General features: G+C 37.9%; 1 protein-coding gene across 2 annotated transcripts; it reads right to left on the bottom strand.

Annotated features, from left to right (window-relative positions):
* Nucleotides 1-28961: 28961 nt before the first annotated feature.
* Nucleotides 28962-52923, bottom strand: FAM174A (family with sequence similarity 174 member A). Of its 2 annotated transcripts, XM_069590184.1 has the most exons (3): nucleotides 52295-52923; nucleotides 42847-42981; nucleotides 28962-29525 (listed from the first exon to the last, which is right to left on the bottom strand). In XM_069590184.1, exons 1-3 carry the CDS (start codon nucleotides 52735-52737, stop codon nucleotides 29522-29524), a joined length of 582 nt encoding a protein of 193 aa, XP_069446285.1. In that variant the 5' UTR covers nucleotides 52738-52923; the 3' UTR covers nucleotides 28962-29521. The 2 variants fall into 2 exon arrangements, with proteins under 2 accessions (XP_069446285.1, XP_069446286.1); XM_069590185.1 differs by lacking the exon at nucleotides 28962-29525 and having other exon boundaries at nucleotides 42843-42981; nucleotides 52295-52829.
* Nucleotides 52924-72089: the final 19166 nt, after the last annotated feature.

The raw sequence follows: 72089 nt of genomic DNA, 5'->3' as shown, positions 1-72089 counted from the left end.
CCTCACGGTTTTCCTGTGAGACTAAGCTCAAATAGCCTGACTTTGACATAGACCTTAGCTGCTTTTACTTCTTTGAACTGCATCCTCAATCCCTACCAATGGTTTCTGGAAGTTCCCAAATAAACTATTATACTCAAATCTTTATCTTATAATCAGTTTCAAGGAAAAACCATTCTAAGATACCTAGTTTTGCTATCTTGCTAAAGTAATACTGTAGCCTGCCAGGCTCCCTCTGTCCATGGATTTTTCCAGGCAAGAATACTGGCGTGGGTTGCCATTTCCTACTCCAGGGGATCTTCTTGACCCAGGGGTCAAACCACATGTCTTGTGTCTCCTGCAATGGCAGCTGGATTTTTTACCACTAGCAGCACCTGGGAAGCCCACAGGACAGTTCAAAACAAGATCAATTATCTGGCTGTTGCACAGAATGCAACTGTAGCCCTCTATATTAATGACCTCATATTAATCAGAAATGAGAAGCAAAAAGTAATAAGTATTCTTCATGCCTTAGAAAGACGCATAGAAATATGTCAGAAATTAAATATAAAAATTCAGGAACATGCTATTGGTTAAAATTTTAGTCAGTGGCCTGGGAATGGCAGTATATACCCTCTAAAATATAAAGCAAATCATTACGATATATCCTTCCTGTTACTAAGAAAGGACATCAGTGTTTGACGGCTTTCTTCAGGGTTTCGGAGGCAATGCACACGTTGATTCAGCCCATTTATCAACTGACTTGTTGGCGGATACAGGAAATTCCAACTAGCCATGTAACTTTGACTTTAAGCTGAGAGATCCCATTTAAATCTAAACATTTAAGAAGGACGATTATCTCACGAAAAATAATTTCAAATTCCTGAAGGTAGAGATTCTAAATATTAATCACACTGTTGGCTTTATTCTTGTACATAAGAGTTTCACTGAAGACATAAAGCAGGAGAATTTTAGGAGGGGATATTAGAAATCATCATAGAGAGACAGTAATTGGAAAAAGTGAGTCAAGGTTCAATTCAGGTCAAACACAAACATAGATTGAACTTAACATGGGTGGTTACATTATCCCCCCAACAACCCTCACCGGTGTCATATGCTGCTAAGCTGCTGCTATGTCACTTCAGTCGTGTCCGACTCTGCACTACCCCATAGACGGCAGTCCACCAGGCTCCCCCATCCCTGGGATTCTCCAGGCAAGAACACTGGAGTGGGTTGCCATTTCCTTCTCCAGTGCATGAAACTGAAAATTTAAAGTGAAGTCGCTCAGTCGTGTCTAACTCTTAGCGACCCCATGGACTGCAGCCTACCAGGCTCCTCTGTCCATGGGATTTTCCAGGCAAGAGTACTGGAGTGGGATGCCATTGCCTTCTCTGGGTGTCATATGCAGAAAGGAAAAAACAAATAATCAAGATACCCAAGCTACGGCTTCCTTGGTGGCTCAGTGTAAAAAATCTGCCTGTCGGTGCAGGAGACATGGGTTCAATCCCTGATCTGGGAAGATCCCTACATTCCACAGAGCAACTAAACCCATACACCACAACTGCTGAGCTTATGCTCTCGACACTGTGCTCTGGAGCAAGTGAAATCACTGCAATGAGAAGCCCACACAGCTAGGGAGTAACCCTTGCTCACCTCAACCAGACATAAGCACTCGCAGCAGTAAAGACCTAGCACAGCCAAAGTAAGTAAATAAAAACCCTAGATTCTTTAGAAAAAAAAAAAAGATTACCCAAGCTAGATACTGGTAGTGTGGGACTGGAGGAGAAACACTGGTGTGGAAAGTAGGGAGAGTGAAATTGGAGTGACTTGAGTGAAACTTAACTGTATTATATTAGTACCATTGCCACAGGGGGAAAAATGTAGTTTTTGAGCACAACTCAGACCTTTTAAATGTTCTTTTAGGTTAAAATTTGCAAAGAAATCTTAAACTTCTCTTAACTGATGTATTGTCAGTAAAAATATTGGTTAGTAAATATATATATATATAGGTATTATAATTTTGAAATAATTACATTCAAATTGAAAGCTTGAGCAAATGAAATGTTACTAATGGTAGTGACTGAGATTTTACATGTAAGAGAAAAGGGGCAAAATTATAAAAACAACAAAGTTAAGAATTTAGCCATGTTAAATTTTAAACTTGTAAACATGAACTTATGATTCTTAGGTCACTGAAAGATCAAGACACTCTAGTAGCAATAAGTACCTCTAAAACTCAGAAACTTGGGTCTTGGTTTCCATGCTGCTGCTAAGTCACTTCAGTAGTGTCCGACTCTGTGCTACCCCATAGATGGCAGCCCACCAGGCTCCCCTGTCCCTGGGATTCTCCAGGCAAGAACACTGGAGTGGGTTGCCATTTCCCTCTCCAATACATGAAAGTGGAAAGTGAACACTGAAGGCAAAGTCGCTCAATTGTGTCCGACTCTTAGCGACTCCATGGACTGCAGCCCACCAGGCTCCTCCATCCATGGGATTTTCCAGGCAAGAGTACTGGAGGGGGGGTGCCATTATTTCCATATACCCTGGTAAAAGAAACCAGGGCTCTTGGACACATTTCAAGATCAAACGTGAGAAAACAAAATGTGAGCCCAGGACTTTTGTTGTGCAAGGAAATAAGAAAACCTAATGGGAAAGTTGTCAAAAGGACATAAAATCAGCTTCAAATGGTTCTCACTGGCCGATTAACACATAACAAGTGACTGCATTTGAAGGTAAAGCAGTGAAGAAATAAAAGTCCGTGAATTCTTTGTGATACTACAAAAGAAGAAATATAAGAAAAATTTATATTTATATAATAATATATGGCAAAAATAGTTATATTACTATTTAAATATTAAATGTGAACTCATTATGTTGACTATGTTCAGGAAAGAAATTATTTCTAAAATACACAAATCAGTTTTCTGATAAATATGAGGGATTCTATTTGTAACTTTCACTTTGCTAAAAATAGAAACATAAACTTTGCTACCTAAATTATACAATGTTTCACAGGTACTCACAGGAGAAATTCAAATTTGTTTATGTGTTTTGTACTGGTACAAATACTAGTTAATAAAAACCCATAACTATAAAGGAAGATGAATTAAATACATAATTAATTTGTGAAATATTTTCAATGGAAATTATAGACTCTTTAATAATGTCATATTTAAAATATTATAATCACATTAACACATAATTTAAAGTAAAAATAAGAAAATACCATTGATATTCTTTTAAGAAATGAAAGTACCATACATCTGTTTGAAGCGGATTCCAGAAGGAAGCAAAGATTCTTCATTCTTGCTGACTTTGTTTACTTCTAATAAACAGTATTAAAAGATGCTTAAATAAAAGATGCTTAAATAAAAGATGCTTAAATTCATGGGCAAATTAGAAAGCTCTTCTGTTCTGGGATGAAGAGATCATAAATGCATGGCGCTGACATGAAAGAGAGCATCAGTGCTCACAGAGTTCATTTGGCTGTAAAAGTAAGGATGGCGGTCTTGAAATAACTTATGTGACTGGGTGGTCACTTAGGAAGCTGCAAATATGACATTTACAATGTTTGCTAAGAAACTGCATGCTTCCTCCATGAGAATGTTTTGACTTTCTGTGAGACTTGTCTTTTTCAAAAATAACTTAGTGCTTTCTGATTATGATAACTTCATAAAATCCCTGCTTCTATAAATTCTTATAAAAATAAAATGCATTTATTTGCATCTGTAATTTCACTAACTTCCATTATTCAAAAGTTATTACTGTTTCTTTCCCTTATATTTACAGAGATTGATAAGCATAAACAGAAGTAATTACAGAGAGTCCTTATTATAGCTATATGTTAAATGAAAGCAGATTCTTGGTAGTTCTGAATATATGTAGCAAAAGGTGCCAGTTGACAGAGATAATTCAAAGAACTTAGGAATTTAGACATGGTGGTACACACAAGAACATTTTAATTCTAAAGGGATGTGGAACTCCATCATAAGCAGCAAAGTAATCTAAACCTATCCATTGATGGCACGTTTCAGAATGCAAAAGGAAGACCATGGTGTGTGCGTGTGTGTGTGTGTGTGTGTGCATTCGCATATACACGTACTTGTGTTTTGAGGTAGGGAGAATTCATCCTCCAGTAATCCCCCTGGAACTGTTGTTTCTTCTGTGTGGATAATGGGCAAGATTTTGCCTGTTTTAAAATGCCTGGACCTATGGGTACAAGTAGATATGGTTACAAAGGATACTGTTTACACAAATAATTCACAAGAAATGCACTTCTAAAAATACAAAACTGTTTTCCTTCAGAAAATTTGAGGAACACTTTAAGCAACATATTAAATATTTAATTCTCTCTAAGAATCTAATTTGCTTAGCCGGTGGAGTGTCCTTTAGGAAATAAGTTTTCACTTCAGTGTTTCTTATTCCTGGAAATGTGTTCATTTATTACATGGTTATTTATTAACCCTATTCTGTGTGCTAGACATCATGCCTGGAGTTGAATACAAATGAACTAGGCAAAAAAAAAAAAAAAAAAAAAACTTGCCCATATATACAGCATTCATTTCTGTGTTGGTGGTGAGAGGAAAGGAAACATCAATTAAATAAATAAACACATAAGCTAATTTTACAATGGGATTCAGTTCAGTTCAGTTTAGTGGCTCAATCGTGTCCGACTCTTTGAGACCCCATGGACTGCAGCACACCAGGCCTCCCTGTCCATCACCAATTCCCAGAGTTCACTCAAACTCATGTCCATCGAGTCAGTGATGCCATCCAGCCATCTCGTCCTCTGTCCTCCCCTTCTCCACCTGCCTTCAATCTTTCCCAGCATCAGGATCTTTTCCAGTGAGTCAGTTCTTCCCATCAGGTGGCCAAAGTATTGGAACTTCAGCTTCAGCATCAGTCCTTCCAATGAACACCTAGGACTGATCTCCTTCAGGATGGACTGGTTGGATCTCCTTGCAGTCCAAGGGACTCTCAAGAGTCTTCTCCAACACCACAGTTCAAAAGCACCATTTCTTCGGTGCTCAGCTTTCTTTATAGTCCAACTCTCACATCCATACATGACTACTGGAAAGACCATGGTTTTGACTAAACAGAACTTTATTGGCAAAGTAATGTCTCTGCCTTTTTTTTTAAATTTTAAAATCTTTAATTCTTACAGGTGTTCCCAAACATGAACCCCCCTCCCACCTCCCTCCCCATAACATCTCTGTGGGTCATCCCCATGCACCAGCCGCAAGCATGCTGTATCCTGCGTCAGACATAGACTGGCGATTCAATTCTTACATGATAGTATACATGTTAGAATGCCATTCTCCCAAATCATCCCACCCTCTCCCTCTCCCTCAGAGTCCAAAAGTCCATTATACACATCTGTGTCTTTTTTCCTGTCTTGCATACAGGATCGTCATTGCCATCTTCCTAAATTCCATATATATGTGTTAGTATACTGTATCGGTGTTTTTCTTTCTGGCTTACTTCACTCTGTATAATCGGCTCCAGTTTCATCCATCTCATCAGAACTGATTCAAATGAATTCTTTTTAATGGCTGAGTAATACTCCATTGTGTATATGTACCACTGCTTTCTTATCCACTCATCTGCTGATGGACATCTAGGTTGTTTCCATGTCCTGGCTATTATAAACAGTGCTGCGATGAACATTGGGGTACATGTGTCTCTTTCAATTCTGGTTTCCTCGGTGTGTATGCCCAACAGTGGGATTGCTGGGTCATAAGGTAGTTCTATTTGCAATTTTTTAAGGAATCTCCACACTGTTCTCCACAGTGGCTGTACTAGTTTGCATTCCCACCAACAGTGTAGGAGGGTTCCCTTTTCTCCACACCCTCTCCAGCATTTATTGCTTGCAGATTTTTGGATCGCAGCCATTCTGACTGGTGTGAAGTGGTACCTCATTGTGGTTTTGATTTGCATTTCTCTAATAATGAGTGATGTTGAGCATCTTTTCATGTGTTTGTTAGCCATCCGTATGTCTTCTTTGGAGAAATGTCTATTGAGTTCTTTGGCCCATGTTTTGATTGGGTCGTTTATTTTTCTGGAGTTGAGCTGCATAAGTTGCTTGTATATTTTTGAGATTAGTTGTTTGTCAGTTGCTTCATTTGCTATTATTTTCTCCCATTCAGAAGGCTGTCTTTTCACCTTGCTTATATTTTCCTTTGTTGTGCAGAAGCTTTAAATTTTAGTTAGATCCCATTTGTTTATTTTTGCTTTTATTTCCAGAATTCTGGGAGGTGGATCATAGAGGATCCTGCTGTGATTTATGTCTGAGAGTGTTTTGCCTATGTTCTCCTCTAGGAGTTTTATAGTTTCTGGTCTTACATTTAGATCTTTAATCCATTTTGAGTTTATTTTTGTGTGGGGTGTTAGAAAGTGATCTAGTTTCATTCTTTTACAAGTGGTTGACCAGTTTTCCCAGCACCACTTGTTAAAGAGATTGTCTTTACTCCATTGTATATTCTTGCCTCCTTTGTCAAAGATAATATGCTGTCTAGGTTGGTCATAACTTTTCTTCCAAGGAGCAGCGTCTTCTAATTTCACAGCGGCAGTCTCCATCTTCAGTGATTTTGGAGCCCCCAAAAATAAAGTCTGCCACTGTTTCCATTGTTTCCTTATCTATTTGCCATGAAGTGATGGGACCAGATGCCATGATCTTAGATTTTTGAATACTGAGTGGGATTAAGCAAATGAAATAAATAGGACATGGTAATAACGAATAACTGGATTGAATTACAAGTAAAAATGGGAGACCTCTTTGGGACAGTGACATTTAAGTTGGTCCTAAATCATAGCTGGACTTCACTACATGTGTGAAGAACCAGTAATGAACTCCTTAGTGACTACTTAAGTAGCTTGCCCAAGGCCTGTTAAAATGAAGCCTAAATTCAAACTCAGATTTTCTTAGTAGAAGATTATTCTTCTCAGCACAAAGCAGTTCTATCCACATGCATATGCTAAGTCACTTCAGTCCTGTCTGATTCTTTGTGACCCTATGGATTGTAGCCCTCCAGGCTCCTCTGTCCATGGGATTCTCCAGGCAGGAATACTGGAGTGGGTTGCCATGCCCATCTGCAGGGGAACTTCCTAACCCAGGGATTGAATCTGGTCTCTTATGTCTTCTGCATTGGCAGGTGGGTTCTTTACAACAACTATGGCACTGGCCAAAGAAGAGAAAAAATATTAATATTTTTGACCTTTTATTTTGTTTCTAGAAATGGATATAGAAAACCTGACATGGCTGTTAATATTTTTTCCTCCTTTAATTATCTCAGATTTTACTTTGTATTTTTCTAGGCCATTCTTTAGGTACACACAAAATTATGATTGATGATATTCTTCTTAACATTAAGTAACCATTTTTCAGTTCAGTTCAGTTCAGTCGCTCAGTCGTGCCTGACTCTTTGCAGCCTCATGGAGTGCAGAACGCCTGGCCTCCCTGTCCATCACCAATTCCCAAAGTTTACTCAAACCCATGTCCATTGAGTCGGTGATGCCATCCAACCATCTCATCCTTTGTCCTCCCCTTCTCCTTCTGCCTTCAATATTTCCCAGCATCAGGGTCTTTTCAAGTGAGTCAGCTCTTCACATCAGGTGGCCGAAGTATTGGAGTTTCAGCTTCAATATCAATCCTTCCAATGAACATTCAAGACTGATTTCCTTTAGGATGGACTGGTTGGATCTCCTGGCAGTCCAAGGCACTCTCAAGAGTCCTCTCCAACACCATAGTTCCAAAGCATCGATTCTTCAGCTTATGTTCTGTTTAATTTGCTCTAAGTCTGTTTTTCATATAATGCAGCTTTTCTTTTGTAAGTTGTTGTCTACTGAATCCTTTTCCACCCTTCAATTTCATCCTTTTTGTACTTTTAAAATATGGAAGTTCCTCTTTTAATAAGCAGTTGTATTTATATAATTCCCATCTTTTGTTCTGTAAACAATATGCTTATTCCATCTGTCTTCACTGCTGATATTAATCCTAGTGTGTGTTTGGTCTCGCTTTGCAGTCCTGTATGTATGCCATGATGCTTTTGCATTGTTTTCCTTTTACCCCCTTTTAAATCATAACTTCCTTCTCTCCCTCACTATTCATTATTAAATGATAAACTCTAACTTCATTGGTTAGCCTAACTATTGAACAAACTTACTAACAATATATGTTTTCTGATGAAGGTCAAAGTCAGAACATAAATATATTTTACCCCCTCCCCACGCTTCTCCTTTTCCCATCTTTTCCTTATAAATTGATTCTATTTGGATTTAGCAACTTGGTTTGCCAATTAGTTTTTACCATTTCTTCTTGCTTCCCACTCTTTTTCCTGTGTTCATTTTATTTCTTGCTGAAATGTGTCTTTTAACAGCCTTTCTCCTAGACTTTCCACAACTGCTAAGCTCCTAGTCATGTTTTGCTTAAACAAGTATTTATTTTGTTTTCACTTTTGAGTAACATATGAGGTAGATAGAGAATTCTAGGTTTATAATGAAGTTACCTTTCCATTTAAAATATATAATTATATTATCTTCAGATATTTTTATTATAGATGAGGTGTACCATAGTCGATATTTTAAAAAAGTTATTTGTAACCATTCTCTTTTCTTTGGTGATTGTGAGATTTTTCTATTTGTCCTTTGTATTAAGTAGCTTTATTAGAATGCATAAAATATTGTTGTTGTTCAGTCACTAAGTCACGCCTGACTTTTTGTGACCCCATGAACCACAGCACACCAGGCCAGGCTTCCCTGTCCATCACCAACTGCGGAGCTTGCTCAAGCTCATGTCCATCGAGTTGGTGATGCCATCCAACCATTTTATCCTCTGTCATCCCCTTCTCCTCCTGCCTTCAATCTTTCCCAGCATCAGGGTCTTTCCAATGAGTCAGTTCTTCACATCAGGTGCCCAAAGTATTGGAACTTCAGCTTCAGCATCAGTCCTTCCAGTTAATATCCAGGGTTGATTTCCTTTAGGATGGACTAGTTTGATCTCCTTTCTGTCCAAGGGATGCTCAAGAGTCTTCTCCAGCAATTCTCCAGCAATTCAAAAGTATCAATTCTTTGGCGCTCAGCCTTCATTATGGTCCCGCTCTCATATCTGTACACGACTACTGGAAAAACCATAGCTTTGACTATATATACCTTTGTCAGCAAAGTGATGCCTCTGCTTTTGAATGCCCTGTCTAGGTCTGTCATAGCTTCCCTTTCAAGGAGCAGATGGCTTTTAATTTCATGGCTGCAGTCATTATCCACAGTGATTCTAGAGCCCAAGAAAATTAAATCTGTCACTGTTGCCATTGTTTCCCCATCTATTTTCCATGAAGTGATGGGACCAGAGGTCATGATCTTCATCTTTTGAATGTTGCATTTTAAGCCAGTTTTTTCACTCTCCTCTTTCACCTTCAGCAAGAGGCTTTTTAGTTCCTCTTCACTTTCTGGCATTAGAGTGGTATCATCTGCATATCTGAAGTTGTTAATATTTCTCCTGGCAATCTTGATTCTAGCTTTTGATTCATTCAGCCCAGCATTTTACATGATGTACATTGCAAAAAATTAAATAAGCAGGGTGACAATATGCTGCTATAAAGCTGTCAAGGCTATATGAAGTATATCTTTTAGTTTCTGTTTTGTGTGTTTTATTATTTGTTAATTTAATACGCATAATTTTCTTCAATTCCTAAAAGTTTTAGCTGTTATAACTTTGAATTGCATCTCTCCCCGCTTGCCTCTCTGAGCTGCCCATATAAATTCAATAACACACTTGTTTTCTCTCTTTGTTCTGGAACTCTGAGTGATTTTTCTGTTTTACATTTCTAATTATATGTTTTGATGCACTTAGTTTACTGTAAGCTTTTCTATTAAATTTACTATATCAACTATTTTATTTTAATTCCAATATTTTAATTAATTTTTAGATTCCCCTGTTATTGATTGATGACTCCATGCTTTTATTCTATAATTCATTTGAGTGTGAGGCTCCAAGACACCCACTAGCAGATTTTGCATAAAAGCATCATTTGCCACTTCTACACGGGGCTCAAACACCTGCCTTCCATGCTTCCCCATGCTCTTTACAACTTCCTGTGTTCTTGAAGATGATGATAAGAGCAATTTTTGAAGCCAGATACTACAGATGGGACAACACATATAAGTCCAGGTCACTGAACAATTACATGTGTCAAAGTCAGTGCCACACTCCAATTCTCATCCTGTACTCTTATGTGAGAAAGGACTAAATGTCCTGTCATTTAAGTCAGCAAATCTTAATTTGAAAATTGATCTTTCATTGGAATATTTCTGTTTTCTACTGAGGCCATCTCAGCCCAGCCCCAGGGATCCAAAGCTCAGGAAAAGATCATCCAAATGTGTCTGGAACTCTGGACAACAGCATCTCTATCTTAAAAACCAGCAAATGGCTTGGCCGGGATCCAAGTGGTACTGCAGCTTCTTTTTACACCCTCCACCACATAGAAACAGTTTGTTTCTCCTACAAGTGGACTAAACTTTATCCACTACATTCTATGACTCATGTATGAGCTGTGAGGCCTTCTGTTCATATTCAAGGGTGGAAATTCTAGACTCAGTTCCTGTTTCTGAGCCTAGAGTCTCTTGGACTGCGGGGCTTCATTTCCTGTTGTGAATTCCAAAATATTTCTTCTTCATGTATTTTTTCCGGCACTGTGATATGGTTTTAACTTTATAAACCATTTCTATGTGTTCAGAGAAATGAGAGCATTTATCCTGTGTACTTTATCTAACATCATGACTTCTATAACTTGTCCTTAACAGTAAAATCCATGCACAAATATATATATAAATATATGTATATATAAAGATGTTTATTTTAGGATTCTTTACAAAAACTCAAACTAAATAAATGTTTAACAATAGGGTTTGATAAAATAAATTGCATTATTCCACAAAATAGAATTTGTACAGTCCATAGAAATGATGTTAAAACTATTGACTAAGCTGAACATAGATTAATTTTTAAATTTAAAAATAGTTGTTGATACTATAGATCATATATATATTTATGCATTTGCAGGTTTGGGTGCAAGTTTGTGCATATACAATATGTTACAGTGATAGGACATCAAGTTATTTTAAATGTGTAGGCTCTGAATTTGCATTTTCCAAAATTTTTTATGATGACTATTTTTTAATCTGAGAAGACAGGATAAAAAACTAAACTTTTAAAGGTAATATTGGTCTTTTGTAGTGAAAACAGGGGGCTTCCCAGGTGGCTCAGTGGTAAAGAATCTGCCTGGTAATGCAGGAGACGTGAGTTTGACTCCCGGGTTATAAAGATCCCTTGGAGGTGGAAATGGCAACCCATTCCAGTATTCTTGCTTGGGAAATTCTGTGCTCAAAGGAGCCTGGTAGGGTCACAAAGAGCTGGACATGCCTGAGTGACCGAGCATGCACACAGTAAAAATAGAGTTGGTGTTAGCTGACATTTACATAAAAACGTACAATTAAGACATCATTCAGCTTCTGATCTGTTTGTTCTATGGCTTCTGGCACAAAAAACAATACCTATGCTTATTTACAACAGTCTGTTTGCAAACAGGACTGAATCTGGGATCTTGAGCCTGCTGCTTCATCTGGCTTGTGTTTGACAAACAGACGGATCTTCCATTATGCCCCAAGGGCCAGAAAACATAGGCTCTTTCACGCAAAGCAGTTAATTATTTAACTTCCTTGTGGTTCCATTAATGACCGGATAGATCAGCAGGGCAATGTAATTTGTAAAGTGCACTAAGTTAACGATGGTATGAAAAATTCAATAAATATAAAGAGAAGAAACACACTGAGCAAAGAACCAATAGAGAAAAAAAATTGCCAAGACACATTCCTTACAAAGGTCTATGGGAAATGATGAGGTAAATGGGAGCAGTGGAGAGAAGTATCAAGAAAGAATGAATCTGAATCTCTGAAGATGTCTTTTGATTGTGCGTATGTTTAGAAAAAAAAACAGATAATATAAAAATTTTTGTTGTGAACTATGTCTTAAAAACATATTTAAAACAAAATCTAGAGGGCTCATGCAACTAAAAAATAATCACTAGATTCAATTTCTTTAAAGCATTATTTATAATATAAGCTCCTTGAGGACTGGGCAAATAGTTATCATTTTTGTTTTCCAATGTATCAGCCCAATGCCCTCCATGTAATAAGTGAGCATTACGTCACTGATGAATTGAATAGAATTGACTGAAATTTCCAAAAGTAAAAGGTGATAAAAGCAATTATATACATGTGAAAAATGGCAAGGCTGAATTCTAAAAACCTATTCTTTATTTGATAGAAATAATGTGTCCTTTACTTTTTCTACATGGAAACCACCCTTTAAAAATTCCTGGGTTTTGGGAGGTTTATCTTTGCTTTTAGTTTCCTCCTGTGCCATTTACTTACACCTTCCCTTTTAAGATCTAAGAACAGTAGGAGCATAAATGGGTATAAAATGAGCATTTTTTTCCAAAGTGAAGCATTTTAAAACTCAAAGTTTATGGATAATTAGTGCATCTTCACATAGAATTTAACTGCTGCAAACAAGAGCTGGTCTACCCAATGAGGCTGGCTTTTTCCTAAGCCTGGAAGGCAGTGAAAGCTCTAAGGTTTTCAGATGAAAGGAAGAAAGAAAAGAAAGCCTCCGAGTAGGGGGCAGCTATGTTTATAAACCCTGAAGCTCAGTCAATAGACATTTTTGTATAAGACAAGGCCTGCTAACTGTGGACACATAGACCTAAATCATGTCAGTCCGCCAACTTCGATGGTGAGACAGCAGCTGTAATGTTGAGTTTGACTCCAACAACCCTGGCAGGTTTTCATGTTGCTGTAGCTCATATACATATGTATCCACTCTGCAAGGGAGAGTGCTAAGTGCAAAAAAAGCCTGCTGCTAGGGTACACAGACAAAAGGAAAAATAAACAGCAGCCAAACTCTAGGTCTCCAGTAAGGAATGTAGCTTATTAAAGGTCCCTTCCTGATATCCATCCTACAAAATATCATCTCTCACTGTTTCTGAATTTTCTTGAATTAACTCAAAATTTTGGACAGTGTTTTTTTTTTTTTTTTTTTTTTTAAGGTAAAGCACTGGTAACAAACTACTGAATTGGTCGGTTAAGTCCAAGGTGATTTCTTTTTACACCGTATTTGTTAATGTCTGCAAATGATAGACATTTTTCATACAGCCTATATATTTTAAACTTTATATCCTTTTATTTTTAGTATTCTCCCACGAAATATCTAGTTCTTCCCCACTATTATTAACTGAGATACCTCAAAAATCTGAAGGACTGCATTTCAGTAGTGATCTCTACTTTTTTGATAGTTGAAACCTGTCTTTTCAGCCCAACATTTGTAATCTATAGAAAAAATAACATCTTAGGTCCCATGACCCACTTTTTTAAGACCACATCCCATTAGAAGAAAAATTAATCAGAATTGATACCAGAAAGCCTACTGTCCTCACTATGAGGATGGTGAGACAATAGCTGTAATGTTGAGTCTGACTCCAACAACAACCCTGGCAGGTTTTCACATTGCTGCTGCTCATATACATATGTATCCACTCTGCAAGGGAGAGTACTAAGCACAAAAAAAGCATGCTGTTAGGGTACACAGACAAAAGAAAAAAATAAACAGCAACGAAAATCTAGGTCTCCAGTAAGGCTTGTTAAAGGTCCCTTCCTGATATCCATCCTACAAAACATCATCCCTGTGGAGTCAGACTCAACGTTACAGCTGTTGTCTCACTATGATAGTTTCAAATATCTCACAACTTCAAGCCATTTTCCATCCAAAAAGCTATTTTTAATAATATTCCCATCACTTCCACAACATTTTAATTTCTTCAAGATGAGCGACCCATTGACCTCTTCACTTTCTCACAGTCCATCAGTGCTGGGGTTTTCATCTCTCTTAGTGTCCAACTTAGATCCCATTGTCAATCATTTTAATTCTTACTTGCAAATACTCCCAATTGCCTTGTCTTCCATTCTTTTCTCTTGCATGCACTTGGCAAAACCTGAATCTAGTTATATCCAACTAAAACATAAACAGCATAATGCCTATAAACATATATAAACAGCATAATGCCTAGATAATGGTCATTCCCCGTTGCCTTTCAAACAGAAGTCTGTTTATTATCACTGTTATTATTATTATCACCATACTATTCATGAGCAAGTAATTTAGGAAAGGCTGACTCAGCCCCCAGATGTAGGTTCTGATTAGACTAAGCCACCGTGTTTCACCATTCCTCTTGCTAGGCAGTGGCTGAAGCTTGAAAATAGGACAGAATTTTGTCCAATGAAAGACAGTTTTCTAAGTGGTTTCCAGAAACAGTTCCTTTACTCTTTAGAAGAAATAGTGGTGCTAAGGTCCGTCATTTTTTTGCCTAGATTGTCTGCATATGGCTCCTAGAACTGTGGCAGGCATTTTCCAACCATGAGGGAAGCTAGTCATAGAAAATGCCAACATTTTGAGACCGGACAGAGGAAGTTGAATGAACTTTTGTTACCATAAACCACTGATTTAATCAACCTTATGACAATGCAATGTTGGGACTTTTTACTGAGAAAATGAATCTTCCTTATTATTATTATTTTGAATTTTGTCTTGTTTGTGGTCAGATTCTGAGAATCCTGAGATACCAACTGTTAAGTAACCACGTATCTGGATTCCCTTTCAAACTGTGATCAATAATTTTGAATAGACCTTATAAACTACTGAGAACTGAGCAATATCATATCCTCCCTAGAAATGTTGCTGTTCTACTGGCTCAAATCGCTATTTTATACCATCTCACCTCCCCCTTTTCCAAGATTTCCTTATTTTCTTAGCTCCATCCTTGCTGATCATTTTCTCAATATCAAATGTGAAATCTCTCCTTTCTTGTTCATAATTTTTTGATCCCATCAGTGTTTACATCCAACTTCTTCCCTCTTGTTATGCCTAAAGAAACCATTGTGCTCCCATAAAGTATCAAGTCTTCCCCTTAAATTCAAGATCCCCATCATGCTTGCTTTCCAAAAGATTTGATTCCTTTTCTGGGTTCCATGTCTCCACCATGTTTTCTCTGTGGTAACTACTTCATCTCAAATTCAGGCTTAATCTTACATTTTCTGGCTTTTATCTCCATCATTCAAATGAGGCTAATCTGGTAAGGCTACCAATAAATTTCTTGTTTCTAAACTCAATATATGTTTTGGTGTCATGTTATTAAAACGTTCAGCAGGATCTGATTCATTTAAACTACTCCACTTCATCTTTCCTAAAATATTTTCCATTTTCGTTTCTCAGCCATGGTGTCACTGACTCATGGTCTTTCTCCTTTATTTTCTTTTAAAACATTCTTGTGTGTGTCTTTCTCCACCAAACTGTTGAAGTTTCTCCAAGCTCAGTCTGGGTCTCTCTACTCTTCTCCATCTGTACACTCTCCCTAGGTGACTGGTGACCACACCCAACTCCAGAGCTTTTTTTCCAAAATCAAATATACTTGCACAGAAACATGCCTACATGTTTGATACGGTCTGTCATCTAACAACTCAAGAGCACATGTAACAGAATTCTTCACAAAGTTTGTCCACTCAGGTTCCTCAGACAGTAATCTTATGACTTTTCTTCTCTAAATCTATAAAATCTCCCTAGGTAATTTCATTTTTCATCCCATGATAAATGCTGTCTTTATGCACATTATATGATGCACATTACATAATGCACATTTTTGTCTTCATCCAAGAGTCATGCATTTAGATATCATTGTATCTCGGAAATGTGTTAGTCGCTCAGTCATGTCCACCTTTTTGCAACCCCGTGGCCTGTACGTAGTCCACCAGGTTCCTCTGTCCATGGGATTCTCCAGATGAGAATACTGGAGTGGGTTGCCATTCCCTTCTCCAGGGGATCTTTCTGACCCAAGGATTGAACCTGGGTCTCCTGCATTGCAGACAAATTCTTTACCATCTGAGCCAGCATGGAAGCCCTTCATTTTGGCAATACTCAAATGCATATTTTACTGCCTCTGTGTTCCTGACCCAGACCCACCTGTCTGTTTGAGATCCTTACTTGCCCATCTCATTGAAATAGTAAAGTTAACATGAGCAAAATGAAAGTACTGATTTGGTCATCCCCCCAAAATAGTTACTTCAAGCCTCAGTTCAGTTCAGTTCAGTCACTCAGTCATGTCTGACTCTGCAACCCCATGGACAGCAGCATGTCAGGTCTCCCTGTCCATCACCAACTCCCGGAGTTTACTCAAACTCATGTCCATTGAGTTGGTGATGCCATCCAACCATCTCATCCTCTATTGTCCCCTTCTCCTCCCACCTTCAATCTTTCCCAGCATCAGGGTCTTTTCCAATGAGATAGTTCTTTGCATCAGGTGACCAAAATATTGGAGTTGCAGGATGAACTGGTTGGATCTCCTTGTAGTCCAAGGGACTCTCAAAAGTCTTCTCCAACACCATGGTTCAAAAGCATCAATTCTTTGGTTCTCAGCTTTCCTTATGGTCAAACTCTCACATCCATACATGACCGCTGGAAAAACCATAGCCTTGACTAGACGGACCTTTGTTGGCAAAGTAATGTCTCTGCTTTTTAATATGCTGTCTAGGTTTCTCATAACTTTTCTTCCAAAGAGTAAGCATCTTTTAATTTCAAGCCTCACCTCTTCTTAATTTCCCCTATCTCAGAATACTACAACTGAGCCAATCACTAAGGCAAAAAACCTGGGAGTCATTTTTGACTTCACCTTTTTCTTTATCTCCCTCATCTAATCTAGGAATAGGTCCAGCTGGTTTGAATGTCTAAATTGTATCAAACATCCTTTACTTAATCCATTTCATCTCTCACCACCTTATACCCCATAACCACCTACTTATTTCAAAAGCCTCCTAACTAGTTTCTCTGATTTTCTCTTAGCTCACTCCAGTCTAGTTTCTGTCTAAGAGCCAGAGGGATCTTTTTAAACACAAATTAGATTAGACAACATCTCTACTTTAAAAACCTTTCCATAGCTTCCCATTTGCATTTCAGTTATAATAAAACCCAAACTTCTTGCCAGGCCTTTATAGCTCTGCAAAATCTGGCCCATGTTGGCTTTCTAACTTTGTACTAGTCTCTTCTAACTCACTAAACCCCAGGCAGCCTGGTGTTCTCTGTTTCTATAATGGTTCAAATTAGTTTCCATTTAGGGAATTTGAGACTGCCATTCCCTGGAATGCTTTCCCACTGGTTTTTCACACATCTGTCTCTTTCCATTCCTCTAGGTCCCTTTTTAAATGTACCCTCTTTGGGATGCATTTCTTAATGCTAAGTAACTTACCCTGCCCCTACCAAACCTTTTCTAACACAACTTCTTTTTCAGGACTTATCACAATCAGTAGCCATCTTACCCACACTTGTGTGCCGGTTTATTGTCAGTTTCCCTTGCTGTGCAGCGCTTAGTAGCTCAGTTCTGTCCGACTCTTTGCGATCCCATGGATTGTAGCCTGCCAGGCTCCTCTGTCCCTGGGATTCTCCAGACATGAATACTGGAGTGGGGAGCCATGCCCTCCTCCAGGGGACCTTCCGAACCCAGGGATCAAACCCAGATTTCCTGTATTGCAGGTGGATTCTTTACCCTTTACTGTCTGAGCCTGTCTCCCTTATTGGAGTATAAACTCTGTGTGAGTGAAGATCCTATCAGTCTTTTCACCTTTAGGCAGAGTGACTAGCACATAGTAAGTGCTTAACAAAATTTTGTAGAATTAGTGCCTAAACATAAAGACTCAATAATGTTATTCATGGCCTAAAGAGAAACATGAGGTGATAAACATTTTACAGAAGACCTTTAGAGCTCTCCCAGAAAAATCCTCAGATACTTTCTCATTTGTAAGTCTTAGGCTTTCATGCAGCTTTAAAAATATTTTAATACTCAGAGTTATTTATATTTAAGTCATGTCTCATTTCAAAAAGAAACTTTAAAACCCTGAGGCACCTTCTCAAAATAAATATGGTAAAACTTTTAAACTGAATAAAAACTAAGTTAGGAGATTGCTTCAAAGTGGAAATAATATATAATAGCAATGACGGTTACTATTATTAAGAATTATAACTATTAGAATTGACTTCATGTAGATACTATGTTAATAACTACTTGCACTCTCCTATTAATAAATTGTCACACTATGCTTATAATGGACTTCCCTGGTGGCTCAGAGGTTAAAGCGTCTGCCTCCAATGCGGGAGACCCGAGTTTGATCCCTGGGTTGGGAAGATCCCCTGGAGAAGGAAATGGCAATCCACTCCAGTATTCTTGCCTGGAGAACCCCAGGGAGAAGCCTAGTAGGTTACAGTCCACGGGGTCACAAAGAGTCGGACATGACTGAGCGACTTCACCTTAATGCTTATAATACGGTATTATTCTCCTAGTGTTTCAAAGTAGGGATACTGAGGTTTATAAAAAGTCATACCCAAGGCCACACAGCTAGTGGCATTCAGAAGCCACTGAGGTCTGAGTGCTGAACCTGCCATGTTCGATTTGTCACTCTGCTATGCTGCTTTTATAGGAAGAAGAATACAATAAAAAAAAAACCAAGTGTGGCCGATTCTATATATCCACTTGCATCCCTTTTTGCTTGCTTTTCTGTAAACTGAGGCTGTAAAGCTAAAGACTACAATCCCCAAACTGCTTTGCAACACCAAGCAGAAGTTTGGCAATAGAATGAAGCCAAATGAGTCAGCCTCTGTGTAGGGAGGTCTGATCTTCTGGCATGTATAACCAGAGAGAGCTGTTATTCTGGGGCAGCTGCAGCAGTTTCTGTTTTCAAGTGCCTAGTGTTACAAGTGTTAGGTGACAAGCCATGGGAACAGTAATGTTTCTCTGTGAACTATTTTTTCCCTGGTTCTTCTGGAGTTTTTGTGAACTAACTGTTGCTAATTAAATTATTTAAAACACATTGTTCTGCACTTAAGCACTGCATTTGATTCAGTAATTGTTACCAAATCACAAACTGGAACTAAAATATGGACTTGACTTAATGGAGAAAGTGGAAAGAGGAAAAGTCAAGTCTTAGATACTTAACACTGGAAAACTGGTCACACTTTATATACAATGGAAAATATTTGGTCAGAGCATTATCTGATAAATTAGTTGAGGCAAACTATCCTCTGACTGATACTGAATGTTGGGAGTAGTGGGGACTGATCAGAATGTTGGCTAGTGCTAACTCTATTGCCACCTTTAGGAAAAGTCTACAAGAGCTGGATGAACCCAGATGGGAAGTAGATAGCTTAGGTGCACAGACAGGGGGAAAGGCCACTTTAGTAAGAGAAACACTCTCTCCCTACAGTGAAACATCCATATTGCCTGAGAATCCTCCAATTTGGCACCTTAGAAGGCTAAACAAACAAATGTATTTTACACCCTAAACAGAAGCCATTGCAAAGGCAGCAAAGCAGCAATAAAACTGGTAGGCAGCCAGGCAAACGGAACAGTATGAAGGCAAAGATGAGAGAAGGATTTGGCCTTGCCCCAGCCAGGTAGCCCAGCTGGTAAAGAATCCTCCTGCAGTGCAGGAGACACTGGTTAAATTCCTGGGTTGGGAAGGTGTGCTGGAGAAGGGATACGCTACCCACTCCAGTGTCCTTGGGGTTCCTTGGCAGCTCAGCTGTTAAAAGAATCTGCCTGCAATGCAGGAGACACCAGTCCAATCCCTGGATTGGGAAGATCCCCTGGAGAAGGGAAAGGCTACCCACTCCAGTATTCTGGCCTGGAGAATGTCATGGACAGAGGAGTCTGGCAGGCTACAGTACATGGGGTCACAGAGAGTTGGCCACAACTGAGTGACCTCATATGTCAAATATATTAAATTACCTCCAGGGAATGGCCATTAAGTTAAGGGAGGAAGAGCGAGCAGAATGCAAAGGCTAGTCAGTAAAGAGGCTATTCAAAGTTAAAAGGCTACTCAGTAAAGAGAAAATTCAAGGTTAAAACTTGGACTAGGTATTATCTTTGAAAGTGAAAGCTGCTCAGTCATGTCCAACTCTTTGTGACTTCATGGACTATACAGTCCATGGAATTCTCCAGGCCAGAACACTGGAGTGGGTAGCCTTTCCCTTCTCCAGGGGCTCTTCCCAACACAGGGATAGAATCCAGGTCTCCTGCACCGCAGGCGGATTCTTTACCAGCTGAGCCACCAGGGAAGCCCAAGGTAATATCTTTGGTTACAGTTATATCTGTAGGATACTGACTGACACAGGTAATCTGCTCACATTCTGACAATACAATAAGTGATCAAACACCCAGTCTGGATTGTAAAGTCTTGCAACTGTCATTGCACCACTAAAAAAGGTATGAAACAATTTCCAGTCTCCACAAACACAAGGTAATAGGCAATTGCTTTTGAAAAGTACAACAGCCTGAAGTACCAGATCTGAGCAGCATCTCAGGGAGCAGAGCCAGGGACCATAAAGAGAATGAGACCAAGGCTGGCCGACCCAGAGCTTCTACTCTGCTGCTAGTTCAAGGAGTCCTTGCTGTTCTTATCAGCTAGATTTGAAAGTTATTATGGGTATTACTTCTCGTATTTTCTTAATCCTTTCTCTCCAAATGGAAGATTTCATTACAGTTCATCTATATTTTCGCCAACATTGTGCATATTTTGGGGACAATTTAACTTTTAGTGCAATAATTACCAGACAAGCAGGAATTGCATGTGGTCCTAATGGTGAAATTACCTGTCATCAAGATTACACATCTTGAACTTTGAGCTGGATGCAACAACTAAAAGGGAATTTGGGATGTCTCCATTGGATTAGAGGTGGTTCTATTCAAGATGTTAGTCACTCGGTTGTGCCCAACTCTAGGTAATCCAATGGACTGTAGCTGGCCAGGCTCCTCTGTCCATGGAATTCTTCAGGGAAGAATACTGGAGTAGATTGCCATTCCCTTCTCCAAGGGATCTTCCTGACCCAGGGATCGAACCTGGCACTCCTGCATTGCAGGCAGATTCTCTACCATCTGAGCCACCAGGGAAGCCCTTCTTCCTCATTGTATCTCCTGGGTTTGCAATGAATCCTGGAAAAAAAAAAAAAAAAACACAAGCCCAAACACATTTTCTAGTGTCTGCACTATACCCATACCAAACACTGAAGCAATTCCGACCAATGAGTAAAATTAAAGTCTGTTAAGGACTTCTGGGAATTTTTATTTTCCTGATGAATCTCTAAAGATGGCCATCATAAATTCCTTCCTTTTCTTTACATGCATGTTCCTTCATATATCAAGGGGTGAAGTCTTTTTTTCATGAATCTGGGATTGACTTAGTGACTGATTTGACTGGTGGGATATAGCAGGAGTGATGGTCAGGAATTTTTGAAACTAGGTCATATGAAACCTTTTAGTTGAACAAAGTTTAGTGACAACATGCTACAGTAATGTAGAAAATAGAAAATGGTCCTAGTGAATTGATAAATTGGGCAAATGAGATTTCCAGGCAGAATGTTGAACATGACGATTGGTTTCTGTTAGATGCATAAGATAAAATATAAAGAATGAGCTAAAAAAGAAAATATTCAGTGTTTTATAGATGAATTTAGAGGGAAGAGAGGTAGGATTTACTGGGCTCAAAAATAGAACTGTTTATCATCTCCAGTCTTTGCAAGCAGCAAGAGGCTTCTCAAAATAAGACATGTCCTCAGGGCAAAACTCAAATCCAGAATATTTCCAATAACACATAGCAGGGGGATAAAGTTTGGTTCAATGGTGTCTTTAAAGCTCCCTTTACTGATACTTTGGAAACATTTCTGGTAAGGCCTCAACCAAGACAGAAAGACTCCTATGATACCAAAGTGTCTTGTAGACTTTGCTAACTAGAAAACAGGATTCCTAATAATATTAAGGATGTAATTCCAGAGCATCAAGTCTTTCAGCCTAAAAGAAAAGGAAAAAATTGTGGGGATGGCTTTTGTCTAATGGAGTGAAACCCCAATAAAATTGGGCTAAAAGGGATAGAAGTGATTCAAACTAAATGAGAGCTCTTGGGGTCTCCAAACTTCTAAAGGCAGAAAATAGGTTGAGAAAGCTACTCAGCAGCAAACAGAGGCCAGTTCTAAACGAAAAGGGAAGCGTTAGAGAGCAGAGTCAAAACCCAGAAGGCAGTCCCAAGTGACACAGAGACTCTTCCTTGGGAAGCAGGACTCAGCCCAATCAACGAACAGGTAGATTTCAGACTTCTTGTGGATGAGTGACTGCAGTGTGCCTCCTGTGAGACTCCACCCTCTTAAAACTGGAGTTGCTGTTTGCTTTGCAAATTTCCTACCTTTGTAACAACACTGTAATATGAGTGTGTTGAACAGATAACTTACTGAGTTTACTGAGCAGATAACTTATCTCTTTAGTTCAAAGATCTTCCGTTAAAGAGAAATCACGCTCAAGAAACTGCATTTGAGAAACTGGACCCTCATTGTCCCATGCTCATCCTTTAAAGGATGACTCCTACACTGTAAACCAGTATCATAATGGAATACAATTTGGGACATATTGAAGAGGAATCAGTCTATTCTGCATGCAGGACAAACATGCATATTGATGGCTGGAAACGTGGTGGGCAGTCTTCAGAAATGTTCGCCACGGATCCCTGATCTCCATGCCCGCACATGCTGTAATCTTCTTCCCTTGAGTCTGAGTACACCTTAGTTCTTTTCTTGACCACTAGAGTATGTGTCAGAAGCAATATTCAAAAACATGAGACCAGGTTATTAAAAGATTTTGCTTCAGTCATTTGCATCTATTACTCTTGGGACGTTCCATCTCAGGCCCAGCTGCCAGGCTATTAGAAAGTATAGGCATTTCAGCTGAGTTCCCAGCCAATGGGCAGCATCAACTCAGCCACATGAGTGAGTCACTTTGGGCTCTGAGCCCAGGGAAGCCTTCGGTTGTCCCCAGCACCAGCCCGCCTGACTGCAATCACTTGGGAGATCCCGAGTGAGGATTGAGCCTAGGCAATATACAGAGGCATACGTGACGGTAATAGATTGTTTCAAGCTGCTCAGTTTGGAGGAGGCTTGATGTGAAATAATAGATGGCAAGAACATCTGTTATCAGGACCAACCATGTTTCTTCTGGTCTTTTCCTCCTTCCTTTTGCAAACAAAGGCATGACGCCTGCAGCTGGAACAATCATCTTAATCCCACGAAGGAAATACCGAAACATTTTAGAGACCTTGGCCCTGAATTCCTTGATCTATAAATGAAGTACTGGCAACCATGAACTTCCTGACTTCAAGATATTAGGAAAAAGAATCTCCTATCTCGGTGTTTAGCCACACACAATCATATAAACAAAATGACACTCCAGGGGTGAGATAAATATGCAAAATGATACCATAAAGTGTTGTACTTCACTTAACTGGGGCTACTAGTTCAGCTTAGAGTGTTGCGGGTTAACAAAAAGGATCAGTCATATAGTTAGAAAATTGCCACAGTATATAAAATAAAAAATCAAACTAGCTGTTCAGTGGAAGCCCAAACATTTCTGATAGAGTTCAAGTAAATATCTCATAGATCCTTGTTAAAAAAAAAGATATGGTGTTAGGCAGTATATAACTTACTCATTGTTAACAAGTTAAATATGATCTTATCTTTTAAAGCTATATATTTTTATAACCTCTCTCTCATAATGCCACAGTCCAAAGCAATTCTACAAAATGAAGAACAATTATATCGTTTTACAGTTGTTGGCAGTCTGAATTAATCCAAGAATAAAATTCAGAATTTAATGGGGTTATTAGGGATTTCTACTAACAATCTTTATAAAAACTTTGATACTAAGCTGTTGATAAGCCAATCTGATAAAATTCAGCAGTGTAAGTATTGAATATAATTAAAGATAGACACAAATGCTGATATGGAGATAGAGTGAACATTTTCTTATGGAAACTGAAGAGACTAATTAGGATATTTACCCGGATGGAAGGCTAATTAAATCTGGAGATTGGCTGAGGTAGTAATGCAGTAATAGAAAAAGAGTTTTCTCTTAGAACATTTCTGTTCATTTCACAATAAAGATGGCAACTGATATATTAATCATCAGGCCCATAGAGTATTACTGTTCAGTCGCTCAATGTTGATTTGGATATAGGAGAAGGAAAGGCTAAGGTTGGTTTTTCCTTTGTTCTCTGTACTAGCAAGAGAGAGACACTGAGCAACATTTATGGCACCCTTATAGCAAAAGTACGGAATTTTAGAGCATAGATGTGAAGCAATTAAATCATAGTGTGACCTTATTTTCCTACCTTTTGTTTACCTGTGCCTGTTTCCTCACCTCCCCAAATTTATCTTTTTATTGTATATACATTTATAAATTACCTTTGGAAACAAACTGAGATTTACATTAATAAAAATAAATTTCCTAAACTCATATTCAGTAGGCCATTCTGCTCCTTTACAGCTGTCTGACTTGGAGCAAATTCTTCAATTTTTCTAAGCCTCAGTATACTCTTCTGCAAAATGAAGACACCAATCTGAAAGTTATTATGAAGACTGAATGAATTAACAAATCTAAAGCATTTAGCACATTAACTGAACTATTAGCTATACGTGGAGAATAAGAAACTGTGGAAAAAGAAATATGGAAGGATCAATTGCTATGGAATTTTTTTTTTTTTAGTTTTTTATTTTTTAAATTTTAATCCATATGTGAAACTTTTACATTTCTGATCTGATTATTTCCTCAAGACAAATTCCTGTTTTGTATTGGACTCCTCCTCTTCCATTCCAAAAGTTATGTGCCAATTTGGTAAGAAACTGCTGTCTTATTGTCATTTAATTATGCTCTTGGTTACTTATTAAAAATGCTATTTTAAAATTAAAAAAAAAAAAGAAATATGGAAGGTTACTAAGCTGAGGAAAACGATGGAGCCAAAATCCAGTACAAATCTGTTCGTCTCTGAAGCTAATCACGATGTGGTTCAGAGGATCTCAATCTGAGGTTACAACAGACTCATTTGCGGAGCTTCTCACTGTACAGACATTTAGGCCACTCTGTATGTCCATATAACACAAATTCTTGAGGGTCAGATCGACACATCACATATATTTATTAAAAATTTCCATAGCCTAGGAACTGTCACACTTTCTGCAGAAAAGAAATCTTGCTTTTGAACACTTCTATGAAGAGTTCCTAGTTCCTGCTAGTAATTTTGACTTTCAAGTACCCAGGTATATTTGATTTTTATATCATGCATATCATAAACAAGTTAAAATAAAACTGAGCAGATATCCAGTGTGGGTTTTTTTTCTTGGGAATAATGTTACCTTGACAGTACCTTGACAGGCAACTAGTTCAGGAGCAATAAACATTGGATCCTTGTGGATGCTAGAAATAAGTTTATAAATCTATCTTTATTTGTCAAAGTCTATTTTACCATAGAGTTGAGAAAGAAAAACACCTCAAAACTACGGAAATTTGTGAAATTAAATTCACTTATCTATATCTTAAAAATAGAACATTGAAATCCATTACAAAAGATGAGCCAGAGAATTGGGATCGTTACTTTTTTGGAGACCAGCTTGCCATATTCCAACAAAGAAAGAATTATCAGCAGAAATGACACAGTTTATCTTCTCTGAAAGACTACACCTATTGATTTTACTTTAGTTTTTAGGATTTATTCAATCCAGGCATGGTATAATGCAAATTTGACAAACCAAGGGCAAATAATTAAAGGTCTCCTGTGCCTTGCTTAGAAGTAAGTAAATCCGCAGGCTTCTTGAACCTCCCTGACTACATTGGTGCTTGTCCACCTAAAATTTAGCTCAATTATCCACAAGAAGCTATTAGCCCATGAAAAGCCTAGCCGGTAAAATAAAAGTAGAATTTCAGGGTGGGAGATCAGACCCTGCATAGATGAACAGTAACAACAGAATCAGTGGGAAATAAACATAAGACAAGCCAGTAAGAGCTAAAGTCTGAAGCTGAAAGATTGCCATCCTTCCCATTTGGATTTAAAGGATTAAAAACAAAATGAAACCACCACCACCAAAACAGTCTAATCACTCTAAAAGAATCTTAGGCCAGGGGGTGAGCAGAGTTAAAGGATAAAATAAGTTCCTAATCCTTTTAGAGTAATTAAAATAGGTGTGGGGCCAGGTTGCCCTAAAAGGACCCTGGCAGATTAAGAGAAGTAACTATCAGAGATGTTTGCTTACTTTGCTTCAAATGCCTATTTGAGAAAAACTGAGAAATTTTGACTTATCCCTGATGACATGTCAGGAGTACTGAAGGAACCTGTATAATCAGAATGGAGAAAAATCCAAGTTAAAACACATATTTAAGAGTCAGATGAAAAAGAGAGCTGGAAACCTGGCTAGAGACCCTCTACTGTGTCTGTATAATAGGACCCTGTAAGAAATACACAGCACCCATGGTTTTTCAAACAGCCAGACATAAAGGTTTGGGGAAAGATCCCTCTTCCATCTTCTTCCCTCTACCTTTACCTTTTGCCTTGTATCATGCTGTTAATATGGGCAGGCAAAATATGTTGGAAACTGCACATTTATAAAACATTCAACTTCTGATGTAGGGACTGATGCGAAATGAAAGGAATTATCAAACATCTATCTTAGTAAGCATCTATCAAGCATAGCATCTGAGAATCATTTTTGCTGGATTCTTATAAGTCATTGAAGGTAAAGCTGTTTATGAATGCCATCCTTGAAAACGCTGGGAAAGCTTAAGGAGCATCAGGGAAAAAAACAGTCCTATCACACGCTTATGAAATGGATTGTTTTACTATATTCATCCCTTCAGTACTTTTCCTTACAAGTTCTTTTACCTTCCAACATGAGAGAAACAAACTATTTTTCCTTTCCTGTTTTACTTTAAAAAGTACATTAGGTAAACCCATGTTGAATAAGCAAAAATGAACAGAACTACAACTAAAATAGCAAAAAAGAAGGAAAAACAGAATAGATAATAAAAGGTAGTAGATTATATCCTTGGTAAACAACTAAACTCCAGAACTAGAGAGAAGCTGACAACGTGTAGGTTGAGTATTCAAGCCAAGGATTTGATTCCACAGTAGTGTTTACATATCTAATAATTCTGGGAAATCAGGCAAAAAATGATGCAGTTTTCCAGCCACATGCAGTGGCTGGTCAGGCTTCCAGATCAAGGGTTACTCCAAACCTGTTCTTTTTCTCCATTTACTTCCCTCGTGAGCTGTGAATGCAATTACACCAGTTTCCACTGATCTCTAATTCTTAGGTCAGGCTCTTTCTAATAAAACAGCCAAAGGAAGTACAAAAGGGAAAGGAGAATAGCTAACATGTTTTCAAACACCAGCTACTTTACAATGTGCATTTAGTTTTGTAGGTGAAAATCCTAACCATATTATCACCATGATTGCTATACATCTAATGAAAATTTATGTACATTGTGTGCTAAATAAACTTTGGTGTACTATCTGGCACTTTAATCAAAGTAACTTATTATGATGATTAAAACAGTAGATTTGCAATACAAGAATGAATATATGAAAGTAATCAAATACAAGCATTTTTAACAAACATGTCAGAATTTCATACTCAGATAAAAGATAGTCTTTTTAAAGTAGTAACCTAGAGAAACTGCGTATTTCTAATAAAGCTGCTGCCACATATTAAAACATTTGGTAACATCCCCTTTAACACCAACTTAGAGATCATGTATGAAGATTATAATTTCTTTATCTTAATAGCTAGTTTTCTTATTTTCTGACAGATTTGATTCTTACTTCCATTTAGTTTTAATGCAAAAATAAGTTTATAATTATTAAATGAATTAACACTATTTCTAAGACGCTACAATAAATGATTTTCAAATATCACAAAACATTAGGTATGATCTGGTTATAATAACATTTTTAAATGATGAAGCTTCATATAAGAAATCTGGAGGCTTGGTTTCTTTCGGAAATTAAAGTATTTATCAACACTGTGTAAACAGTTCCTCATAGTAACTGCTAGTGGGAACTGAACAAAGGCTGATCCCTTTAGAAGAGGAAATATATTTTCTCTTTAGTCTCTGTTTACATAATACACAGAAATATACTGACATCGGGGGGACTTGGCTCACTGTGGTAAGCCAGTTAGCATATAGGAGAAACTAACTTGGCATTTTAAGTGGTCAAATACTCCAAGTTACTTCATTGCTCATGGATTATGTCCTTGCCTTGCTGAACTCTAGAGAGGCTTTAGGGTTTGTTTCGGAATAAAATGTAGATGGAAATGAAATATACGACTTCAGGGCAGACGCTTATGAACTAGCATGCAGTTCACCACATCTGGACATTTAGCTACGAGGCAATATTCCAAGCTGAGGTTTCTTCATCAGCTCGGCCCTGGAGAAAACACTATGAAGAGCAGAATCACCGTCCATAACAAATGGGCAGTGTGAGTGAGAGATAAATCTTTGCTGTTACCCACTGTGATCTGGGGACCATCTGTTACCACTGTATCAACTAGCCTGTCCTGACACACACATTTAAATTACCTTCATGGCCCCTCTAGGCAAAGGCGTCCGTGACCCATACTTTTCCTGTCAGTTCTCCTCTAGTTTTTAGAATGTGAAAAACTGAAGCTCAGTAGGGTTAACTACGTGTTCAGGAGATAATGAGGTTAGTCTCTGTGTCTAGGTCTGACTCCAAAGTCTATGCACATACTTAAATTCCTTCCTCTTCTACGTCATAATGCGATGGGAACGTTTTCACTGGTACTTCTCTCACAATACTGTAAACAAATTGAATGGCTTTGAAATTCACTGGTTTCTGAAATATCTAATCAACGTGGTGTCATAATTTAACACGGAAGTTGTTAAAATACCATAACTTTTGGACAGATTTTTGAAGAAATCATATAAAATACATATGCTAATATATAAATCTATAGCTTTGGGTTTACTGTATAAACACATCTTGTTTATATCACATTCAAAGAATTTTAAATAGCATTTATTGTTTTACACACAACACAGACATTTTTATTATTTAAAAAACCCAAACTCAAGATAATAAATTTGGCTTCTTTTCCCCACAAAAATGGGAAATACATCTTGGTAGTTACACACCAGTTGGTTGCTGGGATTTATAGTTCCAGGAAAAAAAAAAAAAAACAAACCAAAATCCTTAACCAGCCAAAAAATAAATTATATATATATATATATACACACACACACACATATATATAAATAAAGTTAACTGATTAGTACATAAACAGTTTACAATAATAAGGTAAACAAGAGAAACTGATCAGAAAACACACTGCTTTAAAGTAATTTTCAGATCTCTATTGTAGTACAATTACTCCCAACAACTCTGAGCCCATTAAGAGCACTTCTATACAGAGAAAAACTAACAAATGATACACACTTATTGCAACAACAAATTGAAGGTTCTCATAATATATGTAACTTAAATACCCCCCATTGATAAAGTGGCTTTTTATTCCTTAAACATAGACAGTCTGCTCTTCATTGTAGAAGATGAAGTTTTCTCATCAAAAGGCACATTCTTATCTGCAAGAAAAAAAATACTATAAATGTTTATATGGAACAAATTTAAACACACTTTAAAATATCCCCAAAGACTTGGACTGCCAGAAGATAATGAAACTATTTAATCTAAGGAAATTATAATGAAGGGCACTAATAAAACACATAGTTACTTTGTCTACACTAATTATATCAGATATTATTGTTTAAATTATACTTCTAACTTTTTCAAAGGAATTTTATACATAACTAGTGTGGGTACCATGAACAACTTTGACAAGTATACAATGTAATTATTTATTTATGGTTTCTATAAACACAATGCTTAACAGATCTTATTTCTAAACCTTCAGAAAGTAGCATTAATTGAAGCTGCAGGCCTGGAAGTATATTCAATGAAACAATCAAAAAATGCTTTTAATATTTATAATACAGTTATAAAAATTTTCCATACAGAAGATAAGGTTTTCTATAAATTATATGATGTGGTAAATGTGCCTATTTTCTTACCTTATTGATTAGTTTATGGTAATATGAGGCTATATTTTCATCACAAATATTTTTATACACCTTACATCAGGCTTTACTGCTACTTAATCTAAACCACAGATGCTAAGGAACTTTTGCTAATAAGAGCTATTACAACCGAAAGCATTTAATTCAACCAAAAGCAAAGGTATGCAGATTTTACTAACTTAATAAGTTGTCCTTTATAATCATCATTAACATATAGAACTTCATTGGAGATACCTATGAGAATGAGTAATACTCTTTTCCAACTTACTGTTTTATCTAAATCATAATAAGCAATCTACAATAGATCTCTAAATGATTATGTTATTATAAGCTAAGGAAATTCCAATATATTTTGAGGGTAAATTTAAGCTTTTTTAAAAAATACATATTGAAGGTTAATAAAAAACCTGGTACTCATGAACAATAATTGCCCAGAATTCATGCATTCATTCAGGGTCCCCTGCAAAGCCAATTCTCTCTGGCCAGCTGCCAAGTTTAACCTTCAGAAAATACTTTGAATAGTCAGAGTGACATATTTTAATTGTCTGATCAACAACTATTATCTCCTCTTTGCTAATAAAAATACTGATTTATTTTTGTGAACAAAGTAGGGTGACTATGCTGGAAGGAGGGAAGGTTCTGAGAAATTCTGATTTCCTGACAGAAGGACAGATGTGACTTCGGTTCATGCATCTCACTGTCTTCTGTTCTGGTATAGATGTGATGGCTGAAACTGCAGCAGCCATATAACTACGATAAAGCTTTAGGAAAACCACACAGACGTAGACCCTGTCATCATACTGCCATTGAACAGATGCCAGCGGCCAACTTCTGCAGGCTTCCCATGATATGAGAAAAACTTGTGAGTCTCTGTGATTCTAGATTCTCCACTACTTGTATTAAAAAACAGTCAAACTAACAGAAGTAGAGAATACAATGGTGGTTACCAGGGACTGAGGGAAGAGGGAAATGAGGAATTGCTACTCAGATGGTATGGAGTTTCAATTATACAAGATGAATATGTTCCAGAGATGTTCTTGTTATGTAACATTGAACCTAAGGTTAACAATGCTGTATTCTGTGCCTAAACATTTGAGAGAGCAGATCTCATTTTAAGCATTTTAAGCAATCTTACACATGTTTTTCTATGAAGTAAAGCAAATGTGTAGTAACAATACATTTTATGGAAATCTCAGTTTGGGTATTTTTCAAGCTTCAAGAATATTCTGTCTCTAAACAGTATGCAATGATACAATATAAAAAGAAACATTTTCAAGGACAACCTAAGCGCTAACTCAGAAAATCCTAAACTATCAAAGCAGCTATTAAACCACATCAAGTTGGAAAGGAAAAACTGTCCTAGTGTAGTCAAGAATATTGCTATTCCTTCATTTAAACACACTTGCAAATATTAGATTCCTGGAGTTTTTTTTTTTCTTTTCCTCCCTCGTCCTTTTTAAAGAAGATATAATGTCTTGGGATTTAAAGAATGAACACTATCTGAGAATGCTCGGGAAGGTTAATGCCTTAATAATTGCATTTAGGACTTTTTGTCCATAAACTTGAGATCCTTGTCCCTTTACTGTCCTGCGACCCCACCCATATAAGTCAGCCTTATGGGTGGCAAGCTCTGCCTGCATTGCCCATCCAGCCCAGCATATACCTTAAGAGAGTCTGCGACCCAGACTATCACAGCAGAACACAATCCTGAACCAAAGCAGTAAGTAAGCATTTTATTAAACAGATCAACTGTTGTATGAACAGAAACTTGTGATTCAGCTATAAGAATTTCCATTTGACAGAATTACTTTAGATCAGTCTAACACTTGTTCTAGCTCTGTACTGTCTAAAACAATAGCAATCTGGCAATTAAAGTTAAAACTCCAATCAGTTAAAACCCAATAAAATTAAAACATGGACATGAGTTTGGTAAACTCCAGGAGTTGGTGATGGACAGGGAAGCCTGGCGTGCTGCGGCTCATGGGGTCACAAAGAGTCGGACACGACTGAGAGACTGAACTGAACTGAAAATTAAAAATTCAGTTCCTGGGTCACATTAGTCAAATTTCAAATTTCTGAAAAGCCACATAAGGCTAGTGTGGCTACCAAATTAGACAGGGCACCTCTAGACTATGTCAAGAAATGAGAAAAGAGCATTACCAAACAGTGTTTAATGTTATATAATCATTTAATAATATACAAATTTTTCATGTTCTTTACCAATAAAGACATTGAGATGATAACTGGAGCAAGGCAAAATTTCCTTCTAAGGCTCAATGTCCACAGAAAACTAAAACATTCAGAAAAAATCCCTAAACCCTACACAAACATTCTCTTTAACTACCTGTTTGCTGCTGCTACTGCTGCTAAGTCGCTTCAGTTGTGTCCAACTCTGTGCGACCCCATAGACAGCAGCCCACCAGGCTCCTCTGTCTCTGGGATTCTCCAGGCAAGAACACTGGAGTGGGCTGCCATTTCCTTCTCCAGTGCATGAAAGTGAAAAGCGAACGTGAAGTCGCTCAGTTGTGCCCGACTCTTAGTGACCCCGTGGACTGCAGCCTACCAGGCTCCTCCATCCATGGGATTTTCCAGGCGAGAGTACTGGAGTGGGGTGCCATTGCCTTCTCCGAACTACCTGTTTAAATAATAACAAAGACAGCATAGTTCCCCCAAAGTGGAGAAGGTACAGACTATCTTACTAGTAACACACACTGGACATCCTCAAATACCAACTTCTATCTAAAATAAAAATTAGTACTTTGACAGATCCCTATACATACTCTATTTACTTTGAATAACCTTAAGTGTTTATTCTGATAAAATGTTATGTTCCACGTTGAAAGTAGTGATTTAGAAATTAGGATTATTTTCAAACTGATAACTGTTTGAAGAAGCTCTTATTAAATGAGAGCTTCTGGTCAACACACATCCTGATTCTGATATGCTGATGTTAATAACCAGAAAATATTCTGTGGCCAAGTAACACTGAGCACAAATGTAACCAACACATATAATACAGTATTAAATTTAATGATACAGAAGAGAGGAGCTAAGAAGAAAATTTAGAGTTTTTTTTAAATTACATACATGGCAGAAATTACTAGAATAGCCTTGAAGTGATAGAAGTATTTTAAAAGTATTTTAAAAGCTGTCAACCAAGACTGTCAAAATGTCCTTTAGTGTGAAAGTGAAAGTGAAGTTGCTCAGTCGTGTCCGACTCTTTGCGACCCCATGGACTGTAGCCTACTAGGCTCCTCCGTCCATGGGATTTTCCAGGCAATAGTCCTGGAGTGGGTTGCCATTTCCTTCTCCAGGGGATCTTCCCAACCCAGGGACTGAACCCGGGTCTCCCGCATTGTAGACAGATGCTTTACCGTCTGAGCCACAGCATTATAAAATAATAATAATAACTTTACTCTTCAGCAGAAATCAAACAGAATAACAAGGTATTATTTCCACTTGTTTTGTGTTATGAAGTAATGTTTAAAACTACATTTTTGAGACTGGTTATGAATATTTATTTCTAAATTACTTGTAAGAAAATGAAAGGTAGTTTTGGTTAATACATAGTTGTCTCTAATTTCTCATCACATTTCTATCAGAGAGAGCTAAAATGTCCTACACAATTGTTAAAACATTGGTATGTGGTTTAGTTTTATAATTCCTTTGTGTAAAATGTTTCACTAACCAAAAGAAATTATGTCTAATATACAAATAGACATAATAGGATAACAATAGCAAATTCAAGATAAATCATATTAACTAAACAGCTTGAGCTATTTTTTCCCACATAAGTACAAGTTTTCCCAATTTGATTGTATTAACCTCTAAGCTTAAATTACCAGACCTAGTGGTAATGATGGTTAACTCCCTAATATCCATTCAACCCCAGATGATAATTCTGAACTAATTATGGTATTTTCATTTTTCTTGCCAGGGTTCAATTTAGCAATGATCACATAACCAATGATATGAAAAACAAAAATAAAATTCTGTTAAACAGAGTTTCTGGGGAAACTTTTCTCATTCCTAAGGAAAGAGACGCAAGATAGTTGGTCCCAAACTTTCACTGAAAATTACTGTTCAGGGCATGATTATAGGAACTGCTGGCACCATCCTATTATTGGTCTAAAAATGAAGCTCACACATGAAGACAGTCAGAACTAGGAGGATCAGGGGGAACAGAAGCCAGAGTCTTAATGTACTGTTCTTGGATTTGCCCCTGCCTGATCTACCTTATTACATGAAAAAATAAACTTCTCTCGGGAGATTTAGATTAAACCACATAGTAGCAGTTCCATATAGTTCAATCTAATGCAAAGAAACAGTAAAAATTATTACTCCAAAATTTAACCACCACCAACAGTCATTATTAAAATCTTGATATATTAAAAGCCACATCCTTTTGTAGTCACTCAGGAAGAATTGACTACAAAAGGCTAGTTTCATACTGTGATTAAATCATAAGTAAAGAAATTAATCTGCCTTTCTGAAAATGACTTGTTTCTTGTTATTTTGTAGATAGAGTTTGGAAAATAAAGATGAAGCAATTTTAGAAAGCACTTACACAATGAAGGAAGCATCAGTAAGAGATGCTCCAACAAGAATCACCAGCAGTTTTACTGCAGACTAATATGATTCTGTTTTGCAACTAACAAAGCAGGCAAATAGTATTTATATTCCTCATTTTAGGGGTCCCATTTGATCGCTTCTCAGCCTTTCCACTAAGATAAAGTATAGGGGTCCCCATGTGAAAAAGAAACTAATACTGTGTGCTAGTATAGAGGACAGAATGAACAGACTTTAGAATTATTTTCTTTATGGGTATAAATCATATAAATATTTAAAAAATGGAATGAGGATTGCGGTAGGAAGAGAAGCCTAGATTATTTACACTCTCCGGGCCTCAGTTTTCCTATCTTTAAAGTGAAAGCAATACAAACTACTTGCAAGACAGTCTCGATGAATTCATCGTGTATGTAAGGAGCTTAGTACAGCATCTGGTACATCCTGCATTAAGGTAGGCGTTTACTATTAAGTGATTATTATAATTATACCTATTATAGTTCTGCTACTCTACTCCCTCCAGTTTTCCTCCTGGCTCAGTGACAGGATCCGTGCCTGATCTTATTCCTCTGAAGACATTCTCTCTACCACTACCATTCATTCCCTTGGATTTTCTACCATGTATATGACTGCTCTGGGAAGCCCTTGGTAAAAATCCTCTTTGAGGGTCTACAAAGACCTTGTGATACACTCCATATAAGTGTTGTTTTTCCCTTTAAAAATAATGCATTAATCATGGCATTAACCATGATTATCAGCTGTTACTAAAGTGAGTCACAATCGGATCTATACAGAAGAGTCCCCACTTAGGACAGTTTGACTTAACAAATCTTTGATTTTATGATGATGTGAAAACAATATGGATTCAGTTGAAACCACACTCCCAATTTTGAATTAAAGATGATCCAACAAGATCTTTTCTCAGGCTACCATGATCTCCTTTGTGATGCTGGGCAGTGGCAGGGAACCACGGTTCCCAGTCAGCCATGAGATCATGAGGGTAAACAAATGATACACTTCACTCTGTACTCATACAACCAAACTTTGAGTGAAGTATTCAACAAATTACATGTGACTTTCAACACTTCACTATAAAATGGATTTGCGTTAGATGATTTTGCCTAACTATAGGCTAATATCAGTGCTCTGGCTAATATAAGTGCTCTAAGCATGTTTAAGGTAGGCTGTGCTAAATGCTGACGTTCAGGTTAGGTGTATTAAATGCATCTTCAATTTATGATATTGTCAACTTATGATGGCTTTGTCCAGACATACATAACTCTATGGTAAGTTGAAGGAGATCTGTTCATTTTTTCCATGAGAGAAACTGGAAATGTTGAATAAATTAATGGCATAATGCATGTTTAATATCCGACACCAACACTGGAGGGCTTCCCAGGTGACTCAGTGGGTAAAGAACCTGCCTGCAATGCAGGAGACATAGGTATGTGGGTTTGACTCCTGGGTTGGGAAGATCCCCTGGAGGAGGGCATACCACTCTACTCCAGGCATTCCTGCCTGGAGAATCTCATGGATTCTGGCTGACTAAAGAGAAGCCTGGCAGGCTACAGTCCCATAGTATCAAAAAGAGTTGGACACAACTGAAGCAACTGAGCATGCATGCATGCACCAACTTTTGAAACCCAGAGAAAGTCCTACCTATTTATTGAATCCACCTCAAATGAAGTAACAGAGTTTTTACTCTATATCTTATCAGAAAATAATCTCTATGTTACAGAAGGTAATAGAAATACAAACACACCTCTACCTACATGTTTTTGAAACTTCTGTCCAGTAGGAGAAAATAAATGAGTCTACCTTCCTCAAAGTGAGAGACAGAAAGAGATCCATGTGTGCACAGACTTTGGAAAAAAAAAATCACAGCAGATATCTAAAATCAGTGTAGGTATTATTTAACATTGTTTGAAGAAGAAAATAAAAGGAGAAAAAAAAATAGCCTTTGCTTCTTGGCACCCTGAAGTATGCATCCATCTCATTGCTCACTTCAAAAGGTACAAAAGCAGGTTAGGCCTAGAGAAGAGTCTTTCCTCTGGTTTTAGCAAGGCTGAAAAATAATAATCAGGAATCCCAACTCTAGCTCACACTTGTTCTTTATTCCTGGCCTATGGAAGTATATCTATTGTTACCTGCATGAGGCTGGCTATTTTATCCATTTTTGTTCACCACTATCCCTGGAGCTTAGTGGAGTGCTTTGGGATACATGGCAGTTTATCATTGCTTTTAATGAAGAGATGAATTCATCCAATTTATTACGTCCTCTAAGATATCACAGGCACCTCCAATATTCATGGTTAAAACTGACTCCACACCCTTTGACAAATTTACCCTGAACATACACCTCCAACAATACAAAAATATCTATGTGCAGGGTCATTCACTTCTGGATAACTTGTAACTGCAAAATAATTGAATGGAAACTACCCAAACATGAAAGTATAGGCAACTGACTCAATAAACCATGATACATACACCTTGTGGAGCACTACACAGCTGTGAAAAAGAACATCTCTACGAACTTACATAGCGTGACTCAGTATTAAGTGCAACCAAAAAATATAAAAGTATATAAACTATAGGCTACATCTTGTGTAAGAGAGAGAAAGGTAAGAAACATATATTCCAACCAACTTTCATCAAAGAATCACAGAGGACCAACAAGAAAATAATGAAATTGACCATCTACAATGGGTGAGGTGGGAAGAACTGTGGAAGGGATCAAGAGAGCAGTACTTCTCTGAGTGTGTCCTAGACTGAGTGGGTATGTATTCTTAAAATTTTCTGGTATAGTTTTACTTTTGGAGGCATGCTAGTTGTTTTCAAAACAAAACAACACAAAACAATAAAGATGGGAAAGGCAGAAAAAAATCTAGAACAGAAGCAAACAAATGACTTAAAGGGAGAAAACACTGAAAAGGGAGAAAAAAAAAGAACTAAGCCAAATCACTTATAATATCTGACTACCCTCAGTTCTGGGCAGGATGAGGTTGTGAGGAAAAAACTGCAAACAAATCCTAAACTCTTAGTAGTACATTTGTCTACTGCATATGCAAGTGATTCTGACACGGTATTAGTTTTATTATAAGATTGAGCAGTAAGTAAATGCGTTGATGTTGTTGGGAGCCAGGATGTTGCTGGAAGTCATTCTTAACACAATGAACAAGAAAAATGTCACTATGGAAAAGGAAGAAAGCAAGAAAGAACCCAGTGGGGACAGACCTCAATGGCAGAATGGGAGGCGTGAAGTAATAGTATATAAAGTATGCACATATATGCAAATATGCATGGATATTGGAGCAAGAAATGCAACCCACTCTAGTGTTCTTGCCTGGAAAATTTCATGGATAGAAAAGCCTGGTGGGTTACAGTCCATGGGGTCACAAAAACTCGGACACGACTAAGTATGTGCACACACATATACTCATGCATGTATAAGGGCACATGTGTGTGTGTGTAAGTGTTACATATACATTCATAGAATTGTCTGCTGAAGGACGGCTGGTAGCAAAGAGCTCAGCTAGTACCCAAAGGAACCAGGGCTCCTTTGAGAAATGGCTGATTCTACGGCTGGTGCAGATACAAAATGAGCCTGCAACGCCTTGTTAGGCCAGAATGTAAGGAAATTCTTAAAAAAAAAAATGGGAGCAAGTCACAGGGGCACAGAAGTCAGCTGGAATAAGCCTCCACCGGCAACTACATCAATGAATTATAAACCTTCGAAGAAAGAAAACCATGAAACTTTACAGTGAATAAGATAGACAGTAGTAGTGTAGCGTAGTGTGAAGTTGCTCAGTCATCTCCGACTGTTTGCGACCCCATGGATTATAGCCTACCAGGTTCCTCCGTCCATGGGATTTTCCAGGCAAGAGTACTGGAGTGGGTTGCCACTGATAGACAGATATATAGATAGATAAAGAAGAAACAAGGATAAGCTCTTGCTAACAGTACATGTCAGTGCTAAACGGTAAATATGGAGGAAATGTTGAAGTTGGAAAATCACGATTTTACAACTATCATGGTGAAGATTAAATCAGGCAAGAATAATGACAAATAGGTACTAAATCTCAGGGGAAATTTTGATGAGAAGCAGAATACTGTATGATTTTAAAATGCCTTTGTAGTAGCTGCAAGGGGGAAGAAAAGTACATATTGGAAAATTAGACAAAATTTTGAAGAGGTACATCACAATTACCACTGCTACTGAAGGACAGGTGAGCGCTGTGTGTCTGCAGATAAGGATGTCCTGAAAAGGATGCAGAAAGATGTATGGAGTATTTCCACCAAGAATACAAATTCTGAATCTAATAATGAAGAAATATCAGAAAATCACTTATATATAAAATGAGAGGAAAAAAAATGAGAGGGATGCATTCTTCTGTATCATGACGACTAGGAAAGAGAGAATATAAGAGAACAAATGAAGTAAAGTGTTAAAGATAGGTGACTCCAGATTAAACGTTTAGGGTACTTTTTGTAATACTTCTATTCCTGTAACTTTTCTATAGAATTGAAATTATTCCTAAGGTGGGGGGGGGGGGGGAATTAAGTAATGCATGTACACAGGCTCTTTGAAGAAAAAAATCCAACAACGTAGAAATATAAATGAAAAGTAAAAAATGAAAATGAAATGTCAGTCCCCAAATCTCACCTATTCTCCACTGGAAGGTAAGCTTTACAAAGTCAGGATATTTAAAATTTTTCTTTTCTGTTTTGTTGCTTTAATGTGACCCAAGCCCCTAGACTAGTGCCAAGCATTAAAAAATTGCTGTATGAACTAGTTGCTGTATCACTGATTTATTGGACGGATGAGGCTTAGATGATGAAGAATCAGCCTGCAATGTGGGAGGCCTGGGTTCAACCCCTGGGTTGGGGAGATCCCCTGGAGGAGGGCATGGAAACCCACTCCAGTGTTCTTGCCTGGAGAATCCCATGGAGAGAGGAGCCTGGCGGGCTGCAGTCCACGGGGTGGCAAAGAGTCAGACTCGACTGCGCGGCCAAGCACAGCTCACAAGCACACTTAATGACATGCAGTCCTCCTTACTTAATCCAGACATATGCATAAGTTTCTCCCAAGTCTTTTAAGTAAATGGTATCACAACATTAAGAAATTCAAGCTTATTTCATTATCAATCATCATTGATAATTATCATTATTCCCAAAACTTGCATCTCCATTATTATTGGGTTTTTTGTTCGGCCTGAACAAACATCTTGGCCAATCCAGTATTTCCATTTCTCTATCCTTCACCTTCTAAACAGAATACTTAAATCCTGTTGACAATATCTTTCAAAGCCTCTTGAATAATTCACTCCACTCTATTTCTCTTTTCTAAAAAAACCAAATATATATATATATATATATTTTTTTTTTTAATTTACGTGGCCACTCCAGGTCTTTATTGTGGCATATAGGGTTTAGTTCTCTGACCAGGGCTTGAACATAGGCTCCCCTGTATTGGGAGGGTGGAGTCTTAACTGCTGTACCATCAGTGAAGTCTCAACTTCTCCAATGTATGTATACCATCTAACTGATCTTTTTCCTGGTTCCCTTACTTCTCCAAGAAGTCCCTACTTTTCCAATGTATGTATACCATCCAACTGATCTTTTTCCTGGTTCCTTTACTTCTCCAAGAAGTCTCTACTCCTCCAATATATGTACCATCTAACTGATCTTTTTCCTGGTCCCCTTGCTGTTTATCATAATCTTCCTCCAATTTATGCACAGTTATCTTCAAAATACAGCTTTCATTATATTTTCCCTGTCTTAAAATTTTCCAAGTGCCTTTTTGCAACCTGTAGAATAATTTGTAACTGATTTAACATGGATCACAATCTGCCTTCTAATTTATTGTTCTGCCTTTTACATTCAAAGCTCAAAAATCATTCATTTACCCATTCATTTCTTTCATACATACTAATATAGTACACACTTCTTTCAGTTCCCTGAATATACTTTACTCTGTTGCTTCTGATTCTCTGTGACTGCAGCTCTCTCTCCAACTCCAGCCCCTCTAGCCACCCTTCACTTAGCTAATTTTTATTCATGTTTCAAGTCTCAATTTACCTGTCACTTCCAAGAGGTTTTTCTGGATCATTTGTTTCTGCGACTCTACTATATATCCCCACATCATCCTATTCTTCCTCTTTCTCTGTTTCTGTAACTCTGACTCATGTTTAGCTCCCTGACAGAATGCAAGCTTCATGAAAACGGGTATACGGAAGATAGACAGGAGAGAGAGGCCTGTGATGAGGTAAGACGCAGAGTAAGAGATGGCTGTGGGTGACGACATCTCATGGAAACTCTTGCCTTCTTATATCCCTCCCACCTTCCCCGCTTCTGCCCCTCTTGATCTCTCCTAGGCCACTTTTCCCACTATGACAAGAGGTCTCATTCTTCAACACACATCTGATTATTTGATTATATACACTCTAGCCAAATAGTACCAGTAACAATAGCAGGATAACAACAAACTCCTTTAAAAAAAAAAAAAAAGACAACAACCAAAAAAACTGGCACCATCCCAAGACTTGTCACAGCTGACCCCCACATGTAACATGTTGCACGTATAAATACACATGCACATACAACAGAATGCATTCTAGACATTTTCTGGTGCTCACTTTCTGAATAAACTATCATCTGTCACAACTACAGACTCTGGGTTGTTGTTGCTGACTGTAACAACCTTTGTATTGAGTCAAGCAGACTTGAAATAGACAAGCTAGGCTTCAAGTTCAGTTCCTCTTTGGAAACAACCCTGACTTCCTAAGTCAACAACTTCCTTTTCTGTGTTCCCTTTCTGTGTTTGTGCAGAAAGAGGTACCTCATATGCACTGAAGTTTTTAAAACATGACAAATACTACACTTTTAAAATATATTAAAAACTTTGCAGAAGATTAAAAGAAAATAATTATACAAAAAGTGAGACTCTGCCTTCCAATTCTACTCAGTGAGCACCTTCTGTAGGGTGAGCCCAAGAGGAGAGAAAAGATGAGCTGTTTGCTCATTCTCAGTTCCCAACACTATTTCAAACTGACTCTTACTGTCATGCTAGTATGTAAAGTATCTGTTACACACAATGGCTCCTAAATGCATGCGAGCAACTTCATCTGATCTAAGCAAACAGTTAATAACTGGTAATATTAGACTTAATGAGAAATGTACACTACTTTATAGCCAATGTAAGGACTTTTCAGGGGGTATATCTGAATGTTCTAAATAAACCTTAGAATGTTCTCAATAAATACATTTAATGTATTTTATTCATGTTTATTTTCACTAAGATACAGAACTGCTAATGAGCAAATACAGTTGTTTGGCTCACACTTATACATCTAGACTCTACTATTACTATAGCACTTTATGAATATATTTTTATTAAGTGAATTAATTACCAGCACCCAAAAGCTGAGTAGTATTAACTCATTCTTAAGTTTTCAGTTTTTAAAATCAAAGCAATGCATGCAACTGTTATTAAATCCTGTGGTTCCAAAGGACCAATGAGTGTGCTCAGTCGCTCAGTTATGTCCCCACATCATCACAGCTCATATATACTTGAGTTAATAATCTGATTTTTGTTGAGTCTTTTTTTTAAACCCCAGATTTCTATTACTCTTTCTATATATGTACCTCACTCTGGATACTGGTGTTTCTTCACCCGAATAATGCCTCGTCTATTCCAACATGGCCTTCCCTATTGAGTGGAAACTTTATTGCTTCCCTTCCTCGTGCCGTCTGCACTGAAACCAGACTATATCCATGTAATTCTGTTTATCCAAACCTTTTAGGAAAGCTCTTAACTCAGTGAGAACAGATATAAGAACAGACATAATAGCCACAGTATCAGACCGCTGACCATTAGCCCCACAATTTTGCCAAAAACGCTGATTACAAATAAAGTAACAAAGACTAAAACCAAAACATTTTCAGAATGAAAAGGAAAATCAAGTTTACTAATCTCCCTCTACACCTCCCAGAACCTCCCCGCCCCCGCCACATGCACACACACACGCAGAGGATTATCTTCATGCAGCAGCAAAAAGGAAGGAGGCTCCACAAGGAGACCTGCAGTAACGACTTCTCTGGGGGATGGTATTCTACCGTACACAATTATTTTAGCAAAGCAAAGTGAATGTGAGCTATTGGTTGGGTAGCACAAAAAACTTCATTAAACAGAACCTAAAACTCATCATTTAGGATAAAAACTGTTAAAAGAAATTTAAACTTTAAACTGCTCAACACTTACCTTCGAGGATGATTGGCATCAAACAATGTGTTATCATCCTCCTCATCATCTTGCTCTAAGGGTGTCAATTCCATGTTTTCTATGTTAGTGTCCAAAACCCCGTATCTCCTAGTCTTTCGGTTTCTTCTTCTCATCCTATTAAATAGAAAATATTAATGAATAAAAATTATTTCTATGTGCAGTATGGATGATTTTTATTTTATACTTATTTGTAAATTAAAAATAAATTATTCCAGTTTGTTACACTGAAGGTGTTCAGTATCAGAATGGCCACATTTCAGAAATGCAACCAGTTAACCATTTAAGATTATTTATTTATTTTAGATTACTTTTTAAACAAAATCTACTCCTTTATGTCTCTGTGCCATCACTTCTTCTGACTGAAACACATTCTTCTCTGTCAGCTGATAATGTTGACAGATAATCTCTTAAATCTTTGTTCTGTTCCAATAATTTTACTGAGGCCTTCTATTCTAGCCTTTCTCCCATCTCCTCTAGGCCTTCTTACTTCTTAACTTTCGGCCCCTCTAAGAAACTATATGCATACATGCATTCAAATTCTAGGCTGGGTAGCTTACAATCTTGGCTGCATCTAATCAGAATCACCTAGGGTGTTTTTAAAAGCTTCTTACTTGATCCATCAGTTCAGTTCAGTTGCTCAGTCGTGTCTGACTCTGCGACGCCATGAACCCCAGATGTTGAGGCTGAAACTCCAATACTTTGGCCACCCGATGTGAAGATATGACTCACTGGGAAAGACCCTGATGCTGGGAAAGATTGAGGGCAGGAGGAGAAGGGGACGACAGAGGATGAGATGGCTGGATGGCATCACCGACTCGATGGACATGGGTTTGGGTGGACTCCGAGAGTTGGTGACAGACAGAGAGGCCTGTCGTGTTGCAGTTCCTGGGGTAGCAAGAGTCGGACATGACTTAGCGACTGAACTGAACCGAACCGCAGTACGCCAGGCCTCCCTGTCCATCACCAACTCCTGGAGTCCACCCAAACCCATGTCCATCGAGTCGATGATGCCATCTAACCATTTCATCCTCTGTCGTCATCTTCTCCTCCTGCCCTCAATCTTTCCCAGCATCAGGGTCTTTCCCAGTGAGTCATATCTTCACATCGGGTGGCGAAAGTATTAGAGTTTCAGCCTCAACATCAGTCCTTCCAATGAACACCCAGGACTGATCTCCTTTAGGATGGACTGGTTGGATCTCCTTGCAGTCCAAGGGACTTGGGGAGTTATAGTTCACCATCGGTTACAATGGCAGAGAATCTGCCTGCCAATACAGGAGATACAAGAGACACAGATTAGATCCCTAGGTCTGGAAGATACCCTGCAGTAGGAAATGGCAACCCACTCCAAGATTCTTGCCTTGATAATCCTATGGACAGAGGAGCCTCGTGGGCTACAGTCCATGGGGTTGCAAAGAGCCAGACATAACTGAGCGACTGAGCACAGTCATTGGTCCTTTGGAACCACAGGATTTAATAACATTTGCATGTATTGCTTTGATTTTAAAAACTGAAAACTTAAGAATGAGTTAAGAATACTCAAGGTTTTACATTCTTCTCTTCTAATTTGCCAGTCTGTTGTTCAATTTTCTACATCATATGGCCTTCCAAACATTCTTGCAGTCAGCCATGTGAAATTATTTTTGGAAATAAACTAGATTCTTCCAGGTCATTAAACTGTCAATATGTTAATAACCAGGCCATCATCAGTCATAGGATACCTTAGCAAGTCTTTAAAAAGGAAATGATATGAACGTTGATCTTAAGGACTTTTGATAATTATCTCAGCTGACATTCTTCTCCATTTCCAAGGTCATCATCATTCCTTGAATGATTTCCCAATCTTTCAATGAGTAGATAACCTAATCTGCCCAATAATGCTATTTTTCTCTTTCTGTGTAAAATGTAAACATTTGACTGCATTGCTATGAACACTTTATTATTTATTCTAGCTTCTACTATCTTTTAACGTATATAAATGTTACCTTCTGAACATGAATCCAAGCTATTTGATAAGAACCTATTTCATATGCAAAGAGAGTACATTCTTTGGCACAAAATAAATTGGGGAATGCCATTCAATTAAAATAAATTTTGTATTTTAGGAAACGTTACTAATTCACCCAAGAATAAGTTAAATTAAAAAAAACAACAACTACATATTGTAAAATAGAATTTAAACTTAAAATGAGACTCCCCTAAGAATATCTTTCCTAAGTCCAAAGATATATGCAATAATGGCTACATGGTCATGGCAGCTTTATGGCCATAAAAACATCAAATACAATACATCCATATGCAGTGATTTTTTTTTTTCCTGTCCTCAGGGAAAGCCAGGAACACTTATGAAGCCTTAATATTGGGCTGATTCAAGGGACCATCTACTTAAAATATTAATAAACATGAAATGTAAAATATAATACATATAAAAATGTATTGAAATCTTAAGTAAAAGGCTACTTCTAATAATATGCACTGTATATTATTTTTGAACAAAAGAGTACAGGAGGATTTAAAATTCATGCAATTTTAACAGCTGTCGTTCTCTCCACAAATTACTATTTTCATTAAGCTCGCAATGCTCAAACTTGTCTATGTATGTTAATTACATATATAGCATTATATATGTATACATTATTTTACCAGACAGAATAAATGCATATTGCAATCTGAAAACAAATTTTGTTGGGTCTTAAAAAATGGAACTTTAAATGCGTAGAGAGGAAAATATGTAAGCCTAAGAAAGCAAAAGAAAGTAGCAGTATGGTTTATGCTATTGAATTATATTCCTTTATCACACGGCAATCACAGGTAAATGATCATGATCAGATACCTCCTAGATATTCAAGTTATTATTCAAATAGTTGTCTCAACTGAATGCAGATTCCTCAATGTTTCATTACACTCAGGTTGCTAAGAATCATTTCTGTTTAAATAACATGTAAAAACTACAGTAGAAAAATAAAGCTAAAGTACTAAAGTAAGGTTGATAAAGTTTTATGTAAAAATGTATGATGCCACATAAAACAAACACAACAGAATAAAACTCCATTTCATTTTACTACTCTGTGAAAGGGAGACAAGCAATCATGTAACTTGCTGTAACTTGCTGCAACTTGCTGCACTGATCTGATTTTCCTGTTTCAACCGAATGCCTGTAGGATATTATTAAGTAATTTCTTCTATTTATCATTCAAAACTAGACTGAGGAATGTAGTATTTAATGGATATTTTATATACATACACTCTCCTATGTGATCAGGTACAATGATAAAGCTGAGTAAATTTCAATAAAGGTACAACTAATGATATAAAATTTGCCTTGAGTTGTTTGGGACAAAAAGGTGAATTAGTGACCAACAATGATTTTTGGAACTCATTTTGTTTTTGCACTGAGACATAGCTAAATAAAAATTGGTGAGCCACAATTTCAGTTGTCCATGACAACAGAGTATACAGCATATAGCAAAAATCATTTTATCTGAAATTTCTCACATCTTTATTTCCCATTCTTTTTTCTCCTTGCCCCCACCCCATCTCTAGCCTTGTCAGACCTAACCTCTTGGCAGATTATAGTTTCAGAGTTCATTTAAGAGTATGGTATGGGGGCGATTTTAGAAAATACCATGAACATCCCCACCAAAATATTACAATTGAAATTGCAGATACAAAAGGAATTCACTAAAAATAATTACTATTTCCTGGGTGTGCATATAAGTCAGGCAATTGAGGTAAGCAGCTTATAAGCACTACCTGAGGTAATCCTCACCACAAGCCTTTAAGTATCCTTATTCTAAACATAGAAAGTCAGACCTTAGAAAAAATTAAATTTGGGACCGTAAACAGTAGAGCAAATGATCAAGCAATTTTATTCCCAAGTCTGGGTTCTTAAACATTAGGCTGTATTGTCTTCCTATATGATTCAAAGTAATTTTAACCAAGGTCCAAAGTTAGCTACCAGTCCTCTGATCCCTAACACAATCATCTTACATTATACTAGACTGGATATATTGTTTTAAGTGAACTGCATTTTCTGGTTCATCCTTTCCTGGTTAAAAAGTAAGAACTTGGTAGCTACTAGCAATAACAAGTACATTTATGTACTTCTGGTTAGGCCATTTCTTAGTTTTGAACACTGCAACAGTTACTGGCTTTTTATTTATCCTGAAGGAAACTTCTGCCTTAATAGAACCATGATTTTGCTTAGACAGCAACTTATCCCAGCCCTGTTGTTGTTGCTTAGTTGCTTAGTCTTGTCCAAAGCAACCACATGGACTGCAGCTAAACCAGGCCCTTCTTTCCCAGGACTTAATTCACCTGTCCTTCTGTAGAATTTGACTCCTAAACTAAGGGACAAAGAGACTGAAAACTACTGCATACTTTCACAGTGGACTGTTCCTGCCAAGAAACCTCTGTGGTATTTTAGTGTCTTCTCTCCTAAACTGACTTAGTTTCTGTGAATCTCCAGTTGCTCTTTGACTTTGTTGTTGTTCAGTTCCTCATTTGTGTCTGACTCTTTGCGACCCCATGGACTGCAGCACACCAGGCTTCCCTGTCCTTCACTATCTCTCAGAGTTTGCTCAAACTCATGTCCATTGTGTCAGTGATGCCATCCAACCATCTCATCCTCTGTCATCCCCTTCTCCTCCTGCCTTCAATCTTTCCCAGCATCAATGTCTTTTCTGATGAGTCAGCTCTTCACATCAGGTGGCCAAAGTATCGGAGGTTCAGCTTCAGCATCAGTCCCTCCAAAGAATATTTAGGAATGTTTTCCTTTAGGATGGACAGGTTGATCTCCTTGAAGTTCAAGGGACTCTCAAGAGTCTTCTCCAACACCACAGTTCAGAAGCATCAATTCTTCGGTGCTCAGACTTCTTTATGGTCCAACTGTCACAGTCATGTATAACTACTGGAAAAGCCATAGCTTTGACTAGACAGACCTTTGTCGGAATGTCTCTGCTTTTTAATATACTGTCTAGGTTTGTCATAGCTTTTCTTCTAAGGAGCAGATGTCTCATAATTTCATGGCTGCAGTCACCATCTGCAGTGATTATGGAACCCAAGAAAATAAAAGTCTCTCACTGTTTCCCCATCTATTTGCCATGGAGTGATGGAACTGGATACCATGATCTTAGTTTTTGGAATGTTGAGTTTTAAGCCAGCTTTTTCACTCTCCTCTTTCACCTTCGCCAAGAGGCTCTTTAGTTCCTCTTATACTTTCTGCCGTAAGGGCGTGTCATCGGCATATCTGAGGTGATTGACTTTCTCTCGGCAATCTTGATTCCAGCTTGTGATTCAGTATTTTGCCTAATGTACTCTGCATATAAGTTAAATAAGCAGGGTGACAAATATACAGCCTTGACATAATCCTTTCCCAATTTTGAACCAGTCTGTTGTTCCATGTCAGGTTCTAATTGTTGCATTTTGACTTTCTGAGATCTCAATATTCTTCCAAGAAATCCCCTTTAGTTTAAGTTAGCTGGGGGTCATTCTATGTTTTTAATTAATATAGTAACTAATAGAAGTAGTAACCTAATATTCCTTTAATATTGGAAGGAAGTGTTAAAGGAAAAATACACAGGAGATGGAAAATGTTATTTCCTTTGAAAAGTCTAATAAAATAACTGTTTTCCCTACCCAAACATTTCTCAGTGTAATCAAACCCAGTTCATTTAGTTAATGCCTGAATGCAAACACTGTACTTAGCCTTAGCTAAATAATGATTTGTAAAGAGCCTTTGTTCTGAGGTTTTTGAGTCTTCCCTAGACCCACTGATCCCTGATTAAGAACCAAGAATGCTCATATATTAGGCAACTGCTTACCCAGTGCCTACCACATTTTGTACATAATGTTCAGCACTGCAGATATAATCGAGAATAAGACATACAACGAGAGTCTCTTTTCGTAAAGACTATATACTAATCTTAGGAAGCCTATTTTATTCCTTCTATATATATATATTACAATTTCTACAGGGAGAATCTAATTTTTCTTTGGAATAGTTCTAGACTCAGAGGGGAAGTTACTTCCAGTTACACATTCTTAATAACTGAATTAGATTAAAAACAGTATGGAAGTTTTATGGAGTTCAAGTACTTTACAAGTAAAATATTCTCAGTGTTTTCTCATATCAGTTAACTAAAGGATGATTTTTGGCCCATTCTTCCCTGTTGGCACAAATAAATAATGCTGCTGTGTTGCCACACCTATTTTGGAAGTGGAGAGTCAAAATGGATATTCATCAAAATAAATGATTTTCATAATCTGGAAGCAAAAAGAATGAGTTCTGTTCTGAACATTGCCCAGACATTGTTAGCATCAATCAAGTTGGACATCAGGGGGCCAACTATATTTAGGAGTTGGCCTGAATGAATGTACTAGATGCTAGTTAAAGAGTCCAATTTTTCTTAGCCATAGATTCAGAATTTTGCTGTTAACAGACAATGTTAGTGACTCATCCAATAGAATCAGACTGAAAAGACTGCACGCTTATAAGCTTTACAGAAATGAAGATGGAAAATCCATGGCAAGAAATATTTATATGTTAAGATTACAAATAAGGTAAAAGCAAAATAAAAAAAGATCAATCATCAGACTCATCATTTATTTTGTGTATGAAACAATACTTAGGGTACTCCAATGCTATATGGGAAATATACAGCATTAAATAACAATTACATGTTGAGAAGAATAATTACTGCTCAATTTTCTTCTAATATTTTTTTTCATATCAAGAAGAAAGTTTCAGTTTGGTGGTTATATGCCTGTAACACCTCATGAACATTTTCTAGCTTTCTCTTTAATAAAAAGTGGGCCTGGATTTGCTGGGTTTTGTGAACCAATACTATGGCAGCTCAAATAATGTTTCCACCAGTGATTTTCAAGCATTAGATCTTAAAATTGCTTTACATTCTTAAAAATTATTTAAGACCCTGAATAGCTTATAATTATGTGGATTATAAATATCAATTCATAATATATTAATTAAACCTAAGAAAATTTTAAATACCATTTGCTTTTTAAAATTATAATAAATCCACTACAGATTAACATAGCTTTTTGTGAAAAATATAGTCAAAAAGAAAACCAACAAAGGTGAAAAATGGCACAGATTTAGGTTTTTTTTTTTTCAAATCTTGTTAATGTCTGGCTTAAATAGAGAGAACGAGATAGAAAATGAAGAGAGAGAAATTAGAAAAATAGGAAACTGCTAGATTTTCATATCTGCTTCAGCCTTCAATCATTTGCTATGCGTTGTCTAGTTGAAGGATGTGAAGAAAATCCAGGTACAGTAGATGTGAGCTTGGAAAATGGAGGTACATTTTAATAGCTTTTCAGATTCTGGTGTTAACATTTTTTTTTTGATAGAACACCAAAACGCGACAAGAGTTAGTTTCTTATGAGTTAGCTGCACTGCGGAATTTGAAACTATTATCAATAAACTTCTTGGGTCCTATAAACTTATAGTGAAGTCACTCAGTCATATCTGACTCTTTGCGACCCCATGGACTGTAGCCTACCAGGCTCCTCCGTCCATGGGATTTTCCAGACATGAATACTGGAGTGGGTTGCCATTTCCTTCTCCAGGAGATCTTCCCAACTCAGGGATTGAACCCGGGTCTCCGGCATTGTAGGCAGATGCTTTACTGTCTAAGCCACCAGGGAAGTCATAAACTTATAAGGGAATGTATTATTTTGAAAATAGTTTCAATATTGCAGATACCTGAACAGGTCTCAGAGAACCCTACCACCCTCCAGGGTTCCCTGTTACGCTGTACTTTTTCAGTTAGTTATTTAAGCCAAGGAATGTTCGCTTAAATAATGTTTTTCACTCACAAAATAATAAACAGATATGTTTAAAAGGAAACTTTAAGTAAATCCATTTAAAGAAATATATGAAATGGTTGAAGGTAGGCAGTTATAGGGGAGAAAAAAAGTGAAATAATTTGGAAAACAAACCAGTACATTCCCACACAACTACCTCTACCGCAGTAAATAGGAGGGAACTACCTAGTGCTTCCTTAGCTCTTCTCTTGGCTTCTTCTAACAGTGAGTTCTTAGCTCTGCATTTCAACTCTTCAGAGGTGGTCCCCAACTCAATTAAAGAGGCTTTATCATGACTTTTCCAAATCGGTCTCATTACATATTTGGCATGTTATAATACCATGATTCATGCCATAAAATAACTTTACTTCTGTAACAATAGAACATATCAAGTGGAAGTTACTTACGACAATATAAAATATCACCAATTGACCTATATAATTCCTTTTCTACTTGATAAGGCATTAAAGGGAGTAGAAAAATAAGTGATAGTCATTTACTTATTCATAACCTGGTACAATGTAAGGACCTGATTTAATCAAAAGGCTGATCACAGATTTGGACACAAACATCATGGAAAAAAATTCAAACGAAGCAAATGATGGATTGTACAATCAGTGATGATTATTATATATCGTGGGACATCACTTTATTCTCCTAGGTTAGTTTTATCCTAGGTAAAGTTAAAGATGTGGTTTAAGTGTCCATATTTGTAACAAATCTGAAATTTAACTAATTCTCTAACATTCTATATTAAGAATAAGCTCAAAAAACTATTCATTTGTAACTTTAAGCTTCTGAATGACTTAGAATTATTTACAGATGAATTCATTTTAGAAAAGCTTTTTGGAAGTTTAAAAAGTAAGTCTATCCATTTACTAATCCAAATTTTGTAAAGTTAAAACATATATAGTTGTTAAGATATTAAACATACTCTCCAACATTATAACGGGGTCATATTTATGACTTTTTTCCCTTTGCTGCACAGGTATCAGTTTTCCATCTTATCAAGAAATTGGTAATATTTCACACCATATTATTTCAGTTCAGTCGCTCAGACTCTTTGCGACCCCATGGACTGCAGCACGCCATGCCTCCCTGTCCATCACCAACTCCCGGAGTTTACTCAAACTCATGTCCATTATTTAGTGTCATGCAAAATGAATGCTAGATGTTTCTAATGGGGACTCTAACAATGATTGAACCTACACAGTTGTCAGTTTCCAGGTTCAGAAAAGGTGGAAAGCAAGAAACTTCATAAGGTACAATCGATGGTGGCAAGTTAAAAGTCAACAGCAGGAAACTGCTGTTAAAAGAACTTCTTTTTTCCATTTTATAAAATAAATCATCCTTAAAGATCATTCTGCATTACTATCAATTTACTCAAATATTGATATAGAGGTTCGGTGCTAATTGATAGTTTACACATGAAAAGGGAGGCAGCACGAACTTGGCGGTCTGAACACTCCCAAAGGTACCACAGGCTTTCAAGACAGTCCTCGTCACAATCTCACTCAGCAGGCACCGTGACTGAGGGGGTGGGAGGAGGTCGGCAAACAAGCGCGCCTCAGGCCTGCCGGGGAGGCTCGCGGAGGCTTCGCCTCACCTGACCGTCCTGACGACGAAGTACACCAGCACCGCGCCGCTCACCACCATCAGCACGGTCAGGGCCCGCTGGGTCATGGGCTTGTCGCCGGGGTCGGGGCTCACGGCCAGGACGCCGCCGGCCGGGCCCCCGGCCCCCGCCTTCCCGCCAGGGTCGTCGGCGGCCGGCCCCGCCCCGGGCGTGCTGCCATTGCCGCCCTCGGCTCCCCGCGAGCCCGCGGCTTCCAAGGCCGGAGCGCGGCCCGCGGGCCGGGCGGCGGAGGGCCCGGGCGGCGGAGGCGGCCGGGTGCGCGGCCCGCGCGCCGCGGGCTGGGGGTCGGGCGCGGCCCGCGCTGCCGGCGGCCGTCCCGCGGAGGGCCCGCTCAATTCGGGCAGCAGCAGGGACAGCAGGAGCGCCGAGGCCAGGGCGCGGCTGAGGCAGCAGCTGCAGAGCGTCGGCTGCATGGTCCGCGGCCGGCTCCCTCACCGCGCGCGAGCTCCGGCGCCCGCCGCCCTGGCTCCAGGCGGGACCATGGGCGTGTTAACTGAAGAGACGGGGGAGAAACGCTGACTGAGGCCCGGGCGAAGACCTGGCCCGCCGCAGGTGGCGGAGGCGGCAGCTGCAGCTGCTGTCGACAACCGGAAGTTCGTACATCTCAGCAGCCCCCTGCTACTAGGGACGCTCCCGGTTGCTAACCTTCCGGGGCTGGCGCGTTCCGTGACGTCAGGCGCGTGAGACCGTTTGCGCCCCGCGCACTTCCGGAAGTCGAGGGGAGGGAGCCTGCGGTTTGCTCCCTAGAAGGAAAGCAAACGGGAAGAGAGTTGTGTCAAGTGTGCAGCAACGCTTTGCGGGAAGAATCCAGGAGAGAGTGGAAGCTTGTAATATGAGTTCGTTGGTGCAAAACTGAAGAAATACAGCCAGTTACTTATTAAAGACTGCCTTGGCGTTTCCCTCAGCTCAGGTACATATTTTACTAGACTGGGTTGTTAGGTCACTAGAAAAAAAGTAAACAGTTGTGTCAAGTGTGCAGCAACTCTTTGCAGGAAGAAACCAGGAGAGATTGGAAGCTCATCTTTTGAGTTCGTTGGTGCAAAAGTGCAGAAACACGGCCAATCATTTATTAAAGACCACCTTGACGTTTCCCTCAGCTCAGGTACACATTTTACTAGACAGGGAGGTTGGCGCACTAGAAAGAAAGGAAAAAGTTGTGTCAAGTGTGCAACTCTTTGCAGGAAGAAACCGGGAAAGAGTGGAAGCTCATACTTTGAGTTTTTTGGTGCAAAACTGCATAAATACAGCTAATCATTTATTAAAGACCGCCTTGACGTTTCCCTCAGCTCAGGTACACATTTTATCAGGTATTTTTTTCCTGCCTCTGGGTCCTTGACCTCCCTTTCCTTAGAGCGTTACGTTAGAAAACTGTTAACTGTAGCAATAATTGGTACAGGTATTGGTAACTGGTAATTGATTCTCTGCATTTTGGGGATATAAATCTTTTTAAAAGTTCTTTCCCGTGTTACAACCCAGGGCTGTCTTTCTTGAACTAGGAGTCATCCTTTTAAAATGGCAGAAAAGGAGACAGCACCCGTAACTCCCAGTCTCCTTGGAAGCATAGAAGCCTAAGTTAGGCAGGCGCTTTGTTTCAAGTTGTAAAACTGCCTCCCGTCACGAAGCTTAGAGAAATTTTACTTTTCCTTTGTGAAGGCTTCCCTAGTAGCTCAGATGGTAAAGCATCCGCCTGCAGTGCAGGAGACCCGGATTCAACCCCTGCGTTGGGAAAATCCCCTGAAGAAGGAAATGGCAACCCACCCAAGTATCATTGCCTGGAAAATCCCATGGACAGAGGAGCCTGGTGGGCTACAGTGCATGAGGTCAAAAAGAGTCGGAATTTCCTTTGGGTAAACAGAACTGACCTGAGAGTTTTCCTACTCTTAAAATATCTTAAGCTTTCTGTTGAATTGAGTTCAGACAGAGTCCTGGCCCCTCTTTTCTGTTGTGATCGTCTTGAATAAGTCTCTGCCTGTTTAACTTTGACATCAGTAATATGGAACTTTGGGGTGACCAGATTATAAACAAAAACAACAGACCAGAAATTGAAGTTAGGATCTGTTCTTTTAAAAACTTCCTCATTCAACAAATTTTTTAGACTTTCTACTCCTTCAGAACTGTATTTGAGTATTGAACAGTAGACAAGATATCATCCTTGCTCTCATAGCCCCTTAGGGTCAGATGGAAATAACATAATAGTAACATTCATTCTTATTTTGAAGTGCATGTTAAAAATGACAAGTACAGAGTCTGTAGTAAAAATTGTGTAAAGGACTATTGTAGGTAAGGTGGTCAGTATAGTGTCTTCTAGCTGCTGGTGGGTAATAGACTCATGCAGACCCATGTGGAATTGCCAGGACTAGGCATCTTAATGCTGGGTTCCAGTGTGAGAAAGACCATTGGTGACACACACTAATTTTAGTTTCCAACCTGGACATTTATCAATAATGAAGTGGCTCCTTGGGTTTCTTCTCTCCCTTATCCACAATCTTATTCAGAGCCTTACATGGAAGGTTAGTATTTAATGCTACTCCTTTCCACTCCTCAAAATATCCAATATTCAACACCAAAAAATAAAACAAAAGCACCATCTTTCCTTCCTTACAATGTCTCGTTTTACCATTGTCTTCCTCATCTTGATTAATGCCATTATTCTTTACTCAGGTGTTCAGATGTAAAATCTTGGAGTCATCATTTATCCTTAGCTTTCCACCTGCAACATGCTTACTGGTTATGGCAATGTATTAAATAATTCTGAAATAGCAGAGTTAAACTAATGATTGCAAATGATTAGAGCATTCTAATCATTCTAGTGTTTCTGCAGCTAGCTACTTGAATCAGAATCAGAAATGGAATTTGTTAAAAATGTTGATTCTAGATCACTATTCTAGATTCTGTATACATTTTACTAAGCTCTCAGGGTAATTTTTATTTGCACTAACATTTAAGAATCTCTCCATTCCCTTACCACCTATATCTAAATGTTATCAACTTTTCCCCATTTCCCTAATGTCCCTATCATTAATCAACTCTTTTCTGTTCCCTGCTTCTGACAAAGAATTATTTTTAAATTGCTTGAGATCTTAAGCAGGTAGAGAAGCTGCAAATTATTGTGATTTTTGCATAATACTGTATTATTTGTAAACTGTCGTGAAACATATTTTTAATTCCATCACAGGAACTAGGAACCAGTTTCCTGGGAGAAAATATTGTATTTTGCTTGTATAATATAAAATGACAATTTGGGGCACACATGCCTATTTAAAAGACAGAATGCCCAACTAATTGGTGTTTTTGAATTTTTTCTCTTAATAATAATCCTACTTGTTCATTTACATGTTTTTGTCTTGCAAACAAGTTGTATCAATCGGGAGAGATTTAAAAACATAAAAGAGAAGAAAAGTTATACTTACTTAAATTAATCTGCATACTAGGAAAAGACCCCTATTATTCTGATTTATCAGGGAACACCCCAGCTGACAGAACAGCAGTCTTCCATGGAAGTGTGTAAAATACCACTGGCCTATTAAGTAAAATCTAACCCTCCCTCCCTGGTCCCATATTAAATAATAATATTGCATATTAATTATCTGTTGTGTACCAGATCTCATGTTATGAAATGCTAAACAATTCTGCCATTATTGTTCCTAATTTACAATTAAGAAACCACGATAAAGGATAATCAAGTTGGTGAAAATCAACGTGAGTAAAAGCAATAGAGCTGGGCAATAAACTCAGGCACTGTAGCCTCAGAGGTCAATATTGCCTCTTACATTTTGTCTTCTCCTAGTTGTAGGCTTCCATGATTTGAGTCTAGCTTATTGTCTCAATCAGCTATTGTTAGAATAATGCTGCATAACCACTATTGAAAACTACATCAGTGGCATACAGCAAATAAGCATTTATTTTTCACATGTTTTTGGTCAAGGTGAGAGTTACAAATTTAAGTTGGCCTTATGGATAAGTAGAAAGGGGATGGGGGATAGGCATAAGGAGAAATGAGCAGCCATGTATGTCTGTTTCTTTTTAAACAGTTACTGGTTACCCGAAGTCCCACCTGATGGCCTTGACACATATCTCATTGGAGGGAGAGATGTCACATGGCAGCTTCTAGCTTCTGGTAATCTGAGAATTTTGGTATTAAAATGGGCATATTCTACTCCCTATAGAAATTTATGTTAGTAAGGAAAAGGAAGACAACTCATATTGATAGAGATTTCATTTATATTGATATGTGTGTGTGAAAGTCGTTCAGTCGTGTCTGACTTGTTGCGACCTCATGGACTGCAGTCTGCCAGATTTCTCTGTCCATGGAAGTCTTCAGGCAAGAGTACTGGAGTGGGTTGCCGTTCCCTTCTCCAGGGGACCTTCCCAACCCAGGGATCGAACCCAGGTCCCCCATATTACAGGTGGATTCTTTACTGTCTGAGCCATTTACATTGATAGTCACATCAATTTTAGCTCAGTCTAGTGAAAACAAGGCTCAAATAAGTGTTCTCTGGTGGCAAAATTTCCTTGCTTGTCCATTAAGGGAAGAGGGAATGTAGGAGGTTGTCTCAACTGTAATGGTCATTCATAGTGACATCTGATAGAAGGAGTCTCTTATACTTTTAAATGGCAGGATACTGCCACTTCAGGTGGATTGTATATACCCTGAGGTCCAAATGGAAAAAATTCAATAGTCAGGAAAAGGGACTATGAACTGATCACAAAACCAGCAATTGGAGAGAATGCACTAAAATTCTTGAAGGGGAAGGAAGAGTTGGGATTTCAGAGGACAACTAAAGAACAACAATTCAAGAATAAGAAGGAACAGTGTTGTCAGGCTAGGCACTGCATAAACAGGTAGGAATCTGAATAAATGTTAAGGTTAAATATCTAAAACACACACACACTGACTGTATAAATGGGCTGTGGTTCCTGAGAGGAAAGAAACAAGGTGAGTATCTCTGGAGCTCTGCCTATGGAAAATTTCCCAGCTATAGTGCGTGAACCTGGAGTTCAGTCAGAATATGGGAGTCTCTCTTAACTGAAGAGGCAGAGATCAGAGTTCTGGGCTTTTAATGGTTGGGGTCTGTGGGCCAAGGCATTAAGAAAGAGTCTGTGGAGGTCATGAAGTTCATATAGAGGTTCCCCACACAGCCTTGACTGAAAGCTGGATAGTACTACCAGACATGGCCACAAAGTTAATAAGAAAATTGCTGTTACAGAGGTGAGAGCAGAGCAGAGACATTAGATATTAAACAGTGCTGGGGACTTGGAATTAGGGCCCAGACATACTGAATAAATCTCTTTAACACCTCCTAACATAGTGGAAATCAAATGGAATCACTGCTTTGTGATAGGAGGGAGGTGGGAGGTGGGTTCAGGATTGGGAACACGTGTACACCCATGGTGGATTCATGTTGATGTATGGCAAAATCAATAAAGTATTGTAAAGTAAAGTAAAATTAAAAAAAAAAAATAAAGACCACACCCAGAGAAAGGCCCTCTTTATACCCACTTTAACAAAGCTTGGAAACCAAGCCCTGACAAGATTCTTAGAGGAGAAAGAGTTTGAGATTGGATCTTACCAGTTTACTAAGGGGCTTCCCAGTAGCGTTAGTGGTAAAGAATCTGCCTGCCAATGCAGCAGACAAAAGAGAGGCGGGTTTAATCCCTGGGTTAGGAAGATCCTCTAGAGTAGGAAATGGCAATCCATTCCAGTATTCTTGCCTAGAAAATCCCATGAACAGAGGAGACTGGAGGCTGAAGTCCTTGGAGTCATGGAATCGAACATGACTGAGCACACAGCACACAATTTACAGGGACTTGGAAATAGATAAATAGAAATTATACAGTGTCAAAAAAGGAGATATAAAAAGATTCAAGAAAAGAACAAAACACTTGGCACTTACATGACAGTATTATACAGTTTGATATATATGCACTGGAGCTCAAAAAGAAAAAGCAATATAATGAGGCAATAAAATATTTTGGTAAATGATTAAAAAAACTTTGATTTACAGTTCCAAGAAGATCAGAGAGTAGTAAGCAAGGTAAATACCAAGAATAGCACATATGGGCATATCAGAGTCACACAGAGTCCAAATTAGAACATCTTGAAATGAGCCAAAGAAAAAGATGCATTACACACCAAAGAAAAATAACACATATGAAGGTGTAGTTCTCATCTGAAACAATGGAAACCAGAAGCAGTAGCATCTTTCAGGTGATAAAAGAAATTAAAAAGTTATCAGCCTTGAATTCTATATCCAGTTATCTTCTAAAAAAAAAAAAACGTCAAAACGATGTTTTCAGGCAAGTGAAGGCTGAGGAAACTCATTTCCAACAGACTAAACCACAGGATGTTTTTCAGGCTGAATGGAAGTGGTACAAGATGGAAATTTTTATTTACAGAAAGTGGAGAATGGCAAACAGAGATGGAAAATCACTGTGTAAATACAAAAACCTGTTTTTATTTATCCCAAATTTTCTTAAAAAGAATGCAGTGCTTTGCATAAGGCCATGTTTATGATGTATGTGCATATAAAAACATGGCAATAGAACATAAAGGTAAAAGACAAGGAAGGTGAAGTAAATGGAAATAGACTTTTTCCCATTTGTGAAATGTGATATGTGACATGTGAAGTTTGAAATGTCAGGTGTGAAAAGGGATTCATGAGGTAGGAAGCTCCCAAAGGTTAGAAGTGGGATGTTTATAAATAGAATCATGCTCTCCTAAGGCTATTACATTTGTTAAGTATGAGGTGTGAAATGTTAAGTGTGAAAGAGGGTTTATGAAGTAGTAACTACTAAGGGTAGGAGTGGAAATTGAAGTGACCCAATATTGTTGCTAAATAGGCATTGTAACAATTATAATACAGAGAAATATTCTTAGAGCAACCAGCAAAAAATAATGAATAGAAGTTATATCTATAAAAGATAATATAAATAGCAACAAATAAAAATATATCTGTCATTTATTTCTTACAATAGATCATGAAAATTGCATTAAAAAAATAATAAATGTGGTACATTGATACCACTGAGGTTTAGAAAATAATTCTACCACCCTAAGAGTGTCATTTCAATATTCTGATATTGTATATGTGCCTGTGTGTATATATGTATTCAGTTCAGTTCAGTCGCTCAGTTGTGTCCAACTCTTTGTGAGCTCATAGACTGCAGCATGCCAGGCTTCCCTGTTCATCACCAACTCCTGGAACTTGCTCACACTCATGTCCATCGAGTTGGTTATGCCATCCAACCATTTCATCCTTTGTTGTCCCCTTCTCCTGCCTTCAATCTTTGCTTATATATTTAGAACAATGCTTTCATGCTCAGTTTCTCAGACCCTTTTCTACGCTATGGACTGGAGCCTGCCAGGCTTATCTGTCCATGGAGTTTTCCAGGCAAGAATACTAGAACGTGTTGCCATTTCCTATTCCAGGGGATCTTCCTAACCCAGGGATCAAACCTGTGTCTCCTGTATTGGCAGCTGGATTCTTTACCACTGAGCCACCTGGGAAGCCCAATCAGAACAATAGACTATATGTAATTTATTTACTATTTTTATATTTATGTCATAAATGATATTTTATTTGTCACAAAGTTATCTGTAAACATCAATTTTAATGATTTCTTTTATGCATTTACTATATTGGACTATTGCCCTATAGCTAGAACACTGTTATTACTAATGATGTAATAACATTTGTTATTGTAATAACATTTGTCATGTCCGATTCTTTGTGAGATGACTCCATGGACTGCAGTATGCCAGGCTCCCCTGTCCTTTACTGTCTCCAAGATTTTTCTCTTGAGTTCCTTTTCACTTTCTGCCATTAGACTGGTATCATATCTATATTTATTAAAAATACCACTAATGTATTATTTTGATTAAATGTTTTCTGCATCTTTGCCCATGAATTATTTCTTAAGGGAATGTGTGTTGATGCTAGGGTTCTAGGTATACAGAGTCTCTCTGCCTTGAAGATTAAAAAAATATTTTCTTGTGTCACTTGTTTAAAAAGCCGAAGTGGATAGAGCTGAGACAGTACTAACTGATGAATGGTTTCACTGACTGTAGCTGAGCACCCAGCCCAATGAATAATATTAATAGCTGTGGAAAGTAAAGCCAATACTGTGGTCTAGATACCGGTAAGAACACAGGAGGGTGATGTTTGAGACCAGAGCCACTGTGAAGTAGGGTTATAATGCCTTTGTCTCCCATTCTTTGTATCATCACTTGGGAGATGGTTAGGCCTCAGAGAGGAGGGGTATACTAGGTCACAGTTCATCCTATGCAGCAGTTTGGTATTCCTGAGGTGACAGTGTATTGGCAGTGAACCTAAAAGTCAGTATCAGTTTTGAGGGGGGAAAAAAGAATAAGATGATTGTGTGAAATAAAGCAGTTTTGACTGGTTTTATATGCCCACTGCACAGCAGAATCTTCCTTAGCATGCGTGTTACCAAGCGGGTAAAAAACTGCACTTATGGGGCAGTGGGAATTTACTGAGGCATGAACGGTCATTGGGATGAAAGGGTCATGGGGTTTGTAATCTGTAAGTGATATGTCCACAACTATCTTCCCTAGGGCCTCTTCGGTGCAATATAGTCCTTGGTGGTGGATCTTAGCAAGTCAGAGGAGGGAATGCAGTTTATGTAAAGGTGAGAAACAGGATGGGCACCTCAGAAAAGAAACCGGATTCACCAAGGCCATTAAATATGTAAACCTTTGTTAGCAGATCTTGCCATTCTTTGATAGAGCTAGAACCCAATTTGGAATTTGCTGGAGACACTATACTTGTGTGTTTCATTCCAGAAAGAGCATATGATATCTGGATAGCCATCGTTATATTTTGAAATGGCTCTTTAATTTGGAAAGATATACTTAATGCCATTCATGAGAGAAAAATGCTTCCTAATGATCCTGGGTGTTCTTTGGAAGGAATGATGCTAAAGCTGAAACTCCCAATACTTTGGCCACCTCATGTGAAGAGTTGACTCACTGGAAAAGACTCTGATGCTGGGAGGGATTGGGGGCAGGAGGAAAAGGGGATGACAGAGGATGAGATGGCTGGATGGCATCACCGACTCCCTGGACGTGAGTTTGAGTAAACTCCGGGAGATGGTGATGGACAGGGAGGCTTGGCGTGCTATGGTCATGGGGTCACAAAGAGTTGGGCACGACTGAGTGACTGAACTGAACTGAACTGAATGATCCATTGCTTCCATATGATGAAAACCTAGTTTTTATTAATAAACATTTTATGTAAGTAGCTGAAACTATTTATATATTAAAAATGGTTAAAATTTTTGAGTATTTTAAAATATTTATTTGAGCATAGTAAATTTATATGGTTCAAAATTCAAAATGTATAAAAAGATATTTACTGAAAAACTGTCTTCCATCCCTACTTACCAGATAAACAGCTCCTCTTTCAAAGCCCAAAAATATCTTCAGTTTTTCATGTAGCTTCCAGAGATAAATGTATGTATATAAGTTATATAAAAGTGTCATTTTTAACACAAACAAGTTGATAGTGTTCTTTACATACAGTCTGGTACTTTGCTTTTCTGTTGGTATTATTTTTTTTAAAATATCTTGGAGATCATTCCATATCAGTATATTATGAGATTTGTCGTAATGTTTTATTCACTTCTGAACTGTGAATTTTTTGTGAGCCCTAGGCTTTTTTGCCTTCTCTGGTCCCTTTCTTCATGAATAATAGTAATGGTAATAGTAAAAATAACAATAATAATAAAGTTCTATTTTATGACTTCGTGTTTGTACCAACTATGTGTTGGTATAAAGATGAATATAATCAAGGCTGGAATGGTTATTATTTATTACTATTATTTCTTGAAATTAACATATTTTCATGGATTCCTATGTGTACTGTGAGCCTTAGGCTCACAAATTGAAAGATAGGTCAGCTGTGGTTTTATTACTACAAAGTTTTCCATAGTGAAGTGAAGTGAAAGTTGCTCAGTCGTGTTCGACTCTGTATGAACCCATGGACTGTAGCCCGCCAGGCTCCTCTGTCTATGGATTTCTCCAGTCAAGAATGCCGGAGTGGGTAGCCATTTCCTTCTCCAAGGGGTTCTTCCTGACTTGGGGATCAAATCTGGTTCTCCTGCATTGCAGGCAGATCCTTTACTGTCTGAGCTAGGAAAGAACCCGTGGAAGTTTTCCATAATAAGCACATTATTTTAATCAAGTCTTCATTGATGGATCGTTAGGTTGTTTCAAAAGCTTTTGAGTTTTTAATAGTAAGTGGAGTTTAAAAATTGTAGGAAAACAAAAAGATGCAGCCAAACACAAGGAGTGTTTACATACCTATTTAGAATAATACTACCTTCTAAACTAAAATTATTTTATTTTCCTGAATATTTTTAGCTGGTAGCAAAACAAATTGCCATCTAGTGCTAGTACAGTGTGTGCATGCTCAGTCCTGTCCAGCTGTTCTGCAGCCCTGCCGTGAGGCTCCACTGTCCATGGAATTTTTTAGGCAAGAATACTGGAGAGGGTTGCCATTTCCTTCTCCAAGGGATCTTTCCGACCCCAGGATCAAACCTCATCTTCTGCTTCTCTTGTATTTCCAGCACTGACAGGTGGATTGTTTACTACTGCAGCACCTACAGTATCATTTAAGGTCTCGCCTGATTTTTTATTCTTTTTTTCCCTATGTGGCTCAGAGGTAAAGAATCTGCCTGCCATTGCAGAAGATGCAGGTTTGATCCCTGGGTAGGGGAGATCTGTTGGAGAAGGAAATGGCAACCCACTCCAGTATCCTTGCCTGGGATATCCCATGGACCGAAGAGTCTAGCAGGGTACAGTCCATAGGTTTGCAAAGAGTTGCACATGATGTAGTGACTAAACTCAATGAAGCTCAACATTCAGAAAACGAAGACCATGGCATCTGGTCCCATCACTTCATGGAAAATAGATGGATAAACAGTGGAAACTGTTTCTCCTGCATTGCAGGCAGATTCTTTACTGTCTGAGCTAGCAAAGAACCCGTGGAAGTTTTCCATAATCACATTAGTTTAATCAAGTCTTCATTGATAGATCGTTAGGTTGTTAAGACTTTATCTTTTGGGGCTCCAAAATCACTGCAGATGGTGACTGCAGCTATGAAATTAAAAGATGCTTACTCCTTGGAAGGAAAGTTATGACCAACCTAGATAGCATATTGAAAAGCAGAGGTATTACTTTGCCAACAAAGATCCGTTTAGTCAAGGGTATGGTTTTTCCAGTGGTCATGTATGGATGCGAGAGTTGGACTGTGAAGAAAGCTGAGTGCCAAAGAATTGATGCTTTTGAACTGTGGTGTTGGAGAAGACTCTTGAGAGTCCCTTGGACTGCAAGGAGATCCAACCAGTCCATTCTAAAGGAGATCAGCCCTGGGTGTTCTTTGGAGGGAATGATGCTGAAGCTGAAACTCCAGTACTTTGGCTACCTCATGTGAAGAGTTGACTCATTGGAAAAGACTCTAATGCTGGGAGGGACTTGGGGCAGGAGGAAAGGAGAATGACAGAGGATGAGATGGCTGGATGGCATCACTGATTCGATGGCGTGAGTCTGAGTGAACTCCGGGAGTTGGTGATGGACAGGGAGGCCTGGCGTGCTGCGATTCATGGGGTCGCAAAGAGTCGGACACGACTGAGCGACTGAACTGAACTGAACTGAACTGAACTGAACTAGTGACTAAACAATAACAACAACAGCTCTATGTACACCATCCCCTTCTCTTTGTCTCCTCCTTTCATTCAGCTAAATATTACTATTTTCTTTACAGTTCTTCCTTCTTTGCTATTAGTTCTTTAAGTTTGTCTTGAAGGCATTTATTTATATTTATACACTTTGGTAGAATTCAAGAATGAAGAAATGGCCAGAATTTTCCCCAATATTGTTAATATTTGAAATGTGCCTGCATAGAATTTCCCTGGACTGAATTTATAAATAGCCTAACACAGAAATTAATTCATATCCTGCCAAATGTCTTGTAAGCTAAATGATCAAATTGTCTTATATCCTGACTCTTACAAGTTTATCAGCTATTTGTGCCTTTTCTTTATCCCCTCCTTTATACCTGTCTCTTGACAGATTCATTTGTTAGGGATATATATCGACTATCTTAACAGTAACATGAAGCTCTCATAGCATATTTAGCTCAGTATGGCTTCTCTCATTGAGATATTTTCCTCATTACTTTTATGTTTGTAGGCCAGGGATTTAAACTAAATGAGGCTGGGATGGATAGGTAGATGCTTATATAATCAACCAGAGAATGATGGTGCTGTCTAAAAGCAGATGTTGTTACTTGCTCTTGGTCAGTTTTTTTTACATAAGATTAGAAGGCATAAACTGATTTCTCAAACTAAACCAGAAATTCATATATTTAATGATATCACTTTTCCATTAGTGAATAAAATAAATAAAAATATCAAAATAACAAACAGTATTCAGTCAGCACTGCACACCAAATCAAACATATGCATAAGCTGTAGAACTCATTGATAGGCTGTATAAAACTTATGTGTAAACTCTACGAGGACAGGAATGTGTATCTGCCTTGGGATTTAACAAGTGTGCTTGCATGTGGTTGGTGTTGAGTAAATATAGGTGAATACACAGAATGAATTTAAAAGTAAGACTTCTTATTTTGAATAGTAGTAATAATGTTTCTTTTATTCATATATCACAGCTTGCTGAGGAATAAAGAAGATGGAAAGATGTAGTACAAATTCTTCCAGTTAATCAAACTCCATTATTTGAAGGAAAAAAAAATAAACACTAAATAGACTATCATTTATCTATAGAGCCTTAGAATTCTTACATACTTACAAAGAATTAAGTGTAATCCCCTATATTTTGTTGAAGAGAAAAGGAATATCTATAGAGGTTGTATAATTTTTTTAGTGGGCAAAATTACCAAAGGCAAGACTGAAATTCAAATCTCTTGATTTTTAAAATTCAGCCGTTTTGTACTACACAGTGTTTTCTCATTTGTCACTAGTGCTTAGCAAACATTTGGATAATAAGGATTTACTTCTTACATCTATAAGGGGTTAAGATTTTTAAAAATTAGAACTTCTGTTAGGAAAAACTTTAATTAAATTAATCTTTTCCTTATTGTAAATGGAGTTACTATAACTATTGGATACACACAATAAAGTTTGATTTTATGAGTAAGATACCATTAAACATCATTTAAGCCATAATGAAAGTTGTAACTGGTCTGAAGACCACTTTTGCCATAGTTAATATTCACAGCAATGAATGATTCTTCCTGTTATATCAAATAAACTCATCTTTAAAGTTGAAAACAATGTAGCATCTCCATAATGTTCATCTCAAAGGATGACAAGATGTCAAAGGATGATAAGAAACATTAAGTAAATATCTAAACTTGCTGTAAAGAAAATAATTTTCCTTTAAAAATTATCATCAAATATATTTGTTATATGTTTTGCTACAGTGCTAATAAGAATTCCCTATTATGCTAATAAGGATATGCTAGTAATTAATTGATGATTAATTAATCTTAGATATCTAGTAAGGTTATCCATACTCATGTTCACCATCAGCAATCAGCATAGGCATACTGAGAAAGGAAGTCTGAGTAGATCGTCAAGAAACTATTTCCCACAAGCACTATTGCAACTTCCTAATTTTGATTTTGTAGAAAGGGTACCATACAATAAACTGTGATGGCAACCTACATGTATCCTCAGGAATGCCCCCAGAATGTATATTAATCTGCCGAGCAGGGCCTAAAGGTGGAAAGTGAAAGTGAAAGTCATGTCCAACTCTTTGTGACCCCATGGACTGTAGCCTTCCAGGCTCCTCTGTCCATGGAATTCCCCAGGCAAGAATACTGGAGTGGGTAGCCCTTCCCTTCTCCAGGGGATCTTGCCAACCCAGGGATCAAACCCAAGTCTCCCACATTACATGTGATTCTTTATGGGCTGAGCCACCAGGGAAGCCCCCTAAAGGTGGAAGGAGAAGAAATTCTAAATGGAGCCAGGTGGTACATCCACACAGCTTTTCATAGCAAATAAAAGATCACAAGCCACAAGCTCATGATGCAGTTGAAATATTTACCCAGCATCACTCTTCTGCTTATGTATTCAGTCTGCTTATTTATTTAATTCTTGGCTTGCTTTTACTTATGTTTCTATTGAAGACATTTACCTTACACTTGGCTTACTGCACTGCACCCTCAAGAAAGACCTTTGAAAACTTATAGGATACGTACAGGACTATTCAACATCCACTGGGTCACAGGAAAAGCAAGAGAGTTCCAGAAAAACATCTACTTCATTGACTACGCCAAAGCCTTTGACTGTGTGGATCACAGAAAACTATGGAAAATTCTTCAAGAGATGGGAATACCAGACCACTTGACCTGCCTCCTGAGAAACCTGTGTGCAGGTTAAGAAGCAACAGTTAGAACCAGACATGGAACAACAAACTGGTTCCAAATTGGGAAAGGCATACATCAAGGCTGTATATTGTCACCCTGCTTATTTAACTTATATGCAGAGTACATCATGCGAAAGGCTGGATGAAGCACAAGGTGGGATCAAGATTCCTGGGAGAAATATCAATAACCTCAGATATGCATATGATACCACCCTTATGGCAGAAAGCAAAAAGGACCTAAAGAGCCTCTTGATGAAAGTGAAAGAGGAGAGTGAAAAAGCTGGCATCAGAAAACTAAGATCATGGCATCTGGTCCCATCACTTCATGACAAATAGATGGGGAAGCAATGGAAACAGTGACAGATTTTATTTTCATGGTTCCAAAATCACTACAGATGGTGACTGCAGCCATGAAATTAAAAGATGCTTGCTCCTTGGAAGAAAAGCTATGACCAACCTAGACAGCATATTAAAAAGCAGAGTCATTACTTTGCCGACATAGGTCCCTGTAATCAAAACTATGGTTTTTCCAGTAGTCATGTATGGATGTGAGAGTTGGACCACAAAGAAAGCAGAACACTGAAGAATTAATGCTTTTGAACTGTGGTGTTGGAGAAGACTCTTGAGAGTCCCTTGGACTGAAAGGAGATCAAACCAGTCAATCTTAAATCAGTCCTGAATATTCATTGGAAGGACTGATGCTGAGGCTGAACCTCCAATACTTTGGCCACCTGATGTGAAAAGTTGATTCATTGGAAAAGACATTGATGCTGGGATAGATTGAAGATAGGAGGAGAAGGGGACGACAGAGGATGAGATGGTTGGACGACATCACCAATTTGATGGACATAAGTTTGAGCAAGCTCCTGGAGTTGGTGATGGACAGGGAGGCCTGGTGTGGTGCAGGCCATGAAATCTCAAAGAGTCATACACGACTGAGTTACTGAACTGAACTGATTAGTTAAAATTTTCATGTATCTTACTGAGTCTGTGAGAAAACATCAGTAAATTAAATGAAGGCAGTTATAGGAAGTACAAACTGAGAATTCCATTATTTAGTATCTGCACAGTTCCATCTTTTTTTAGAACAAATGACTTTGTTCAGCTTGAATTACTGGAGGATGCTAATAGATAGAACACTTCTAAAAACATACACTGAACATCCTGTCATGTGAAAACTGCATATTCTCTCACAGCAAAAGAAACGATGATGAAAAGCCAGCTCTGTACTTTACAGTTAAAGCAAATACAACAGAGAGAAAAGGAAGGAAAACAAGTATCCAAGAATGATGTCAATCTCAAGATACTGATTTAATTATTATCTTGCTTATCACCAGGGGAAAAATGCTTTACCTTCATGGAGGTATCAATCAGAGCTTATGGAAGAGAACTTTTAAAGTAGATTTTATGCTTTAGTATGATTCATCAATGTGTTCATTCATTCATCCTTTGAATTGATCAAACTTGTATGAGCACAAAATGAACATCTTCAATATCCCCTCTTTGAGAGATATTCACATTCATACTCCCATGGTCATCGGTCAGGTTGACCCCACTTTTCATCCACAGCTGGCAAGCTTGAGGTGGGCACCTGACCAAAGGTAAGCTGTTCAGAATTCATTACAATGAATTTGGAACTAGTGGCATTTGGAATTTGCACTAAGATTGCACTCATACCCGGAAATGTTTTTTGAATAGTTAAAATGTAAAAACTCACTCAGGTTTTCTCCCATGTCATATAAGGGTGTAGCTGAAGCTGATATAAATATTGAAAAAAAAAAAAAAGATAGAAACCAAGATGAGGAGTGGATAGTGACAGTAAATTTTATTTTTTGCTTTTCTAGGTTTGTTTGCTTTCATTCATTTGGTTATTTTGTTTTTCTTTTAAATAACAGACTGCATTTTATTTTCCAGTTGTGGAATTTTTTCCAAGATATTTTCATACCATTGTGTTTACTGATACTGTGCTCCTACATTTTCCCTTAGTTGTTTTCTTATACTGATATGCTCTCCTTTACTTGCTTTTCAATCAATCTTAAATAATATTAGCTCCATGGATGAGCTATGGTGTTAACACAGTGATATGATAACCAAGACATAGTCCCAACCTTTAGGCCCTCACAGTGAAATGAAGGAACTAATATAATAACGTAGACTCGGTAAAACTAAAGTTGGACTACATTTTTAAAGAAGAGGAATTACTGTATGAAAATAAATGATACCTATGCTATTGTACAACATTGAGTTAAAAATTTACAGATGGTTAAAATAAATAAAATGCATTTTTGATCTCTTCACCCATATGATTAAATAACTAATAAAACTATTTCATGTAATGTAAGCTGCATTAGCTAAATTCAACTACGTTACTGGATTTTATTTGACTCGAATTTGCATACTTCGCTACCAAACTCTGTAAAGAAAAACAGTAAATAGTAATAATAATGTATATGGATCACAAAGAGTCAGACATGACTGAGCAACTGAGGACACACATGACGGTTACATATAACAAGGGTACAAAATCACCAATGCTGTAATAAAAAGAGAACCAATAAAGTCACTGCATGAATACAGGATCTTAATTTTACTTTTGTAAATCTAAATCCCACATGTCTAGTATAGATTTCTCCTTAGAACAGTTTCCCCAAACAGATTAAAACAAGAATGCCTAATTGTGTGAAATGCTTCTGTGTTATATATTGACAAATCCAAGTGTTAGGTAAATTTACACAAAAATATTTCCTTCACAGAATACTTTTAACAAGCAGGACACAATATTATATGAATCAGATTTTTGTGTTTCTAAAATTCTCTGTTCTTAAGAGTTTTAAATTGAAAGAAAAAAATTTTAAATGAGATGTGAACAAGAATGCCTATGAGAGTAAATGCAGCTTCTCGTTAAGCTAGGTTTTTAAATATTATGAATATTTGAGTTTTCAAATATTTAATATCTGAGATAACCACCAAGAATTTTATTTTTTGTAAAGCACAATGAGTTTAAAGTTCTTTGTAAAACATAGTGATGAAATGTCTTTCCCAGAAATACTATATATATTAGTGAAAAGTGATATGAAGGAGGAAATACTTCAGTCTGGGAAGTTTAATCTCATTCTGGGAAAGAATCTTGCAGAATTATAGTTTGGAGTGACAGATCTTAAGTGTCTTCAAACTTCAGATTCTTGACATATTAAAATTAAAGCTAAGAGTTAAAAATTCATGAGGTCACTAGAGAGAGATCTTCTGTTAAAGGTAAAAGTATATGTCTAGGGAATACATTAGGAGAATTTTAGAATTAGAATTTAGTTCACTTGGTAATAAAATAAAAATGCCAATGCAGAGAACTGTTCATCAGAAAGGATACAAGAAATAGTGGAAAATAGATATTTGAAAAATATATATTTATCAAAAATGATTTCAATTTTTAAATGTTCACTTATAAAACTGATTTATTAAAGTACAAAGAAGATATATTAGTTTAAGAAATGTACAAAGTTTGTGCTGGTTTTCTATTTTCCTGATAAGCCAAAAGATAATTTTTTGTAATAAGTATGGAGAGAAAAAAAAATATGGAGAGAAAGTTTAGAGCTGACATTGGGACAATAGTTCTGGGGGGCTTGAACGCTTGGGAACAGCCAGTGAGCCCCAAGTCACCCCACTTCCCCATCTGTGTCTGTGAGTTTGTCATATTCAGGAGACTCCCATTCTTCCCCATCTCTCTCTTCCACCATGTTCAGGAAAAGAAGTAGTTTGATTTTAGAGGTAGCGCTATTGGAAACGGAGTGGGGGCACTAGGAAGTGTAAAGTAAAATAAAGTAAAAATAAAAATTAAAAAAAAATTGTTAGCAGCCAACCTGAAAGAATCTGAGGTTTTATCTCTGGATCCTCCACTCACCTCCATATTTGTTCTGTTAATCCTGATGTAGTCTTCTCTTTAGTTCTTCTCCAAAGAGAGCACACCAGGTTTAAATTCTTCCTTGAGCCTGTTCCTCCCTTCGAATCTAAGACATTTTTCCTCTAGCATATCTTCATTCATTAGTCTTTAGGTGACTTATGTCTCTGGCTCAAGTTTTATCAATTTAACTGCAAATTTATAAATATAAACACACATAATCTGTGTCCTATGTAATATACTAAAGTTTCCCACAATTCTGAAAATTCATTATGTGATGTTTAAACTCTCTATCATCCAGATGGCTCTACAGAAAACTAGATTTGTTGCAAGCATTCGTTACAATAAGTAAAATTCTTTTTTTTCCTGTTTTTGTTTGTTTTTTATTTTCGGAATAGAGAACATTGATAAGCTCTTTGTGTTGATGGACTTCCCTGGAGGCTCAGATGGTAAAGTGTCTGCCTACAATGCAGGAGACCTGGGTTCGATCCCTGGGTCAGAAAGATCCCCTGGAGAAGGCAATGGCAACCCACTCCAGTACTCTTGCCTGGGAAATCCTGTGGATGGAGGAATGTGGTAGGCTACAGCCCATGGGGTCCCAAAGAGTTGGACAAGACTGAGTGACTTCACTTTCACTTTTACTTTGTGCTGATAGGGACAGGGGAAAGTGGGGGGAAACTCAAACACTCAAATGAGCTAGTTTTCTAAATTTTAAACTGTGCAAAAAAATAATTGGTTCATATATTTAAGAAAACTTTCCTTGAACTTTAAACAGATTTATTTCAGAAAAATATTAGATTGGCTTTAAAGGATAGATTTCTCAGTTAAACAATAATTGCATTAAGAATTTTATACTGTGAGGTTAGTACGATTGCTTTTCGAAAACCAATATTCCAGGGTGGTGATTGGTCTTACTTGTAACTGGGAATAGGTTACTAATTTTATTCATAATTTCCATGTTTTCACATCAGAATTGGAACCAAGAGTGAGGGCAAGGAGGCTGAAGTACTGTGTATTCTAGGGAGAGCTGAGGACAAATGAAGACAAGACACTTCTTCAGGTTTATTTAGAGCACACTATTGCTCCTGTCCTGCTGTGGACTCAAAGGTGTCCTTAAAGACAAAGGTAGAAAGTGACAGACTTGAGAGAGGGTCAGTTCAGGTCAGTCGCTCGGTCGTGTCCGACTCCCTGTGACCCCATGAATCACAGCACGCCAGGCCTCCCTGTCCATCACCAACTCCCCGAGTTCACTCAGACTCGCATCCATCGAGTCAGTGATGCCATCCAGCCGTCCGATCCTCGGTCGTCCCCTTCTTCTCCTGCCCCCAGTCCCTCCCAGCATCAGTCTTTTCCAATGAGTCAACTCTTCGCATCAGGTGGCCAAAGTACTAGAGTTTCAGCTTTAGCATCATTCCTTCCAAAGAAATCCCAGGGTTGAGACAGTTGAAGGCAAAAAGCAG

Source organism: Ovis canadensis, chromosome 5 (genome assembly GCF_042477335.2).
Source record: "Ovis canadensis isolate MfBH-ARS-UI-01 breed Bighorn chromosome 5, ARS-UI_OviCan_v2, whole genome shotgun sequence".
Lineage (NCBI taxonomy): Eukaryota > Metazoa > Chordata > Mammalia > Artiodactyla > Bovidae > Ovis > Ovis canadensis.
The sequence above is the reverse complement of the archived record's forward strand: the minus strand, read 5'-3'. Positions and strand labels throughout refer to the sequence as shown.

Coding starts and splice junctions, on each gene's coding strand:
- FAM174A (XM_069590184.1), bottom strand. CDS start 52,737: ATGCAGCCGACGCTCTGCAGCTGCTGCCTCAGCCGCGCCCTGGCCTCG. Junction 42,982..52,294: donor TTCGTCGTCAGGACGGTCAG/GTGAGGCGAAGC, acceptor TCTATTTAATAG/GATGAGAAGAAGAAACCGAA.